The sequence below is a fragment of the Adiantum capillus-veneris genome, unplaced genomic scaffold (genome assembly GCF_014529385.1).
Source record: "Adiantum capillus-veneris isolate H3 unplaced genomic scaffold, ASM1452938v2 Hic_scaffold_745, whole genome shotgun sequence".
In the NCBI taxonomy this organism is placed as follows: Eukaryota; Viridiplantae; Streptophyta; class Polypodiopsida; order Polypodiales; family Pteridaceae; genus Adiantum; species Adiantum capillus-veneris.
The window spans coordinates 1-56982 of NW_028221745.1; the positions used below are offsets into that span (position 1 = coordinate 1).

Below are 56982 nucleotides of genomic sequence, written 5' to 3' on the forward strand. Positions count from 1 at the left end.
TTGGGGAACCCCAACAAAACAGAAAAATCTTCATTTGGACAACTCTGTGTTGACCTTAGGAAGCAAATCGTATTTTTTTCCAGACCTCGAAAACAGTTGAAACTTGTTGTGCTTGTAGGCCTTGATGTGATGAATTCACTGGTCTTTTCAAAGTCAAATTTGGACACTCAAACCATAACTTAGGCTCAAAACAGTCAATAAGGGACTCGAAAACTGCCAAAACAAGGTTTAGGGGACCTTCTAAAACTCCAAATTGGATCAAACTTGGTGAGTAGGCTATTCCTAAGCTAAGGAATCTGGCCAAAGTGAAAAAGTTTGAAAAAGTTGAAGTGAAAAAAGTTGAAAAGAGAGCAACTTGAGAACTCCAAGTATCCCAGAAAGTTTTCAGATTGGATTTGGTGTGCTTGTAGCGCATGACGTGTTAAGTACACAGTCAAAATTTGGTGTCATTTGGACGTTGGGAGTGCAAGATCCAAGTAAAGCCATCTGCCAAGAGACAGGCTAAAACTATGATTTTCTATGTTTTCCTCGACCAAAAAAGATCAAAACTTGACAAAACTTGATACACAAGATGTTTTAAGAGTGGGGAACCCAGTGAAATCTTTCAAGTAACTCTACAGATCTAAGAGTAACGTTTGACCTGAAGATATACCTTTGATCACCCTTTAGTTCAAGGGTTTGAAAAAACATCGTTTAAGGCCTCAAATTTCTATTTCGTTCAAGGGTGTATGAAATTAGCTTTTTGGTAGTTTTGGGAGAAAACACTCAAAGTTTTGGAGATAGTTTTGAATTTTGTCTTATTGACCACTTGGAACATCTGAGATAAGACTTAGAAACAAAGAAGAGTTGGGGTTTTCAACATAACATTGCCTGAAAACATACCATTCAAGAGCTAACAACTACAATTTGAAAGAAAAGCTGAATTTTCAAGTTGGCTTAACTTTTTTGGTTATTTCCATTGATGAAGTGAATAAGCTAATAGAAGAATTGGAAAACAGTCCGGCAGAAAGTTCAAAAATTAAAGCAGGATATAGGAGCACAATCTTTGCGGCATAGTATTCTTGAAAATCAGTCAGCCAGGACAATTCAGACATTGGAAGGTAAACTGTTAAAGCTTGAATCAGAGTATAGGCAGTTAACTGAAGACAAGGCAGAGACTCTGAGAAATGCTGACAGATTTGAGACTATGCTGAGAATGAAGAGGGTTGATTTCAACGCACTACTGACTAGCCACACTGCATTAAAAGCCTCTTTAACAGAGAGGTATATATATAATAACTTGGCTGATATTCTGAATCTAGAAGGTAGCGTCACTTTCAATATGGATAATCTGAAGCTACTTGTGGAGACCATGCAAAGTGATTTGCAAGATAAGCTTTCTTAATATAACAGTGCCTTGGCAAATCAAGCTATCCTCGACTACATTGATAAGCAGAATAACCTTGATGAGGATTCTGAGAAAGCAGAAGAGAAGGATGAGGAAAGGGAGGATGACCCAGCAGACAAACCTGATGATGATAATGACTTTGCTCCTTCTCCACCTTTAGGATCTGGTGCTGGTAGATCAGCTACCACAGGGGGCAGTCAGGCCAACACAGACCAGTACAAGGGCCAGTCAGACCAGTAGTCGATGGACTGATGATCATCAACCAGGCAATGAATAGACGGACAACACTGAAGACTCCCCGTACACCAGTCATCACAGCACAATTCAGATATGAAAGGAAAAGCTAAAGTTCTGACTGGGACCTTGAAGGGTGATGAGCAACATTCATTACAGCTCATCACACTGAACAAGTGACTAAGACATCAGCAAGCTCCTATTATTAGGATGTATTTAGAAGATGATGTTCTTCTCTCTGATCTAGAACTCTTTCAAAGGCTATATGTCAATGCCAGAGAAATGATTTAGCATTGGAAATCGGCTGCTTTCCATGATCAAGAGTTGTGCAAACTACATGTGCATCCCAGCAGCATCCAGTTGGAAAGGGTACCTGAGTGGGCACTGACTTCTGATGACAAGATAGTCAATCCACACTGGCAGCGACAGTCTACTACAGACAGACACTCTTTAGCCCTTGAATTGGATCTACTGCTTGGGAACAGGCCTTCATATAAGTGCATGAAGGAAGTTAGGAATCAACTGAGGAAGTGCTACTTCAAATGCAAATTGCCAGAGGAGTTTTGGACTAGAGGGTACAAGCTATTATTGAAGATCAGACTTCTAGTAGTAAAGGACCTCGAACTCAAATGACAGTAGGGGAACACGCAACTGCTCTTCGAAGACTCTTTTAGCTAGTCCGGGTGACTCGAAAGATGATGCAGCAGGAGAACCATGCTATACTTAATTTCCTAGAATTTGTGCCTGATTCACCAGTTCTCCTGTATGCATTACTGCTAAGGCAGCTGAATTGCCCAGATTTTCCCAGCAATGTATCCTCAGCATCCAGAACCATTGGATCGGCTCACATACTTTAACATCACTGATGATCATCAGGACTGGTATGAGCGAGCCACTATAGTATGGAAAACCTGGCAAACACTGTAACATTTAATGGCCTAAAATCTTATGTGTAGCGGAATTTAGCATGAACATAGTGGGCATTTCATTAGAGTTGATTCCTAATGAGATTTACAAGAGTGCTTGGGTGGAGAGAGCAACAAAAAGCATAACACCTAGTTAGATAGCATCGACAATACTTTCAAAAGAGAGAGCAATTAAGCTATTGACAACAGTTGAGGACCGGATTTGCATGGAGCCGGTCCCCCTCCAAAAGGCTTTGTATTATGGTTTCTCCCATCAAGAGAGACATTGTACAATACAATTCTTTGTGTTCCTTCAAGACTAGCTAGTGCAATGAAGATGGAAGCTTCATACACCAAGCAAAACACTTAATCAAACACAACTTGAATTATCCCCGTTCTCAGACCCAAGACCTCACACACCTTCGAAGATGGTGAGAGCTAGCAGGGTATGAGAGTAGATTGAGAGGAAAAAGAAGTATCTTACGAGAAAGAAGTACATATCCTCACATAATCACTCATATTAGCATAGCTTAGCTTAGTAATTAGCTTGGTAGAGAAGATGAGCATGCATTGAAGCTTGGCTCTTGGTTGGATTTGCATCCACATGCCAAGAGAGTGTTGATGTAGGCTTCTATCTCACAAGCTTGGAGTAGGTGATGAGCTCTCCATTAAAGCTTGGGAGGAGATAGAGTATGTTTCCCTTCACACATGGTCAAGTGTGAGAGTGTGTGTGTCAATGCCAAGCAAAAATCAGCCCCCCCCTCTCTTGGGCGAGCCCTAGCTGCTAAATAAGTCTGGCCTTTGCCTCATTGGACCTCCCCAGGTCAAGCCAATAGGAATTAAGCAGCATAAGTGATAGCCTTTAGACATGTGTCCCCCTTTCCCCTTTTGTGAGAGCTTTAGGTAATTAAATAATTAAACTAAACTCTCATTGGACCCCTTTGCCTCCTGGCCAATAGGAATCAGGCAAGCCATGGGGCTCCTGAATGCTCATTGGACCCCTTGGGAGACTGCCCAATAGTCTTCTAGGAGACTTAATTCTCATTGGTTTCTTTTATTAAATGTTTTTAAATTAATTAAACTAGATTTACTCTAGCTTAATTCTCATTGGTCCACTTCAAGGGTCTTCCAATAGGAATTGGGCACACCTTGTGGGCATCTGGCCTAGGGAGCTGACATGTGTCCCTCATTCCCTTTGTGTAAAGGGAGCCTGTGTGTGTGTGTGTGGCTTTCTCTCTCATCCCCTAGCTTTGGGGCTCGCCCCCTCCCATGTAGGGATGTAGAAAGACTTTTTGGTCACACACTAAGCATCCAATTTTCCCTAGGGTTGACCTTTGGACACAACCTTTGAATTTTGGAACCTTAGCATTTTGGAAGTCTTAATGGGCTGAACCTTAGGGTCTTTTTGGCCCATTGTTTCACATGGCTCTTTTGCAGATGGCCCCCCCTTTGGATCCCTATTTTCCCTCCTTTGGATCCCTAATGTGGCCGGTCTGCTAACTTAACCAATATTCTAGATTTTTCTCCCTTGGCACTTCCCCACATTAAATGATCAGTTTAATATGAGAAAATCATTTAGGAGAATTAGATATTGATTATTATGACATTACCTCTCTCTTGAAATCATAGTCGTCCTCGACTATGGTGTAGAGAAGATAAAGCATATGCATGAGTCCTTTTCTTAGCGGGTAGAGGATCCCTATGTTACCCTACGACATCATTTCATAATGGATGACTAGTCCATTTGGCGCTTGAGAGCCTGAGGCTGCCGCAAGCATGTCTGCACATTAGTCCTATCAATCTTCCATAGTAGAGTGACAAGTTCTACTTGGTGTTTGGGAGACGTCGTCCCCACAAACTTGATCTAAGCATGCATACTACTTCATTTTTGTGCACAAATAAAGAAAAAGAGAGTCTTATAAGACAAAAATTTTTGTTCATTTTTAACATTTTGTACATTTGCTTACTGTTGGGAAGCATTGTAAGCATTGACAAGGTTTAGGTTATCCTTTAATTGTATGCCTTGCATCCATCTAGCATCTTCAAAAGGATAATTCTTAAACTTAATAAGATATCGTCTGATAGTCTTACCGCCTCTTAATACCTTGTCTTCATGTCGGAGAATGGACTCGGGCTGCAGCACCTCCTCGTGGTCCTCGATCTCCGGTGGGTCTTCAATAGTTGGTTCTTGAGGTGGCTCTCCTTTGTAAGGCTTTAAGAGGCTCACATGAAAAGCATTGTGTATGAGCCAATGATTGGGCAACTTAAGTTGATAGGCCATCTCATTGATTGGCCTAAGAATCTGGAAGGGACCATAGTACCTTTTTGCTAGTTTAGCATAGTACTTTTGGTGGCCCGTAGGATTCTTGCCCGTAGTGTGCCTTAATCGAGCCTTGGGAAACTTTAACAAGACCCAATCGTTTTCTTTAAAGGCTTGGGCTCTTCTGTGCTTGTCAGCAGCAGCCTTTTGCCTTTGCTGTGAGATAGAGATAGCATCCTTAATCTTTTGGAAAGATTCTTGTAGGTCTCGGCTATACTCATCTGCAGCGAAGATCTTCCCATGTACCTTAAGTAGCAAGGGACTTTTTGATCTTCCCTCAATTACCTCGAAAGGTGCTTTTCCTGTAGAAGTATGTACAGTGTTATTGTAAGCATACTCTACTAAGGGTAAGTACTTCTCCCATTGGGATCTTTGATCTACTTCCGTTACATAGGCTTTTAGTAGATCGAGAATAGTTAGGTTAGCTATTTCACTTTGGCCATCAGTTTGTGGATGATAGGCCGAAGAGAAGTTTAGCCTTGTTCCTAAATTCTCAAAGAGACCCTTCCAGAAATTACTGGTCATTCTAGGATCTCTATCCGACACTATGGACATTGGCAAGCCATGGTACTTGAAAATTTGTGAAATGAAGAGGGTTGCCATTTGATGGGCTTTGATAGTCTTTTTGACAGGTATAAAATGAGCTTGTTTACTAAACCTGTCTACTATCGTCCATATTCCCGTATTCCCATGGATAGACTTAGGCAATCCAAAGATAAATCCATGGATATGCTCTCCCACGGTGAATTAGGGATTGGCAAGGGTTGAAGCAATCCAAGTTGCTTCCCTCTATCAAATTTTGTCTTTTGACATACCACACATTTGGAAACATACTCATGTATGTTCACTTTCATGGTAGGCCAATAGAAATATGTTTCAATTCCCTTTAGGGTAGACTGAATCCCTCTATGCCCCGCATATGGGGGAGCATGAGATTCATACATTACTTTCTCACGTAGTGAGTTAGTAACGCATAGTCTATTGCCATAGAGAAGATAACCATCTTGTAAAGTAAATGGTTCTTCTTTCTTCCCTAATGCAAGGGCTGAAATCACATCTCTAAAATCGGGATCAATAGCATACTCATCTATCATTAAAGATAGATCATTGTGAGTTGCTATGGAAACCGCATTCACTCTCGGTCGTCTTGAGAGTGCATCGGCTACTTGATTATGCTTGCCAGCAATGTGAGCAATATGAAAATGAAATTGCGAAAGAAATTTGCCCACCTCATTTGTTTGTCGGAGAGCTTGGTCTGCGTCATGAAGTACTTAAGACTTTGGTGATCCGTTCGCAGAATGAAAGGAGTCCCCAATAAATAGTGCTTCCATGAGTCTAAGGCATGTAGAACTGCAAGGAGTTCTTTTTCGTATATGCCTAGAGCTTGCTCAACAGGGTCGAGCCTTCGACTCTCATAGCCTATGGCGTGCCCTTCTTGGAGCAGAACAGCCCCAAGGCAATCACCACAAGCATCACATTGGACCTCAAATGGTTTTGAGAGATCCGGTAGTGTAAGCACAGGTTGAGAGATAAGCTTTTCTTTAAGCTTTTCGAAAGCATTTTTCTCCTTAGCAGACCACGTATACCTAACATTTTTCTTTGTTAGGTCATGTAATGGTCCCGCAATTAGTGTAAACTTTTCTTTGAAGCGTCTATAGTATGCACACATACCTATAAAGCTTCTTAGTTCATGAAGATTCCTTGGTTTAGGCCATCCTTTTATTACCTCTAACTTGGATGGATCCATTTGGATTCCATCTTGAGAGATAATGTGACCTAAATATTGTATCTCTTGTAAGAAAAATTCACTTTTCTTTCGATTAACATAAAGTTTATTCTCTCTTAAAACTTGAAATATTACCTGGAGGTGTTGCTTGTGTTCCTCCAATGAATTAGAGTAGATGATAATATCATCAAAGAACACTCCAGTGAAGGTTCGATGAGGTCTGAACAGCTTCTCCATCAAGCGGTTAAATGTGGCTGGTGCATTAGTCAAGCCAAAAGGCATGACAATGTATTCGTAAAGACCAAATGTAGTACGAAATGCGGTCTTTACAATGTCTTGATCAACTATCCTTATTTGATGATAGCCACTTTTTAGGTCAATCCTACTGAAGTAGGTCGATCCTTGTAGCTTATCAAATAGGTCTTCTACCCGTGGAACGGGAAACCTATTCTTGATAGTGATCCTATTTAGTGCTCTATAGTCGACACACATACGATATGTGCCGTCTTTCTTTTGCACTAATAGCACAGGTGAGCAAAATGGAGATGAGCTAGGCCTAACCATGCCCTTCTCAACTAAGTCATGCACTTGCCGCATAATCTCCTCTTATTGAGCTTGAGAAACTCTATAAGGAGGTTTGTTAGGCGGTGAACTTCCTGGAAGAAGTTCAATTGCATGGTCGTCATTACCTCGTTTAGGAGGTAGCTCACAAGGGATGTCGTCAATAAAGACATCTTGAAACCCCTTGAGAAAATTGGATAACTCTAATTCCTTTTGGTTGCTTTTATTTTCTTTTGCTAAAGCATTAGGTTCATTTTGAGAATCTTTAACAAAAATCATGTACACGGAAATAGAGCTCTTTATTGACTTGTTGAAAGCTGGTGTATGTACAATGGGGATGGTGTTACCCATCTCCCTAGCATCTATATACATGTCCTTTTCCCTGAACTTAAAGGAGATTCTCCTTTCAGGAAATTTAACATGGGCAGCCAGACGGTCAAACCATGGTGCCCCTAGGATTACATCCTCATGCTTGAGAGGAGAGATAAAGAAGTCCTCTTTGTCCACATAGCCTTGGACATGAAGCCTCAATTTCTCGATTAAGGGAGTGACTGAAGCTTCTTGCCCCTTGAAGGCACTGTCTGCGGGTAGGATATCTCCCATCTCGTAGGATTGTATGCCTAGCTTGGTGGCTAACTCCATAGATATGAAATTGTGAGTAGAACCAGGGTCAAAGAGAATAAAAGCATCATGTTCTCTTACCTTTCCCCAAGCATGGCATAGAGGAGATCCTTTGTGGTGAGTTTGGTGAATCTCCTCCTCTTGGATTTCAACCAAAGAAGCTCTAGGAGGATCTTGGCGGTTGTTCTTTTGGGGACAAGCGCGGTACGCATGCCCTTGTTCGCCGCACTTGAAACACCGGTTATCTTTACGATAACGCTCAAGCTCTTCAAGAGAGAGTTTATTCTTTCCTTTGTAAACTCCCTTCTCTTTAGCTTTGTTGGAATTGCCCTTAGGAGACTTTTGGACATTGTCCTTCCCCTTAGGCTCATTGGAACCCTTGTTTTCCGGGGGCTTATTATTTCTTTTACCCCCCGTTTGGAAATTGATTCGCGAGGCCACCATAGTATGGTGTATTACCGCCGATATGGTACGTGGCCTTTGGGAGTTGACATACTCCGCCATTTCTTTGGTTAAGCCCGCACAAAATTGTTGCTTTTGCTCTCCAAAATCCAACTTTTTGAAGACAGTGGCTTTGAGTTGTAGGTCCCAAAACTTGTCTACATATTTGTGGATGGATTCATTGGGAGAGAGCTTTAAGCTTCGCCATTCGGTGAGTACTTTGTCTTTGGCATCGGTGGCCAAAAACTGCTTCATAATGGAAGCTCTTAAAGCCTTCCATGTTCGTGGAGCTTCACCGTTGGCTCGTAGGCTAGACCACCATTGTCTGGCGGACTTTTGGAAGTGCATAGCTACATGGCGTAGCTTAGAGGACTCCGTGAAGCCCTCATCTCCAAACGCCGCATCGAATTGCTGGATAAAGGCCAAAACTTTGTCTGTAGCACCGAAGGTGCCATCATAGGTAAGGAAAGAGATGCTCTTCCCTCCCTCTTTGAATTTCTTCAGCTTGGACGACCTCTTCCATGCGGCATAGGATTTCCTATGGCCTCTTCTTTTTGATGGTTCAAAAGTTGCACCATCACTTTCTTCAGAAGATGAAGAATTTGAAGAAGGTGGAGAAGAGGGTGACCTCTTTCTCGCCTTTTTCTTGTCTTGATCTTTGTCGTCTTCACCATAGCTTTCATAAGAGGAAGAGGATGAAGAAGATGGAGAAGAGGGTGTCCTCTTTCTTGCCTTTTTCTTCTCTTGCTTTTTATCATCCCTCTTTGAATTATGGCGTGGAGAAGAGTGTGATGGTCTTCTCCGCTTTGGTGGTGATGGAGAGCGTTTAGCCCGCCGTCTTCGTGGAGCCATCTCCGCCGAGGTGGCGGGAGACTCGCTTCTTTCTCGTTCCTTCGGTGGAGGCTCTTGAGTTCTCCTTTGGGAAGGAGATGCATCATCAAGAAGTAAGTTCTTGAGCCCTTCATATGGATTCTCTTCTTCTTCCCGAATCGGAGAGAGACCTCTTTTGGTAGTCTCACAAGGAGGCTTCCTAGGTGTTCTCTCGTCATGGTGATGAGCTTGGAGAATCCCGTGAGCACGGAGCTGCCGTTGCACTTCACTTTGGAGAGATGGATTGCCCATGGCTTGTTGAAGCCTAGAAACAAGATAATTAACAAGCATTGAAGCATCATTAGTAGCTTGCTCATGAGCAAAATCAAAGTTATCAACATTAATGTCACTCTCTTTAATATTGTCAGCCATTCTAACAACTTTTAGGTGTAAACTTTTTAGGTGTACTTTGGCACTTCAAGCCCTAGTTGCTACTCCTCTTTACCCCTTTAGAAAAAGCACTCAAGCTACTGTACCCGCGGCTCGAATACCATTAATTGCAAGGAATAGAAGAGAGGGTCTTTCGACACCAAAACAGCACCGGCTCCTGTCAAGCTTCTAATAGCTCAATAGTGGTTAAGCCGTAGGCAAGCCCCGTAGGACTCCACTATTAAGACCATAGCTCTCGACGGTGATGCCCCGTTAACTGCACAAAGGCAGGCGCACTGCAAGGCTGAAAAATCCCTATTCTACTTATTCACTGGCAATTAATAATACCAACCATTTGTAGCTAGCTTGAGGACCTCCCTTCTTGAGCAAGAAAAGAGAAACCTTGAGCTCTGATACCAATGTAACATTTAATGGCCTAAAATCTTATGTGTAGCGGAATTTAGCATGAACATAGTGGGCATTTCATTAGAGTTGATTCCTAATGAGATTTACAAGAGTGCTTGGGTGGAGAGAGCAACAAAAAACATAACACCTAGTTAGATAGCATCGACAATACTTTCAAAAGAGAGAGCAATTAAGCTATTGACAACAGTTGAGGACCGGATTTGCATGGAGCAGGTCCCCCCTCCAAAAGGCTTTGTATTATGGTTTCTCCCATCAAGAGAGACATTGTACAATACAATTCTTTGTGTTCCTTCAAGACTAGCTAGTGCAATGAAGATGGAAGCTTCATACACCAAGCAAAACACTTAATCAAACACAACTTGAATTATCCCCGTTCTCAGACCCAAGACCTCACACACCTTCGAAGATGGTGAGAGCTAGCAGGGTATGAGAGTAGATTGAGAGGAAAAAGAAGTATCTTACGAGAAAGAAGTACATCTCCTCACATAATCACTCATATTAGCATAGCTTAGCTTAGTAATTAGCTTGGTAGAGAAGATGAGCATGCATTGAAGCTTGGCTCTTGGTTGGATTTGCATCCACATGCCAAGAGAGTGTTGATGTAGGCTTCTATCTCACAAGCTTGGAGTAGGTGATGAGCTCTCCATTAAAGCTTGGGAGGAGATAGAGTATTTTTCCCTTCACACATGGTCAAGTGTGAGAGTGTGTGTGTCAATGCCAAGCAAAAATCAGCCCCCCCCCTCTCTTGGGCGAGCCCTAGCTGCTAAATAAGTCTGGCCTTTGCCTCATTGGACCTCCCCAGGTCAAGCCAATAGGAATTAAGCAGCATAAGTGATAGCCTTTAGACATGTGTCCCCCTTTCCCCTTTTGTGAGAGCTTTAGGTAATTAAATAATTAAACTAAACTCTCATTGGACCCCTTTGCCTCCTGGCCAATAGGAATCAGGCAAGCCATGGGGCTCCTGAATGCTCATTGGACCCCTTGGGAGACTGCCCAATAGTCTTCTAGGAGACTTAATTCTCATTGGTTTCTTTTATTAAATGTTTTTAAATTAATTAAACTAGATTTACTCTAGCTTAATTCTCATTGGTCCACTTCAAGGGTCTTCCAATAGGAATTGGGCACACCTTGTGGGCATCTGGCCTAGGGAGCTGACATGTGTCCCTCATTCCCTTTGTGTAAAGGGAGCCTGTGTGTGTGTGTGTGGCTTTCTCTCTCATCCCCTAGCTTTGGGGCTCGCCCCCTCCCATGTAGGGATGTAGAAAGACTTTTTGGTCACACACTAAGCATCCAATTTTCCCTAGGGTTGACCTTTGGACACAACCTTTGAATTTTGGAACCTTAGCATTTTGGAAGTCTTCATGGGCTGAACCTTAGGGTCTTTTTGGCCCATTGTTTCACATGGCTCTTTTGCAGATGGCCCCCCCTTTGGATCCCTATTTTCCCTCCTTTGGATCCCTACTGTGGCCGGTCTGCTAACTTAACCAATATTCTAGATTTTTCTCCCTTGGCACTTCCCCACATTAAATGATCAGTTTAATATGAGAAAATCATTTAGGAGAATTAGATATTGATTATTATGACAAACACTGATCAATGATGCTCTCCAACTGAATGATGTTTTGGAACTGCAAGGAGAAATGCAAAGGATCAAACTCTGTATGGGACAATGGAAGATCCAGCTCAGAGGTCTCACCAAAATCACAAATCAGTTGCTTCAACTCACTGTGGAGTCCTCTAAGATCCCTAAAAAGGATATCATGGTTAACCAGGACTGGGGCCACAGTACAAAGAAATGGATGAGATTCTCTTTGAAGCTAGGATTAAATCAAATCAGCCTCTTCCACCGGGATGGATCCACACAGCTTCGCATTGTCATAAGTTGGCTAGAACCCGTCTGACAAAGGGTAGACGCACGTTGTATGATCCCGACACCTAAACCTACAATCCTCTCACGCCTTATGAATTGGAGATGTCCACTGAAAGGTGGGATCAGCTTGAGCAAGAGGCCATTTATAGAGTTACCCAGAAGGACAATGTTGGCATTGGGACTTCTGAGGCACTGGTACAGAAGAAGGGCAAGAGGAAGCGGGTTCATTGGAAGGATACTGGGTAGTTCCATCTCAGAATCAGACGGTGGATTTTCCTAGTGAGGCACTAGAATTTCTTTGGATGGGCACCCTTGGAATTACAACTATAGGGGTGTCAAGCACTCAACAAGCATGAAGTATGGTATAAAGCTAGCAACTCTTGAAGAGTACTATCATGAGGAACATTAACCTACTCATGAGGAACATCGGCCAACTCAGCAAATAGACAGATGGGTTTAGGGTTTAGGGTTTGGGCCACAAACAGAAACCTAGATGGGTTCCTCAACACCAACTCAGAATCAGGCGGTGGATTTTTCAAAAAATTTGGAGTGATACCAAAATTCAAGAAAGAAGGGAAGGATGTAGAAGGTGAAGACAGTTCCAGCAGGACGGAACTGTCCCTTGGAAGGACGAACAGTGGATCAGTCACACGTCAGTTATTACCACGGGCAGTTACTACAGTAACTCTTGGGAGCTATAAATAAGACCCATTACATTGTGATTGGGCTTCTTGCTTCGTACTTCTTAATCTTGGCTTAGCTGTTTATATTTTGACTGTAGCTTTCCAAGCATTCTCAAGTTACGAGCTCTTCGCCTCTAGCTTCACTCTGTAATCATTACTGTTGTAATCATTTGAGCTTAGACTCATTACACACTATAGTGGTTGCTCTTGAATTATTAATCTGAATCTACCAATACTTTTCCAATCGTTCAGTATGACTCTCATCTCAGTATACTATTTCAGTGCAGTTAACTATTTCAGTCCAGTCTCAGTTCTCTATCCCAGTTTTAGTAACTGAACTGGCGACCTACCATTAGCTTTAAATTCTAACATTGGAATCATTTATCTGAAGAGATCAACTCCAATTCCAGATGGGAAAGATCTCGATCACTATGAAAAGTTACTTTTACGCACGTGCAATAGCACGGGTATGCTCATTGCCAATGGTGTATCTTTGTGGAGTGGAACCGATGGATTTACATGTAGAAAACATAATGGGGATAGTGTGATTGACTATATGATACTCTTCAAAGCCATCATGTATTGCATAAAGAGTTTGATGCTTGGCCAGTAGACCCCGGATCCAAATCATCGAACCTTATGTATTGACCTTGCATATGGAGAAGCAACTAATCATGATAATCTCAGCCAAAGAGAAGAGAAGTTATCACTTTGTAAGGATTTCAAATGGGCACCAATGTATGTTGAAATGGTTGAGCAAAAGTTATGGATGACAAAGCTTCGATATGATGGACCATTGAAAACTAAATGGGAAGCTTTAAAGAAAGTTATTTATTCTTGTGCCGAAGAATGCTTTGCCATTAAGCATGTCCATGGTATCAACAAAGATAGATCACACAAAAGGTGATTTGATAAAGAATGTCAAGATGCTCAAAAGTCCTTGATAAAGCTTGATGCAACTATGGAGAAAGACAACTATCAAAGTCATTTGCATACATACAAGGCATGGATTCAAAAGAAGAGAAGAAGATGGGAAGTAAAGTATCATTTTTTTCAAGTCCAACAAAAGGCACGTGTATGTGAAAGATTTTGGATAAACTTGAGGGACAAGCGGGTTGAGAGTTTTGGTAACTTGAGTCTTGTGGTTATGGGCACACATTCTAGGCTACTATATGAGCAACCAAATGCTAGAAAAATGCCATTTTTTGGTTCACTCCCATGTATGTCCACTTTTTTTTTACTATTGAAGATGTGTGCGGTGGGCTCAAAAAGTTGGCCACTTGCAAAGCAGGAGATCCTCAAGGTATGAAGCCGAAAATGATTAAATGGATGGGAGATTTTACACATGAGTGGATGTGGGATATGTTCAACTTTGCACTTCACAATGGTATGCCTTGTGATTGGAGTACTAATTGGGTAAAGCCTTTGCATAAAGGAGGGGATGTAAAGAATATAAATAACTACTGGACTATTACAATTGGGTCTCTTATGGAAAAAATTTGTTGAATGCATAATGAAGATAAAAATGAGTGATTGGGTTGAAGAGAACGGCAAGCGTGCAAAAGGGAAAGCGGGTTTTTGTCGATGCCATAGCACCATGGATGATCATCTTGTCACTCTTCGTGTTCTTGTGGAGAAAATTTGGTTGAAAGGCAAGCAATTGTATTATTGATTTGTAGAATTTAAGAAAGCCTTATGATTGGACATAACAATTTGTGGAGAAGGATGGAAGAACTCCAAGAGCCAAGTGACTTTATGCTTGCAGTTTCTTAAATCTATGAGAAGGTGATGTGTCAATTGTGCATGGGAAGAGGAATTTCAACAAATTTGCAAGCATTATTGGATTTAAAGGATGTCCATTGTCACCAACTCTCTTTGGTCTATGCATCAATCAATTGGAACAAATGATACCTGAATTTATGCAAGAAGAAGGCATTGAAGAGGTCACTATTGGCAAAGTGGTAATCATGCTTTTGCTATATGCGGATGATGTAGTGCTTCTAGCACACGCTTTAGAGGATGCACAAAAGCTTATGGTTGTCCTTGAGAACTTTTGCTTGCATAGTAGGCTGATTGTGAATGAATCCAAAACAAAGGTTACGCTTGTGAAAACCAACCATAAGGAGAAGCCATGCATTGTCTACACCAATGAGACACTTGAAGTTGTTGAGAGCTGTTAAGTACTTGGCCTTAAGGTTCCGGCCAAAGGTTCCGGCCAAATCACAAGTGGCATGAATGTGCTATGCGTTGTTTGAAAGCCGGAAAGAGAGCGTACTATGCATTTGAGACACCGGTTCTTCTTTATGGAGTCGAAGTGTGGGGCGGGAGCATCTCAAAGTCTACTTGGAAAGATTTTGAGAATGTCCAAAAGCGTTTTCTTACAAATTTTCTCCAAGTCAAGACACAAACACCATATATGCTCCTACTTCTTGAGTTCAGATCTCTTCAAATTGAGGTTATGGGCATGGAAAGGGTTGTGGAATACATGATAAAGATGTGTCAAAACCCCTCACATCAACTTCCTACAATTGCATTGGAAACAAGCAAAAAGTTCAAAAGATGCATAAAAGCAAGATCTTGAGCATGGGATGGACGCAAGACATAAAGAAGTGGTTGGGGAGATGGGATGCATTATACTTGCTACATGATGCCTCAATAGACTCCCAAGTAAATGAAGATTTTCTAAATTGTCAATGTATTACAGCTTGTGAGGAATCCAGTGGGTCACGCTTTATACATTACACCACCCATATTGCCCCCAACTACAAAACCATGTTCTTCACTGGAAGAGGAAACCGTACTCACCCTTGCATGCTTGAGTATATCCCCTTGTTAGCGAGATGCACTATCGGAGCCATTCGGCTTAGCTCTCACTCCCTTCAATGCGAGACAGGGCATTGGGGCAATGGAGAATATTCAAATCAATTGTGCACATTATGCTCATTGCAAGTTCAAGAATCTGAGTACCACACACTATTTGAGTGCTCATCTTTTGGTCACATCCGCACTTGCTTCCCTCACATTTTTAGCTGCCCGTGACTTAGACCTACACACTTTCCTCTTCGAGCCACAATGTGGGCTCTTTATTGCGACTCTCATCACCACAATTTTGGAGCATCAAGAATCACTCATAAGCCATACACATACTACATCACATGTAACTTTGGTCCCATAGGTCATATTTGACCTCCGAGGACGATAATAAAATCTATCTCTCTCTCTTTCTCTCTCTAGCCCCCCCCCCCTCTCTCTCTCTCTCTCTCTCTCCACCTGCCCCTCCCCTTCCCTTGTCTGAAAAGGCTTTTACAACTCTGTCACGTCTCACAAAGAGATGATCCCAAGACTTAACTGTCGATCCAAGGGAGCAAGTGACTTGACTACGGCATGGAGGTACGCAAATAGGTTTTCAATCTCTTGTTTGAACAAAATACACTCCATGGAAACAATCTATAAACTCTCTAGCTACAAAAAAATTGATTTCTACCTCTTCAATCCATTCATACATCCACAAGCAAAACCAGTAGCAAATCAACTCTGATCAACACCAAACTTAGCAGGCACATTCCTTACTAGGTCAGAAACACTTTTGAACCAACAAACCTCAAATCTGCACAGTAAAAAAAATCACAATTTTCTCATGCAACAAAATTACAGGTCATCAAATCTGATGTCAAACACGCCTAATAGGTGCTCCTAACACTAGGAAACTATTGCAACTGATGGAATCTCAAAACAACGCTCGGATAGTGAGATATGTCACTTGGAAGGTCATGGGAGTCGACGCTCGGATCTTGCAAAATGCTATGAGAATAGGCTCTGGCACAAAAATGGTGAAATTTAGCTGAGTGGTTTGTCTTGAACCAGGGTTTTAGTATTGATTGCAGACTTCTTGCCAAAGTGGCTAGCATGTTAAAATTTTTGTTGGGTGTGTGATCAGCCTCTATGGGAAAAAATCACGATTTTTTCCTCAGATTGGAGATCTCAGTTCTGATTGACTTCCAACCTTGTGGGCATGTTTTCCATGATGCAGATTGGAGATCTCAGTTCTGATTGACTTCCAACCTTGTGGGAATGTTTTCCATGATGTGTTAAGGATGTTGAACCATCTAGACTATAAATGTGGCATGCCATGGATTTTTTAAACCACTTTTGGCCTTTTGGCAAGGTGAAACAAGCAAGTTCTTTGCATTGGGTAAGTCCATTACATTTGGTACTTTATAGGCACTAGTTTCAAGGTTATGGTAAAACATTGTCTAAAAAATTAGGATGGTGTTCAAAAGGAATAAGACAGAGAGAAAATTGCAATTTTAAAAAATTTTCAGTTATGTGACTCTTCTCACATGAACATATACTCCCTTGAGACACACTTGATGTGTCAATATTGGATGTCATTATTGTTGTTATTAGCCATTTGTCATGTGAATGAAGATCTAATTGTTGTGCTGGACTATAGGCTAACTGTAGGCTAAAGCATGGTACTATGTATCTTGCGGGACATGATGTAGTAGCCATGTAGAAAGCTGTGTACTGAAGTGTGACTCCATTCTGATTTCATTTGGATGACCTTTAGCAATTTTGATGATGTCGACATCCAAGAGCCTCGTTGTTTGCATCATTTTGCGGGTAGAGTTCTAGTGACTCTCCTTCACAGAATTTGATAGCTTTGATAACCTTAATGTGCAAGTCAAGTTTGGTCCTCACATGACTGAGTTATGATCAATTTGAATCTTGACAAAATAACCTCTAATCAAACTTTTGGAAGTTCTTGTTACTTCATAGACTCTTCGTACACCTGTATCATGTTCTTCTTGCAATTTCCTTGCTTTTTTTTCTTTTTTAATTATTATTATAGAAAATTTAAAAAATAAATAGAAATAGAGAAAAATAGAGAAAATAAGTGAAAAAACTCTAAATTATGTACATAAGTACTCACACCTAAGGGATCATATCTTGCGTTTGTCCCTTACTCTTGATATACCATATCTTTTCAGGGCATAAAATCAAAAACTTCGTCAAAAGAGAAATCAAACACAAATTATAACACCAAAATCGATAAAACAATGCCCTTGTTTTCATTTGATCAATACGTCCGCATTTAAAATGCCTCCCCCTCCTAGTTGGAGTTCTCCTGAACGACAGTGAGCTGTCAGGGTTATGTTGTGCATGGACGCCAAAGTAGTGCTTTATGCAAGGCCTTGTAATGTGTCCCTATGTATACATACTCAGTGAATGCATGAAATAGTTAATGTTGTGCAAGAGGTTGGTCTTAAGCTAATTGCTTAAGGACATTCAACGACGAGGTTTACTTAGTCCTACATTAATGAGCACATATCATATAAAAAGTGTTGTAGGCCAAAAGTATTCTCTTGAATCTATGAAGGTTGAAGCTGCTTTTTGGCTTGAATCTATGTGGAAAGTTTAGGACGCCACACCATTATAGTGGGTGCTGACTGTGGCAAGTGTTGTGGTGTCTTTGAAGGACTTCTTTGGATTGTGGTTGCCATGTGATGAATATGACTTTATTGTTTTGGAATCCACAGCCTGTGTGTCATTTTTTGAGTAGTAACCAGTTGCTTAGGTACCCACACCTTTTTGTATCTGACGATTCGTGTTTTATTGACCTTTGGAGTATGGATGACTGGTGATGGATCGCACTTGGTCACTTGTCTTTCCTTTGTAGCTTTGGGTGAATATTGTGGTTAACTTTGACCTTGATGAGAGAAACTTTGTAGGTGGGGCTTTGGGCATCCAAATGAAGCTTGCATCAATTCTTGGGGTATCCTTCGGTATCCATATTTATCTCCTTGAGGGTGTTTGGTGTTGTCTTGATTTGACCTTGGCTTTTGTCGCTTCTTTGGTACCCGAATTTGTTTGGGATGGTTGACTTGAGTGATCTGCTTTGATGTTCTTGAGTCTTCAATCACACTTATCATGCATAATGGAATCAACTCCATACCATCCTCGTTACCAATTCTTGTAGGGGTGATCTCATTGACACACACATCTAAGGTGGCCAAAATTTGAACCCACTCTAGGGGTTCCATCCTTCCCTCTAGGAAAGATTTAGGTATATATTGTGAATCTTCAAACGACCTATGCCCTTTACACTCCTCTTTTGCAAGGCTGTCGCATTCGAAAGCTCCACACATCCATAGGTGAGTTTTAGAGTTCAACCACACAGGTACTGCAGATTCTATAGCTATAACCAAATGAAAATCCTCTACGGATGTTCTCCGTACGTTTTTGTAGCTGTGGTTAAATTGATGCGATGGTTTCCATGTGGTGCAAGTAGATATAATCATAGCCCTAATCTTGAACCATATTTAACTGAAGCATGAATGGCATTCCTAGAATAGCATCATAGTTGTTCTAAGTACCAAAATCTACTACTGCAAATGCATGTTGATACTCAATTCCATAAGAATTCATCACCACCTACTCCAAAAATCCAATAGGCTTTGCAATATAGCCATCAACTAGCTATAATTTCATCCGTGTTTTTCTAAGGGCATGTTTTTCCCATATCGCCCAAGTTACTTTAGTGGCAATGGAAACTCCTGCACCATTATCCAAAATAGCAACAATGATTTCTATTCCTTGATGTTGTATGGGCAATGTGGTGTTCCTCTCCTCACCTTCATAATAATCACCAACCTTGTTTATAGGAATTGGGTTCGAATCCTTTTTGGGTTGGCTCCAATCCCCCATTTCTTGACCCATTGTTTCAATAAGATTTTTTATTCCCATTTTCTCAAGACATCTACCAACATCTCTCCACATATGAGGTCTGACTTTTAATAGCTCAATTATCGTCATTGTGCATGTCACCGGTGTTGACATAAATTCTTGCAATCCTTGAGAATCTATGACTGTCTTATGAGTTCTTCTTTGAGATGGCAAAATCATAACACCAAATCTTTCCTCATATGGTCCTAAGTAGGAAGGCAACTCCTTAAGGGTTTCCTCTCTACTATCTTCTGATCTTTTTGTTCCCTGGTCACCATACATGAATTGCATCTCAAAGTCCATCATGCCTTTTTTGAGATCAACTTTCACAATAGGTGCCAATTCAAATTGATGATTGCCATCTCTACCCTTCCTAACTATGTCCCAAAGTTCTTCAAGCCAGCCACCTTTGACTTCTGGCACATGGAGATATATGATAAATAGATTCATCTATTGTATTTGATACCACTTGTTCAACTTCTCTTTCTCCACAAGTAATCACGTTCCCAATCCCTTGAGGATGTTGGATCTCCATTTTGTTCTCTTTCCCATCTCTCTGATTTGAGCTCTTTTTGTGAACCCCGTCGTTAGCTAAAACCTCAGCTTCCTTCATTGGTTCTTATTCAGTCGTGTCATTTAAGCTCTCTTCCATTCTGTCGTTTGTTTCTTTAGGATCGACAGGTGGTTGAGGTATTATCCTAGCCTAAGCTAGCATGTATGGTGGAGGTTCCATAAGAACTTAAGCAGTTTTAATCAACATATTGCACATAGGAGAAGTTATCCACCGATGCTCCATGGTTTGGTGTTTGCATACTCTTGCTTCATATGCCTTTGTAATTTCTTCCAATGGCTCAAACTTATTTTTTGACTAGGACTAAATCTCCTTAACTAACATCCTTTGGCTCTACGCTAATTGGCTTTGGTACTGCTTTGGGGTATTTCTTCTAGTATCACAGTAGATGAGTACTTTGTCGATTGTTGTAATTGCTCTCGAGCTTGTGACAACTCAGCAGTAACAACCTTCATCCATCATTTGTCCCACAACATTGACAGTTGTATTCCATGATGATTGGATAAGCACTGAGCAACCATCCATTACTATTGCTGGATCAGAGGGAATGGGATCATAAACCGTAACAAGAGCCATATATGGTAGCATTGCAAAGTCAGGTTTTTGAAGAATCAGTCATCCTTTGAGAGGGTGATTTTGTAGCTGCTGAAGTCCTTTTTTTTTTAGTTAAGGCTAAAGCCAATTCACTGAAAGGAATAGGAACTTTGCTAGCTAGACTGGCAGGTTCTGGATCCTTTCCCTTATCAGTATGAACCACCAACTGATTAGCACTGGTCCTCTTGTGCTGGTCTTTTCCAGCAATGGTGTTTGTTGGAGTTTGCTCTGCTTGCTGGCTGGTCCCAGCAGTATCCGTGCTGGAGCCTGTTCATCAGGTGTTGTTGAAGCCTGGCCTACTGAAGGTTTTGCAGTAGGTAAAGTCTTAACGTGACTTTCCAGTTGCTTTAAGAAAGCACTACTTTTGGCTAATGTAGCCTTTGGTTTCTTTGAACTACTGGCTTCCGCCTGTGTGGCCTTCCTCTTTTGTCCAGTTAGAGCCAATTGAGTGCCTAGAGCTTCTTGATCTGAAGATAAGTCAACATTGTTAGTCTCTGGGATGGGCTTTTGACTCCAAGCCATCCGTACTTGATAATGAGTATCTGGAGAAGTTGCCTAGTAAAGAAATTGCCAGACATACCAAGCTTTGAAAACATTCTAAGATTTCAACTTGGCAGTCTGTTGAAGCACATTATGAGACAAAATCTGACATAAGTTGATTGGAGCTGTAGCATCTAATCTTTTTGCAAGCAACATAGCAAACAACTTTTTTGACACATATGTGGGGTTATTTTTCAGACTAACAGCTTCAGCCACAAACCTGTAAGCAGCGAGGATGTCCAGACCTGCTACTAGAACCCCTTGTGCACTAGCCTTGCATTTTCTCTTGGCTGCTTCATCTTCCTTAAGAGCTGTACTTATTTGTTCTGTAGTTGTTGTGGCCAGCTTCGGCTCATTTGGAATTTTGAAGGCATAAGCAATGCTGTCAGGATTGGCTGACACTTTCATACCATTTACTCCAGCACTGTCCTCATCGACATTGAAGGAATCAAGAACCTGCTTGATTATAGCCGTGTCAAAATCTAATCTTGTGGCTTGTACCACTACATGCAAATCCCATAGTCGGAGCAACACTTCTGCTTGCTCAGTAAACACATACCACTGTATCTTGCTATGGGGAATAAGTGGTAGAGAAGCTTTAATAGAGATGATGAGAGCCAAATTTTCGTCTACGATATCCTGCATCTTTTTCGACATTTTTCTTCTACCCATGCACTGTGAAGACGATAAGTCTGTAGAGGAAGAATACATACTTGGATAGTCAAAGCTGTAATCAGGTGTGTCTGGTAAGGATAGACAGTGATCGATAGATGCTTTGGACGAGGAAGTTTGTGGTTGTATTGAAGAAGCCTCAGAGCTCGGCAATGGCGAATGTGTAACAGTAGGCAGGCGTCATGCAGGATATTTATGAGGAAGAATGCCCATTGGCCTTACTGATATATGCATTCGCACCATAAAAGCTCCACTAATTACCGTTCCTAGAGTTTTGTGCACCCTCGGTGACGTGGAATACATGCATTGCCTAATACTCCCCATATTTCTTATAATCATTATTACAGGCAGTCCCACTGGCCCTTTTTCCCATAAAAACTGATACTGGCTCTGACACTTTACTAATTCTGTTATACTGGCATGGTTTTGTCGTGCTGAGGCTTTTCTGACCCCTTGATTGGCTCTGGTACTGGTTGTACTGGCTCTGGTCCTAGTTGTATATGAAAAAGGTTTAATATAACTGACTCTGAGTTTTCCTGGCCATCAGTTCCCAGAATGCCAGTATCTTCTTCCTTGGAAGTCTTTTTCATTCAAATAATATAGCTTGATCTTGGCCCCATTATAAACACCTAGCAGCAGTAGTCCAGATAAATATTTCAACCTTACTATGCCATTTGAAAACACCCAATTGACTTCATACGAACCGGTGCAAGCTATCTTCAAATTTGATTTCTTAGGCCCCAGTTTGGATTGATATAGTAGCACTAGATCTCCCTTATGGAACTCCCTGATTTTAATTCTTCTGTCATGCCAGTGCTTTCTTCTTTGCTGAACAATTTCTTGTTCCAGCATAGCATCCACACTGCATTAACTCCTCCAATCTATTTTTTAGGCTATGATTGAAATCCAATCCATATTCCACCGCCATCCTGAGATTGGGAATCACGAATTCCATAGGCATGACATCTTCAGTCACATACACCATTCTGAAAGGTGTCATTCCCGTAGTGACTTTGTAAGTTGTCCTATAGGCCCAGAAAGCAGTTTGGAGCTTCAGATCCCACTGATGTGGTTCCTTCTGAACGATCTTAGTGAGAATATTCTTGATAGTTTTGTTGCTGCTTTCTGCTTGACCATTGTACCGTGGATAATAAGGAGTTGATTTCTTGTGCTTCACTGAGAGCATCTCCATTAGAACCTCCATAATATCATTGATAAAATGTGTCCCCTGATCACACACAATTTCAATAGGGCAACCATAGTGGCAAAAAATATTTTCAAAGAGAAAGACAACAGTGGACTTTGCAGTATTATCTGGAAGAGCCTTGGCTTTGACCCATTTACAGACATAATAGGTAGCCATCAGAATATACCGGTTCTTCCTTGGAGTGACCTTCTTGAATGGTCCCATAAAGTCTAGACCCCATTTCATAAAGACACCTAGTGGTTGGACTGGAGTAAGTGGAGTCATATCAGCTGTTGTTGGTCTGCCCATTCTCTGACATATGTCACAAGTTTTACAAAAACTTCAAACATCAGATATTAGAGTTTGCCACCACAATCCGGCATGCAAAATCTTCTTGTAAGTAATATCAGTGGAGAAATGTCCTCCAGAATCCCCATCATGTTTCTTAGAAATAACTTGCATTCTCCCTTACATTGGCACACACCTTCGAAGAACCCCATCCACTCCCAGTCTATAGAGCATTCCTCCTATGATGGTGAACATCAGACTCTTAATAATCAGAGCCTTCTTCTGATTCTAAGTCCAATTTTTTGGGAATCCTCCTTTAAAAAGGAGTTGATATACATGATACCATTCTGGACCAGTGTTTTCCTTAGCTGTTACCTGAAACAACTCTGCATCCACTAGCTCATCTCTCAAGGATACTTCGGAGTAGCCATCAGTACTCCTAGATAGGAAATCAACACCACAATGGGTTTTACCAGGCTTATGAAATATTCGAAATTCAAACTCCATTAGGAACATCCTCTATCTTATCAGTCTGCCTTGAATAATGACTTTGTTAATCAAAAATAATAATGCATGATGATCCACATAAAAATGAAATAGCTTGCCCAACAAATAGTGTCGAAACTTAGTAGCACTGAAAACCATTCTTAAGGCTTAACTGAATCTCCATTCTTGTTTAGCCTACCTGAATCTCCGGCTAGCAAAATACACCGGATAATAAATCCTCCCTTCTGACTGAGCTAATATTGCTTTCATTGCCAGTCCTGAAGCATTGACATGCACATGAAAAATAACATCCCAATTCGGTTGTCAAAGAACTGGCTGACTGATAATGGCATTCTTCAAATCTTGAAAATTCTCCTCACATTGAGCAGTCCAATTGAACTTGTTATTCTTCTTTGTGAACTCATACAAAGGCAATGCCTTGGAAGCAAACATATGCACAAGTCTTCTATAGAAATTGATATATCCCAAGAATGAGCTTAATTCTGATGCTGTGTGTGGTGCCTTAGCTTGATGGACACACTAGATTTTGTCGTTGGCCATCTCTATGTCATTCCTAGACACTATGTGTCCCAATAATAGTTCTTTCTTATGCACGTATGTCGCACGTGTCAATGCAAGGAACTTGCCGATACACTGTGTGCGAGCCACAAATGGCTCCAAGCACACAACAAGCCTAAACTAGTAAGCTCAAAGATGGCGGTGGTGTGTCACTAACCACTCTACGCTTGCTGTTGTGGAGGATTCCTCGCCGCGAAGAAGAGGGAGACGCCGCTATGCCACGCTCAACCGCCTTGCCGCCTCGTGCCGCCACAATGCTCGATTGCACTCTCTCTCTCTCTCTCTCTCTCTCTCTCTCTCTCTCTCTCTCTCTCTCTCTCTCTCGCATACACACACACAAGGAGATGAAGAAGAAGAAGATGGAGATGGAGCAAGAGCACTCTTCAATTGCACAAATGAGAGAATGAGTGAATTTTAGGTAGTTGACTTTTATATGAGCTCGCCCCATTCACACTTGGGCACCCATGCTTAGCCAACTAATCCCTTGAATGTTCCATTTAGAGTGCGCCTCTCATTAGCGATCACTCTTACCCTTTTCCTATTGGACCGACAAGCCCGGTACCTGACTCTACCAAATAAATAATACAATGTCTGTCGTAGGTGATAGGAATGTGCGTGAGAGTTAACATTTCTAGACCAAGAAAACAAATTTGAATGGGTTCAGACAAATCTGCTTTTCCTTGCAGTGCTACAAAACCATTTCCAAAAAGAGAAAATGCTTCTCCTCAGTTGAATAGATAGTGAAGTCATCCATAAATATGGCGAGAAATCTATGAAGAAATTCACTGAATATTTCCATCATACATCTTTGGAAGGTAGTTGGAGCATTGCAAAGACCAAATGGCATAACCAGATACATGAATGCTCCCCATTCAGTAATAAAATTAGTTTTACTCCGATCTTCAGGAGAAAATCTATAGCTTATTATAGCCACTATAGCCATCCATAAAGCTATACATCTCGTGGCCTGCAATTTCATCAAGAAGCATGTCCGTAAATGGTTATGGAAAAGGATCCTTAATAGTCTGAGCATTCAGCTTTTGATAATCCATAAAAACTTTGAGCTTTCCATTTTTCTTGGGCACTACTACAATAGGAAAGAACTAGTCACTACTGGCGACCTCAGTGTGATAAACTCAGCCTGCAGAAGGTTATCTATTTCTTCCTTGACCTTCTTGGCATAATTTGGATTCATGTGTTGCAAGCTCACTGGTATGGCATCCAATTTCAGAGGTATTCTATGTTGACAGACTTCAGGATCTACCCCTTTAGATCAGTGTGTTTCCATGCGAATACATCTTTGTACTTCTGAAACATGTCTGCTTTCTCTTTCATTCCTGGGTCTAGATGCTTGTTGACTTTGATTAATCTAGGATTTTACTCATACCCCAGGTTCCATTCTTCGATTTCTCCTCGGCGTAATCCCAAGACGAATCCCTTAATTTTGAACCATCTTTCTGATCTTCAGTAATTTCCTCAGAGTGTACTTGTTCAGAGGTCGCTGGCGTACTGGAATCTGAGAATTCCTTTGTAGATTCAACTGGGTTTTTTGGCCTTCCAGTTAGATGAATTGGTTGTTCTCCAAATTTCAGTTTGGTGAACTGACCTGGAAATTGCTTCCTTTGCTTTTCAGCCTGATCTTTGTCAAATAATATTGCATTTAGATCTATATCGCCTAATGGAAAGATATTCATTTCTGCCAGCATCCTCTCAATTTTCTTAACTCCAGACTTCTGACAAATCTCTTTTGGTCTCAGTGTCTTTCTCCAGTTCCTAGTGTTGTTTGTCTGAATCTGAATTCTTCTACTGGCGCCTTGTATTGTCAGAGTCTGATTGGCATAGTCGTGAACAGACTGTGCCGCTTGCAACCATGGGCACCCTAGTAGCATTCCATATGCACCTTGTACATCTAGTACCAACAAACTGGTCTTGAACTTTTCTTTTCTCACCCTTATCTGCATACTTTCTATCACCCCAGTTGCCTGTACAACTCGATGATCGGCCATTCGAACTTTGAAAGGTGTTGGTTTCAAGTTTGTGATACCCATCCTTTGTTAGCATGGTACAGTTACACTGATGTACGCTTATAGGATAAGTTATGACACAGATATGGTCTACACTGGAGAATTAAAAAAAGGGCATACAACACATTAGAATAAGGGGATTTTCTCAGTCCAACACACACACATTCTCTCTCTCTCTCTCTCTCTCTCTACCCAACTTCTATGCAGGAAAGGTGTAACTAGGAATGATTTTATTAAAATCTTTCTATGTGAATATGGTAACAGGAAGTGCTACGAGCCAACAGCAGGAAGGGCTAAGAGCCATCTATTACCACCTCTTTTGGCATGGCTAAAAGCCATCTGTTTGTAGTCCATTAGTGATGGAACAATTCTATTTTGTTGAGTATCCATAGATTCTAATGTACAAGCAAGAGTCTTCTCATTAGCAAATTGTGGGGCATTCTTTTCAAGCTACACACTTTACGTGTGAACGTCAAGTTGAGTTGTGAAACTCGTAAAGGATTATCTCTACCAAGGTGTATAGATGACGCCATCATTTTTGCCAACACGACTATTCACAAAAAACCAAGATCATGGATTTTTTGGTGTGAACAAGATTTTTAGTTGTGATTACAACTCCAAATTCAGTGGAGTTCACATTAGCACTAAGAGTGCCTATATGAGTCACCTTTGGGGTACGACCCAACGAGTGATTACTAAATCACTTAGTATGGGTTGATGGTCAATTTTTGGAACCTTAACACTTGAATTTTCAAGGAAAGAAGTCCCCAAACTGCCAAGGGGTAGTGAAAATATTTCAACTTAAAATTTAATGAAATGCCACAGGCAAACCTAAGGGGGTCACGAACAAGGCCAAGGGCTGTGGTTGCTCGTTGGGCAGTTTTTATGCAACGTTTAACCAAGAGGTTTGACAATGTTGCTTTAAACCAAGGGGTCTCGATTGCAAAGGCTGCTAGCACCCAAGGTTACATGTGCAATACTTCTTGCATTTCACTAATTTTCAATTAGAGTTCCTAGGCCTTTGCAGGTGGGAAATTTAGGCAGGTACTTTTCACTCCACTACATGTATGCATCTGTTTTGGTTTGGTTTCTTTGGTTTCATTTTTGTACGTAGGATGCATAAACAATTCTTGCTCTTCATCGAAATGACAAGGTCATGTAAGAGCCACGCAATTTGGGTTGTGGTGCTTGAAATAAGTTTCTACGTTATGCAGCTATAAATCCACTTGTAGAGTTTATTTGGCACATGTTGTCACATGGGATGCAACATGGTCTAGGAACTCAAGGATTTTGGTTTAGCCAGTGTGGAGCATGGATAATGAGGGTCTCTCTGACACGTTGCATGCGTGTTTACAATTACCTCCACATCCAAGTACATCTCGTACTTGAAGGATATTTTTTCAGACATCCTTAACTAAGACACATTTCACATGTGGAGAATATGAGTCTCTGGGACAGACACTGGCATCGCTATTTCAATTATGTGTTGCAACGATGTCCCTATCTGTTTCTAGACCATTTTCAGCACGACGTATCAAGAGCAATTTCAGTGGCCAGAAATTGTCGGATACTTAGAATGACGTATTATGGTACAAGTGCTGCTAAACAACATTACAGATGGTTGTTTTACATATAGAAAGGCTATGAGTTGTTAATGAAAAACTTTCATTGTTTGTACCTAGAAGTGATCACTGTTTCACCTTCTACTAGAGTTCAGACGTTTCAGCAAGGCTTGCAAATGATTGCAACTGAAAGTATTTAGTTTCTTTTCAGAACTATTTACATTCCTCTTTAATGTGTGCTAGGCGCATCACATTTGCCATAAGTATTGGCAAGGATGATCATGGATATACAGGCTCGGATCTGTTTTTTGCTAAATGCATGCACACTAGGTGTTATGGGCCCTAGTGTTTAGCAAAGGCTGATTTGGAATGGCATGCGTATTCATCAAGTTGTTGCTTATGAAGCATTTCACACTCTACGTGTGCAGTATCTCTATGAGATTACTTTTGGGTCTACTAATCACCAATAGAGGTCATGGCTCGGTTTGGGTGCTTGTGGATTTTTCAAGTTAACCACGATGGTTATGCTGGACATTGTTGATTCCCAATCATCTGGGAAGACTGTCTGTAAACCGTGGGGGAAATACACCTCAATTCTCTCAGTTATCCAAGGAGATAGGCAAATTACAAAGTGTAATCTTGTGCTAAAGGATATGCAAAGTGCGTACATTAGCAACAAGCAATCCAATTAATAACCATTTATTGCTCTACTTGGAGTTTGCTTACCATCAGATAAAGCATGTTTGCGATTAGGTTTAGTCTCTTCATGTTTAAATCAGGTTCTCAACCTTGAACACTAGTTATGGTGGGGTAGTTAATTGATGAAATTTGAAAACAAGTCAAGGACTTACACTTGGCTGATGAGTTATGTCAGCAAGTTACTTTCACGAAAAGTGAAAAACGGTACTCTTTCAGGTACATCTTTGTTGTGATAACTCGTTTAAGCATGCTCATGTACATTCTAAATGTGCATTCTAAATGGATTCTACACACTAGATAGTTCCAAAAGGACAACAATGTGCAAAACCACGATGTTATTCTTGATTTCATTGAACCTCCTACTGTACCGTGTTTTGGTCAAACAAACACTTGGATCCATGAAGGATACCACTCTGGAAAACATTAGTGTTCTTATGAAGATCCTACCACTTTTGTTCTCGCGGACGAAAACACCTCTCCAAGGGGGGAGTAATGTCATGCCAAGGGTAGGACTATAGGAGGGCAAGGCCCTAGCCAAGGGCCGATGGATACACATGTGGTACATGGGCTATATATAGCTAAAAGACAGAGGGCCAAGGGCCTATATATAGGTATGGTTGGGTGGTTATTGGCATGTCTATCTCCCTATGCCCTTTCATCTGGTTTCTTTTTTGATTGCCAAATGCAGGTTTTGATTGGGACCTGGGCTTCAAATCCCTTGGAATATGCTACAAGCACATGCAACTAATCATCAGCTCTCATGTTGTCTCAATGTTAGTGATTGGAAACTACTACGCACATCTACACAATGGTGGAAGTCACCTACCAAAGGTTTTTATGTAGTTTTATTGCTGACACACAAATTGGAATAAAATTCTCAAGTATGTGAGCCTCACCACAAACCAATGCATGGTGGAACATAAAATTGCAATAGGTATGGCACTCATTGATGTCGTTCAAACATAAAAGTATTTGGAGGGTTATCACATGAGCATTGCCTATTGGTGAAATTTGGCAAAAGAAAAGAATAGCGGGGGAAAATGCTCTAGATGTGGGAAGGTTGAGACATTGAAGCATTTATTCTAGAACTATTCTCAAGTGCAAAGATGGTGGGATGACGCTGTGAGCCATTGGAGGAGTGCATGGGATATCCAGATTACCAAGTTTAGGCTCACATTTGGATATACTTTCTCCAAGGACTCTCACCGAGAGTTCTATCTACGATCATCTAGAGTTTGATTCCTGTCATTCATATGGGCTACTCGAAATGTTATAGCTATGGATCAGATTCATGTACACTCATATGGACTCCCTTGGATTGTCCTTAAATTAGAATGTTGAAAGACCTGATAGGAGTTGGGCAATGGCATGGCACAATTCACCATGCCAACTCATTCTTCAAAAACTATAATATAATGTAAATACGACCCTATTTGCCCCCAGAGAGAGAGAGAGAGAGAGAGAGAGAGAGAGAGAGAGAGAGAGAGAGAGAGAGAGAGAGAGAGAGAGAGAGAGAGAGAGAGAGAGAGAGAGAGGAAGGGATAGGGGTTATAGCGTGATAGGAAAAGAGAGAGAAAGAAGGGAGTGGGAGAAGAGGAGGATCTTGAGGAGGGGAGTGTGGTTGCTAGAGGAGGAGATGGAGGAAGGGAAGGCATTCAGAGGGGGATATGGAGGAAGGGAGGGCGGATAGAGGAGGCAATAGGGAGAGGAGGTGGAGGATGTTGGAGGAGGAGGCTGAGGAGGAGGAGCAAGGGAAGAGGAGGCAACAGATGGGCGGCAAGAGGAGGGGGGGTAGGGAGGGCGGCCCAAAAATAAAGCTCTCTCGAAGACCTAACTCAACGACAGGAATCGGGCAATTGGACATACCTTTTGAGACTCTACTAATCAAAATCCTTTCATTTAGATTCAACCCATATTGCACCACCAACTTGTCTATATTTTTCTAGTAGCCGTTGTTGTTGTCCCAAAAATGAGCCAACTTGGAGATCCCTTTGTTATTAACCTATCTAGCAATTTCCTCCAAAATGCATAAATGGATCCTCCTCCTAACTTGGAGAGCCAATGTGACTAATGTAAGATGGAGCACTTGAAGTATCTCAAGGTCTCTCACCATTCTCACCATTCTAGTGATGGTGCTGCTTTTAGTGCATTATCTTAGTAGCTCCTCCTTATCTTAGTAGCTCCTCCGTGCAACCTCCAAGCTTAAGAAAGACCCAACTTAATGCTAGCAATTTGTCTTGCATTTTAGTCTCCTTCCAAGGGCCTCCTTGTGAGCAAAGCTCAACTTTTTTAGAAATATCCCAAGCCATGACCACCCAATCCGGCCTTTGATTTCATTAAGAAGATTACTAATTTGGCACAGATGGCTATTGCATGTATCACTGGGTCTAGGATATCGATGCGACCTTGGTCCTTAGGTCTTGCCGCACATTCCCCTTTCTCCCATTGCCATGGAGTCGTGTATTTTGTGCTATTAGAAACCGTTTAATGGGTTTGAGAAATTCTTTCCAATTGCACATGGCCATTTTTGAATTGGGTGAGATAAATGAAATGTAGGGAATTATAAAGGAATTAATCACACTCATTGTATTGTGGCAGGGGAGGAGTGCACCTTTTCATCTTCTGCTAATGTTTTTCAAGGCTCAATTGAATCTTTGTTTGTTTGAGATGTCTACCCGAAGTGGTACACTGAGTGATGTTCCTCTCTTAAGGAGTGTTAACAAGATCAAGCATAATTAATGGCACTAAAACGATTGGCGGCCTTCGGTCGCCTCTCTCTCTCTCTCTCTCTCCTGAGCGCAATCTCTCTCTCTCTCTCTCTCTCTCTCTCTCTCTCTCTCTCTCTCAACACGTTAAGCGCCTTGGGCTACAGGCTGCATTATCAGAGCCTGGCCGAAGCGAGTAAGAGCTGACACATGTCCAAGGGAGGGGGCCGGAATCAGCAGTCCCCCTTTTATAATAGTATAGAAAGCTCTATAGAAATCCCTCACTTAACAAGTGTTGCGTGCGGTCCCTCCTTTGGCAATTGTTGACAAGATCATGCATGATTGATTGATGGCAAAGTTCTATAAAAATCCCCTCACTCCCTTAGCCTAAGGAAAGGGAACAAGTTACAACTACAATAAAGGTACCTTTCTAGAAGCTAAGAGTTTATCAATTTGGTTGAAGGACGACCCCCATACTTAAGAAGTTTATTTTGATCTTTAGTCAAAAGCTATCTGGAAGTCCCAATGTAAGAAGAGGTTCATATCCCTAATTGGGCACTCAGTCCATAGCTCTATTTAAAATTTTGTATCACTTTATACAACTTTAGAGAGATTAGAGATCTTTAACTCACTTGTTAGCACCTTTTAAGAGATTTTAAACAAAAAAGCTTACTTCAAAGTCAAAAACTTTGGGAAAATCACTAAAAGCAAGAAAACGTGGGCACAATGTATTGAGTTGATTGTGTTGTCCCATATCTTTAATTTTACTAGCAATGCATGAATTATGCAAATCTCTCCATACAACATATGACTTTCATGTCTGTCTCGTCGCTATAAATACACTGCCTCATTGTTTGTTTGCATGAGCAAGGGCTTTGTGTGAGAAGCTTGAAGAAAGAAAAGAACCATGTCTGCAACATCTCTTGCAAAGAGAAAAGAAATTGACATGATTGCTTTGAGATATGGGTTCTTGATCACGATCCTTTGTGCTAGCGCGCATAAGTGTGGTAAAACTTGCTTACATGAAGTGGCTTGAGTAGTATCTTTTGCGACATTGTTATTTATAAGTTGCAAATTTGCATCACTAGGAATGATCTCAGATTAAATCTCTCAATTTCACAACTAAACTCATAGTCTTTGATCTTGCAGAAGCTGATGTCGTATGTGAAGAGTTGCCAATGGAATGGTGTGCTTATTCAATCTCGTCCATGGGAGCTCGATGTATGCTAGAAGGAGAGAAGGATGGAGACAACCCAATGGTGTACAAGTGTAAGGTACATTGGATGAAATAGAGAGAGAGAGAGAGAGAGAGAGAGAGAGAGAGAGAGAGAGAGAGAGAGAGAGAGAGAGAGAGATAGATATGCTCATTGCTCACCCTCAAAGATGAATAGAATGAAGCTTTGTAAGTGTTACTATGTTGTTTGTACAAATTTAAAGGCCTAGCATGAGAGAGAGGTTTGAATTGCATTGAGAGAGAGAGAGAGAGAGAGAGAGAGAGAGCGAGCGTTGTAATGTGCGCAGACATCGAGCGTGGAGACGAAGGTGAAGGGAGGATGGATCGAAGCAGAGGAGTGCATGGAGGCGTGCGGGCTGAAGAGGATGACGGTGGGCCTCTTCTCGCAACCCCCCTTCGATCCTCAATTCTTCTGCTCCCCCCGCTGCGCGCGCTCATGCCCCCATCTCCACTACCTCTTACTTCCCCAGCTCTCACATCAAGGCCCAGGTCTCTCTCTCTCTCTCTCTCTCTCTCTCTCTCTCTCTCTCTCTCTCTCACACACACACACACACACACACACACACACACACACGACAAATCATGCCATTGTCTGACGTTAGAAGTTGCTGTGCTCAGGTAGCTCTATATCAAATGTCGATGTCTGCTTGCATGTGACTAACCCCCATAGGTCCATGAATGAGGTCTTTGAAGGGTCCGCTCATCCTCCACAGTATATGTCGAGTGGTGGGAACAACGCTGATCGGAACTACCGACCGGTCGACGGTGATGGATTTCCTCGCAGTCATCATCCTGACCATGGATGGGGACGTGGTGATAGGCGACATGGGTGGATGGGAAGGGATCGCCACCCAGGTGTGGATCCCTTTGAGCCCAGTAATGGTGGCCCTGATTTAGCACCATCACCTCTTTCTGGTGACTATGACTACAATATCAGTCCAAGTCCATCTCCTTATTCTGATGAAGACGTAGACTGATGTAGCCTTTCGATATTTTTAACTGCAACGCGGTAATTTGGCTTAGGCTTAATGTTTGATGCCTAGCTTGTTGCCACCATAGCTTCTTTCTTGTCTTATGAATCAGGAATGTCTACTGTTTTCCTTCTGCCATCCAAAGACTTGACTCTTTAGAAGGTTTACTTGAAGGATGCCAATAATGTTTTTGTCTTGGAATATTACCAAAGTACCCTTGTATTTCCTCAAATTTCAACAATTCCTCTGCTCGACTTTTGAAAGAATTGCTGCAAGTTATCAAGTATTTTATCCTTTTCTATAGTAGAGATCTGTCTTTAAGTCTCTTTAGACCAAAAATAAAATAAAATCAATCAACAAGCTCAGAAAGGTGGCAATTGAGTCTACAAATAATGTACTCTTTCATGCTAAAAGAGCCCACAATGCCATTAAAAGTCCTAGTTCTATCATCATCTAATGTCTCGAGAGATGTTTTGGGAGTTTTGTTAAGATTTAAGGGCATCTTTTATTTCAACACCCTTGGCACATTCACTCTTAAGGCACACCTACATAAGCCCGCATGGAGGAACCCACACATATACAAGGGACAGGTAGCAATACTTGCACTGGCAAATATGTGAACATGCCTAAATGCTGTTTAATATTTTGAGTAAAGAGAAATATGTGATTTGCGGGAATGTGGAACACCTATGACACCCTAAAATTACCTTCCACGTAGTTAAGACTACATTACTTCCTCATACGGTTGAATGCAATCATTAGACCACTTATTGGTTCGGTTCATTTTTGTAGGAAAAAAAGTTTTTTTCAGGGCTATATTTCTAAGCTTGGTCAAATCTGGATTAAGTTAAATTGAAAATTTCAATAAACTTCCATAAAAGGGCCCATGAATACTCCATTGAAACCCCAATGTACTAAATTTTGGAATGTGAATTCAAACTTAGAATATGTCCTTATCGCCCACAATGTCGCAACCTTTTTGGAGCTCAGAAGGTACAAAATTTGGTAGCACATTTATTGCAAGAATCAAAGAGCAATTAAAACTGGCATCCAAAACATGTATTACTTCAGAAGATTAAGCAGAGTAGGTTAAAAAGAATTTAACACACAAGAAATTAATTCATGACGAGCAATCTCATATCACTTTCACTACCACTCCACAACACACGTCAATTTGCTTTTATGAGAGAATAATGCTTCTCTTCTTGCCATGGCCCCATGATGAAGACTATTATTCTAAGAATCGGTGGACTCACATGTAAAGATATATATAGTAGAAAACCTACTAATGAATCCCAATATAGTAAATAATTAAAATTCAAGGTTATGTTTAGCATAATTGATCCTACTCAAGCTCAAGCTCAACTTCCAAAATGCAGCCAAATAACTATACCAGTAATCATGTTGTTATTACTGCACACCCATATTTTCCCAACCACTTACACTTGCTCCAACCAACTACAAGCTATTTTGAAGGCATTTCAAAGCCAAATTTTAACACTATTGATATTTTGTCAAATATTTTTTTAGCAAATGCATTGCCGTCACAGATACACTTTATCTTTTTTGTAGTGGCAGCCTTGGAAAACATGAATGAAATGCATACAAAAGAGAAACCAAATATGCACACCTAAAAATCATCTATACTTGATTACCATCACAGTACACTATCAGAGTGAGAAAGAGAGCAAAGGGAATTGTAGCATGCGCATCTCTTAGATTGGAGTGTTACACATGCATGTAAGCAAGAGGAGAGGAGACAGAGGAGAAGAGTGGCACAAACACTTAGACCAAGCTATTCCATTTGACATCGATCTCTATATGAACCCCTGTGAGCCTATTTATTAATTTAAGATGAGTTACAAAATAAAAAATAAAAATAAAAAATTATATATATATATATATATATATATATATATATATATAGAGAGAGAGAGAGAGAGAGAGAGAGAGAGAGAGAGAGAGAGAGAGAGAGAGAGAGAGAGAGAGAGAGAGTTTATATATAGAGGTGTCCCTGTTACGAATAATAGAGTCTTATCCACGTGCAATTTATATCATCCACTATATGTTGAGAAATAATCTGATCATAGAGATTGCTTTCCACATGTTAATAAACACTCACGCCAAGATACTCCGTCCCACATGGGTCTCTCTGTGAGCATTTAATTTTAGAAGATTTACAAAAACACACACACACACACACACACACACACACACACACACAGAGACAGAGAGAGAGAGAGAGAGAGAGAGAGAGAGAGAGAGAGAGAGAGAGAGAGAGAGAGAGAGAGAGTTTATATATAGAGGTGATTCTGTTACTAATAATAGAGTCTTATCCGCTTGCATCTAACATCATCCATTATATGTTGAGAAATAATATAATTATAGAGATTGCTTTCCACATGCTCTGTCGCTAATAATAGAATCTTATCCATGTGCATCTAACATCATCCGTCATATGTTGAGAAATAATCTGATAATAGAGATTTCTTTCCACATGTTAATCATTGTAGTAAATATATGTTGGTGTACCATAAGTAAATAGCATAACATACCCCCCATTAAAAATATTATTAGTTTTCAATTGCTATGTTATTAGCCGGCAAGTCATTTGCAAAAAATAAGGGTTAAAACTTACATTAACTGAATATAATAAATCAAAAAAATCTTACAAGCTTAAAACATATTTGATGATGTATTAAGTCATTCACGTATGAGATATTTTAGTAAGCCGCACCACTAGAATAAGTAGAATGCATTATATCCTTATGTAAAAGGTCTCAATCATCTCCTTATAACCAAGATGCATTAATATCATAACAATGTCATTTTTGTAATACACTCAAGTATACAAAATCATACTAATAGCAGTGGAGGTCAACCACATGTAGTATGATTTTTTAATTGGTGTTGCTTAAATTGCCAAATCAACACCAATTTGGTATGGTACTTAAAGCGCTGTATCTACAATGATGTTGCATTGCCTAAATTATCGACAAATTCCACTAGTGCTACCTAAACCATCAAATTGGTGCCAAAGTTGTACTGCATAAACTAGAAGATATTCACGAAGGACATGCTGCCTAAACCGAAGAATCTGCATTGTAAAGTTGGGGTTGCCTAAATTGACAAATCTATACTAGGAAAAAGTTGGGGTTGCCTAAATTGACAAATCTATACTAGGAAAAATTTGTACACTGCCTAAACCAAATTTTTTTTGTGTATATGACCAATGGATTAAGCATGACATAAACTACAAATTATTTACTACTAATAATCTATGTTTGTTTTGTAAAATAAATACTTATAATCATGGTGCTCATTGTTTTAAGTTCCCTCAGTTCTTATGCTCAACTTTATCAAAATGTACAAATTTGATTTATATCATCAAAAATTTATTTTGCTTAGCTTCATACAGAATGTCATTCATTACCCATTTGAGGGATGTAAAATGAGACTAGTAGCCTCCACATTAGGCTACTACCCAAACACCTCATCAATAGCGAACGACATAGGGGCACCATGTAACAGTCTTGTGGTTAGAATGCGAGAAAATGATGTGATAGATAGTGTAGCATACACATATCATGATGGAAAATGTGGAACACGTGACTTGATGATGCTGTGATATCAAATTGAATGCCAACTACATATGGAGAGAGAGAGAGAGGTCACAAACACATAGAGATAGAGGGAGAGAGACAACCACACTCCTATCCTAAAATGAAAGCAATGATATGGGAGAGCGCGAGAGATAGCGCCTCAAATGATGCACCACTAAATAACAAGAAGACCATCAGACACATCCAAAAACACACTTATCATTCAAGAAACTTTTGAAGTAGGTGACCCTTGGGTGTGGTCATTTATTCATGGAATACATTTATAAGAAGGTAATTCTTTTCATGTGTTGAAGGAGACACCATATGGTGCATGACATGAGCACGATGGTGATATGGTGTGCAAATAATAGAACCTTCTTGTGTGCATACTATGAGAATCCCACCAAGAGACCGTGGGTGCTAGTAGATAATAGAGAGTGTGCATGATGAAAGCAACGTGATAGATAGAGCAAGCATAGAGAGGGATCCGAGATAGAACAAGTGTGAGTGAGCGTCTGATTGTGTGTGAGAGGCCCTTTGTATGTAGAGATCTCCCCCCTTTATCGGTGTGAAGGAGGTTGTGATTAGCGAGATTTATTAGCACTTAATCAAGCTTGTCCATAGCTAGACATGGGAGCCTAAGCACATGGCTCAAAACCCACCATGTAGAGTGTTGTTTTGGCGTAGGTAAGGGCGTGTTTACACGCTGCCAAAAATGGTCCATTTCTGTGAGGTTTAGTGGCTTTGAATGGTTGGTGGTGGCCCTCGATAATGGTGGTCACACTTGGAAAATTGAAAACCAGCTTCGATATTGTGAAAAACACCTTTTAGGTGTTTAATACCACCTCAAACTTAGGGAAATACCATATGGGACTCAAAAAGTAGCATAATTGCCACTACTTCACATCAAGGCTTCAAAATGGTGTCCCTGCGTGTGGGCACACCACTATGCCACTGGAGGCAAAAAATAGGCCATTTTTGGCAGCGAGCATTGAGCTTAGATAAGACCAACTGGATAATGGCTTTACCTCCTCGATAGACTGCCCATTTTCCTGCTGTGCGTGCTTCTCGCATCTTTTGGAGTTATGCCTTTTTTTGTTTGAGTAGGGCGGGTGTGAGATCTTCTACAAACCAAATTTTAGTATCCTTGAGAAGCCTTGATTGCTCAAGGAGTTTGATTCGGTCCGCCTTGGTCTTGAAAGTGAGAATTTGCATGGTTGGTGTGATGCTCATGTGTAAGAGAGGTGATTGTTGCTAGATCCCATTGTACCAAGTGGGTTACTGCTTGGATACGGGCAAGTGGGCGATTGTTGGGTAAAGGCCATGACCGTGACCTGCGAGAACTCTCCTCTTTCTACATACACTCCAGCCCTCTATATCTCTTTTACATATGAAAAAGAGACACAAGCAGATTTATATACTGCTGTGTGTTTCCCCCAATTCCTCTCTTTTTTTATTCTCCTTCCCTCTTCCTTGCACGCACATGCACATGCACATGCACATGGGCTAGCAATCCCTTTAGCAATGAGATGAGAGAGCACACGAGATAGAACCTCAATTGATGCACAATGAAATAAAAAGTAGAACATCATACAAATACAAATCACGGTATATCGTGGACAAATTTTTTGAAGTTGATGACCCTTGGGTGCGGCCATTTATTCATGGAATGCATACTTAAGGTAACTCTCCTCATGTGTCGATGGAGATGCCATATGGTGTATGGCATGAGCACGATGGTGATATGGTGTGAAAATAGTAGAGCCTTCTGGAGTGCATAGTGTGAGAATCCCATCAAGCATTAGGAGAAATATGAACCTTGCATGGGCCTTGTAAGGAGTCCTAATTTTTAGGGATTAAGGCTAATGGTGTGTAGGGTTAAGGGGACAAGGGCATTCAAGAAGCTAGTTTTGAGTAGGCTTTTCTAGCCTTTTTTTTAGACACATGTAGGATGTGGACCTAAGAGGTCACCTTCTCTCTTTAGCTTTTTGAAAGTGAAGGGAGTAAAGAGGTGTGGCCACATCATCAAAAACGTGGATCACTAAGAGCCAAAATTTGACTTTTAAAAAAAAAAGTTATTTCTACTTATTTTTGACTTAAAACTCCCCCCCAACATATATCCATATCAAAAAAGTATTTTTTGACATTTTTTTAAACTTACAAGCACTAAAAGTCCAATTTTTCAAAAAAAAAAACTCCCCCCAAAAAAAAAAACCTTTCTTCTCTCTTCCTCCTCCCTCCGTTCTCCCTCTCCTCTCCCTCCCTGCCCCTTCTCTCCTCCTCCTCCCCTCTCTCCCTCTCTCCCACTGTCCCCTTCTCTCCTCCCATGTTCCTCCCTCTCCCTCCCTGCCCCCTTCTCTCCTCCTTCTCTACTCTCTCTCTCTCTCCCCCACTACCCCCTTGTCTTCTCCCATGTTCCTCTCTCTCCCTCCCCCCTCTCTCTTTTCATCCTTTGCTTCCTCATGCAACAACTACCATGGTGCTCAAGGACATCACAAATCGTATGCATACATATTTGCTTGTTCGCAATGTTTGCATCGAAGGCCGCACGTGAGGGTGAGCAGAGGTCATCCCATGAACGTCGTAGCATCAGTGAGATGAATGTTGACGATTCTTCAATATCTTGCCAATACCATCACATATTTGAATAAAACACCCCTTTATGCAAGGTAACAATATACTTCTTACTTTTGATTGTGTTCTTCTTATCATAAACTTTGAAGTCTAAGGTGTTGCCTCTACTTGTTTTGTAGTGCTTGGCACAAAGGTTGCTTTTATGCACAAATAGTGAAAGGCTGCAGGTTAGAGAGGCCAAGTGTCACCACTTTTCCTCTAAAACAGTCTTCTTTGTTACATCTTGCAGGTAGGTGCTTCAAATCCATGCTTATTAGGGGTGGTAGTCTCATCCTAATGTATATTTTTATATTGTTTATTCCCAGCTAGATAGAAATACTTGCAAATTTGTACAACATATACTTAACAAGTGTCTTCATTATATAGCTTGCAAATGTTGAATTCATACATGTTTTTGTTACAAGGTGACCTCTTGCTATGCTAGTTGAGTGGCGTTGTTTGCAAGAACGGCTCAAGGAACTGGCATAACATGAAGCTTTTACGGTGGCACAAAGCTCTCCTCAGCGGCAATGTGGCTCCCACTACACCAAAAATCATTATGCTGACATGAAGAGATCCCTAGTAGGACAATGCAAAAACTTTTCATCAGCAGCAACACACTCTTTCCTAACATGAGGGCACTCCTACCAAAGATATTTTTATGTGATAGGTCACCCCAGGAGCATACCATGTCATGGAATGGATGTAAGAACTATGACCACACTACTCCTTGTAAAGTGTTCACAGATGTATGTTTATCAAAGTTAATGCGAAGAAATTTGGACTTTTTTGTTTGTTGATGTGTAAGATCACTCTAGGTCTACCATATTTTAGATTGTTTGATAAGTTAAATAAAATTTGTAGTCATTTAAAGTGTAAGTTTGTTTTTGTTTGGTAAGATTGTACATGAGAAGACATAATAAAGGATAAGAGATCTTGATGGAATAAGCCTCGATTAGATTCCTACCATGCACTTGTGACACCAGACCTCTCCTTAAACCTTTTGATTTCTATCATTGTGGGAAGTCTAAGGGTGGTCTATTTTCAAATTTTTAGCAATAACTTTTTTTTAAAGGAAATTTTGGTTATTTTAAAGTTTGTACACAGTCTAGGAGTTCATTCTGATTGTTTTCCTTCAGTTTCAATTTTTGATCGAGGGCACTCCTTGGAAGCCACTTTTGAAGGTGTTAGGGTGAGATTTTGAGAAAGTTTTGTATGTAGGAAATGCAGTCCTTAACACAATAAAAAACATTAGTTCTCTGAGTATTTTCAGATTCCATGGTTTTAATGCCCGTTTGAGCCCGTAGATTAAGGAAAAAGTAAGAAATGTCTGTTTTACATCATTTTTTAAGAAATTGCCAACTTGCACGTTGATTTTTGGAAAATCCGAGTAGGATATGATTTTTTTGCATCACACGATAGTCGAAGAGCGCGAAGAGATGAACAAATTTATGTGAGACAAGCCCAGACAGATTCAGAGCCAATTGAACACTAGAAGCTCTTGAAAACAGCCTAAAAGTCCAACACTTAAAAAAAAAAACAAAAAACTTACCACTTGAATTATGACAATGCATAAAAATAAAGCCTGTACTTGTCATTTTAGGGCCCCAGGGACCCTCAACATGAGGGGCCACAAGGGCGCGCAAATCAGCCATCCAAAATAAAAATAAATCTTGTACTTGTCATTTTAGGGCCCCAGGGACCCTCAACATGAGGGGCCACAAGGGCGCGCAAATCAGCCATCCAAAAATTTTGGATGGCTGATTTGCGCGCCCTTGTGGCCCCTCATGTTGAGGGTCCCTGGGGCCCTAAAATGACAAGTACAGGCTTTTTTTGATGCATAGCCATGAGATAGAATTGGGCAAATTGATGTATTCATAGCAAACTCCCCCCCCCCCCCACAATGGCAAATAGCTAAACATTGTATCATGCCATGCATAAAAATAAATCTTGTACTTGTCATTTTAGGGCCCCAGGGACCCTCAACATGAGGGGCCACAAGGGCGCACAAATCAGCCATCCAAAATTTGGCCACAAGGGCGCGCAAATCAGCCATCCAAAATTTTTGATGCATAGCCATGAGATAGAGTTGGGCAAATTGATGTATTCATAGCAAACTCCCCCCCCCCCTCACAATGGCAAATAGCTAAACATTGAATCATGCCATGCATTAAAAAAAGCTTGTACTTGTCATTTTAGGGGCCCAGGGACCCTCAACAAGAGGGGCCACAAGGACGCGCAAACTGGCCATCCAAAATGCTTGTACTTGTCATTCTAGGGCCCAGGGACCCTCAACAAGAGGGGCCACAAGGGCGCGCAAATTTTGGATGGCCAGTTTGCGCGCCCTTGTGGCCCCTCTTGTTGAGGGTCCCTGGGCCCCTAAAATGACAAGTACAAGCTTTTTTTAATGCATGTCCATGAGATAGAACTGGGCAGTTTAATGTGTTCATAGCAACCCCTGCCCCCCCCAAATGGCAGATACCTAAACCTTGTATCATGCTTATCAACCATTTTTTACTTCCTTGTGTCCATCCCCTGTTCTTGGAAATATCTTGGTCCCTATTTGTGCCTGGATGGGCATTCTACGCGCCGTTGTGGTCCCTCTTGTTGAGGGTCTCTAGGGCTTCAAAATGACAAATAGGGGCTTTGTTTTAATGTATGGCCATGAGATAGAGTTGTAGTGTTTGATGTCCGGAGTATTCACTATGTCAAATTTTCCTATATCATGTCCGTTCACCACAATGGATTGAAAGTAGCCTTATAGGCCTTACCTACACATGTTTCTGTAACTTTACAAGAATATAAATTCCTTTCTGTTGAACACATGTGCTATGTTACATATACTTTAGTGAACTCGCAAGGTCAAAGGCCTCACAAATTTTGTGCACTCAGAACATTTAGCACTAGAAATCAACCAAACAAGGAGCCAATTTTTACTTCCTTGTGTTCACCTCGTGTTCTTGGAAATGTTTTGGTTAAGCCATTTCTTTGGTATTTAAAACCACATGTGACCCCTATTGTTATAGTATTCGACCAAAGGTTTCTTGATTAGCAGTTATATAGGTTCGAGTGATACATATCTTCTATGTTAACAATGCATGTATCTATAATTTATGTTTACACTTTCTCTATCCAAATGAGCTACATAGTAAAAATCAAATCTGCAATTCAACAATTAAGTTCACAAGGTGATAGATATTGGTATGATCTTTAACAATACCAAATAAATAGCTACCAATAGCGAATGAATAGGGATATTTAAGAAGGTTTGATACCAAAAACTTGTCAACACTACTCAAAAAGGTGGAAACTCAAAGGCTTTATAATATATATGATGAAACAAGAATCAATAATAATTCACCCCTATATATCTACACCTCCATCTCAAGTTGTCATTTCTCTAAGTCAAGCTTGGCATAGGAATAGTATGGAAACAATAACATTTTGGAAAGCAAGAATTTAGCTTTCTCAGCTTTTGAAATGTTGCTATTGATATATATTCAACATCCCCAAATGAGGACATCTTGACAAAGGTTATGATCCACTTAATAAGAATAACCATTAGTGATTAAACTGAAATCAAAATATTGCATGAATTTCTTCATGGTGGAATGATTAAGACTTGAAACTTCAAACATCTTACAGACAAATCAGAATATCCAAATAAATCAACAATATTTCTCAAATCTGTATGAAACTCCAGTAATCTAAATAAAATACTCTCACTCAGTGCGACACCATTTAACAAAAAGAAATATTTATATTGCATTTATAGAGGAATCCAGCCTCATAAAAATAATTACAAATGGAGACAATGTTGTTGCTGTTAGGCTTCTGTTACAAGTATTTGTCTTTCTCATCTAGAGATTCATATACACGAGTATTTGTGTGTCTATGACACTAGGGAAGATAGTAGTACTATAGGGATGGCTTTTCTAAGAGCTCCTAGAGAGTACCTATTGGTTCAAGATTCTACAAAAATCCTACTATTCTTATCAAAATCTTTTAACACGGTAGTGAAAGGTTCCTCACGGAACAAAAATAGGGTGATTTCCATCTCTGCACATGGTTGCTTGCTCATGTCCTCTCAAAACAAGTTGACTCTGTAAGTAAACAACAGATTATGTGAGCACAAAGTTATAAAGTACAAAATGATATCATTCTAATAATCTAATGACAACTATACAAAGAATAAATTATAAGAAAAATCTTTGATGACTCTCCATAGATAACACAACTTACTTACATTGTGAGACTCAATCACATGCTACAAAACTATAGATGGCGCACCAAAGCCATCAACAAAATAGCACCACCCAATGTTATGAGGTGTGAAGCCTAAACATTGAAAGCCATAAAGAGGTTAATTCCCTCCAGCATGATAAACTTAAAGATGGAGATGATCTTAAGCTCTGAATGTAAGCTACAAGGGTAGTTTTCTCACCATTCTATCTTTATGTTGGAGAGCAATGCCCATGCACTATTCACACCTCCTGTTCTTGTGGTATGCAAGTCATGTGAGTTGATGCTTTTTCCACCTTCGGGAGTAGAGGTTTCCATGTAGTGCGAGTGAATGAAAGTAGAAGGAGGAGAATCTTGTTTCATGCTGTAATGGAGGTGAGAGAAGGGAGAGGAGCTAGCTTGGTGTGGAACTATGTGGTGGGCAAGGGGAAGAGATGGGGAAGAAGCTTGCTTGGTGCTACAATGGAGATGGGAGAAAGCTAGTAGAGAGATAATGTTGGAATATAGGGGGTGCATGTGGTTGTTGCAGCCATGGAGAGCTTGGAAAAGGGTTTGTAGAGAGAGAAAATCACTTTTAGCTATAGAATAGGTTTGGAAAGACTTTGGAGGGTGGAAAATGATGTTTTGAAAATTTTTGGAAAAAATTATTTTTTTGGAATTTTTTAGTGCACGTTTTGACTTTTGGAGGTCAAAAATACTTTTTTGACCATGAAATAGGTTAGGGGACCTTTTAAGGAGGGAAAACTTGAAATTTGAAATTTTTTGAAAATTTAAAATTTTTAGTGTACTTTTAAATCCGGGCAAAAAAGTGGGGGAAAAAAAAGGTCAAAGTGGTCCCCCCCCCCCCCCCCCCCCCTCCCTTTCCCCTAGCCACCTCCCTTACCTTCTCACTAGGTAAGCCATTAAGAGGTGTAAGGCTACCTTCACCCACTTTTTGAGGTATAGAGTGTTTCAAATCTATCTTCCACCCCCTCCCTCAATTCCTTAATCACCAACCCAAGGGCCCCTAGAGGGTTCATATTTTTTCTAATGGAGATCGTGGGTGCTTAATATTAGAGAGTGTGCATGATGAAAGTGACACGAGAGTTAGAGAACGAGCATAGAGAGAGATCCTAGATAGAGCAAGTGTGAGTTGGTGTCTGATTTTGTGTGAGAAGCCCTTTGTGTGTAGAGAGCTCCCTCCTTTATATGAATGGAGGAGTTGATTAGCAAGTGTTATTAGCACCTAATCAAGCTTATCTTGCAGCTCGAAACCCATCAAGTAGAGTATGTGTTGTTTTGGTGTTATCTTGGATGATGATGATGCTAAATACTCTAGATAGGTCTTGTGTGGCCACTACTTAGAGAGAGGTAAGATATATAATGATTTCATGGATTTAAAATTACAAAAGATAGAGAGTGGGATGGGGTTTTACCGCTAGGCTAGGCAAGGCTCTCGGTTATTTACCAAAGCTACAAGCTATTAGCAATTTACTAGCTAAAAAGGGCGTGCAACATTGATGAGAAATAGTCGGGACTCATGCGGTTGGTCTTATCTAAGCTTAATGCTTTTCAAGGTACATTTTTGGCTCCATTGTGTCGTATTGTTCACTATTGTATGCTTTTGGTTGTTGCCTTTGTTGTCGAAGTTCATCGTCGGAAATATGGTTTTATTATTTTGTGCATGTTAACGTGCAATAGTGGTATTCTTATTATTTTTGATGTGTATTGGTGTGTGTATGAGCATGTAGAGGTAGTATGATTGGGTTCTTTAGTACGTGTATGTATGTATAGTGGATGTGTGTGTGTGTGTGTGTGTGTGTCTATGGATACAAAGAAGAGTGTGCATTGTTACTACCTAGCAGCGAGTCTTGAGAGCAGGTATAGTGGTGAACTGAGAGAGAGAGAGAGAGAGAGAGAGAGAGAGAGAGAGAGAGAGAGAGAGAGAGAGCCATACTATTTTTGGCTTGCCCCAAAGGGGTGTTAGTGACGCCTTCCCTTTTTTCTAACAAAAAAGGAGAGGTTTTTTTTCAAAAAAAAGTACAATCTTTTGATTGGTTGGTTGCCAGACGAGACACTCACTATAAAGATAGAGCTTGAAGGACACTCATCAGAAGGATTTTTTGAAATCATGATTTGAAAGAGGCTATTACTTTGTGTGACAGGAATCTTTGAGCTTTCTAAGGGTAATCATTACAACATCAACATGCTTGGGTAGAGCCAGAAGCACTTGAGGGGACAATGTGCCATCTTCAACTTTGAGGGCTCTGGTGGTCAAAGTTGGAGCCTTGGATATGGAGAGACACAAGAGATTGGAGTTCCCTTTTGCACAAAGGCACAAGATCAGTACATAGGACTCATCACTGCTTGCTTCTACATGCTTTCCATAGCATTAGTGCTATGATCTCACGTGACCCGCCTCCGACAAATCTCTTTCGCTCTTACAATCCTGTCGATCCTATACAACTTCTCAAGCTCACTCACTCACATACGTGTATATATATAGATGTATGTCACCCAGCTGGTGCTTGTTAGTTTGTTACAGAGGGCTCTATCATGGTGGTGCATGTTCGTCATCGTGGTGGTAAGTGTATAGATATTGAAGGGGAGAGAGAGAGAGAGAGAGAGAGAGAGAGAGAGAGAGAGAGAGAGAGAGAGAGAGAGAGAGAGAGAGAGATGATGTTTCTATGCAACAAATCAAAGACATGAAGCAAGGTTCATGTTTGCTCTTGGTTGACACAGATAGGAAAGGTTGGGTCGGCACATGCATGACTAAAGTGTGCCGCATCATCAGACAATGCTTATATGGTAGAAGCAAAGCCTCTTTGAGTTGGAGGCAGGTGTACCAACGTGACGGGGGGTGGATTACGTGGCAGGTATTGTGGTGGGCAGGATGGGAAAATAAGTGTCATCTTTCTTGTCATGCTGTATTATACGTGATCTGTACCTACATAAGGATTCAAAAATACCTTGCAAGTGGCTGATCAAAGCCCATTATTGCTCAGCTACCAGTAATCTTGCACGTATTACACTACTTAATTATTGTTTTATTCACTTCATTTTTGTTCAGTTCTTTGTACGTTGTTAGGAGTTTTTTGGAGCAGTGCGCATATGTATATACACATGCATGGTGCATAAAATAAAGAATTGCCCATTCTTCAGAGCCAGGTGGTTACATGGGGCCCACATGTGTACAGTTAGGACAACATGTACATAGTGCATCGATTTTCATTGTCACTAGTATCAATGTGTTTTTTCTATAATAATGAGGAGTTGGTAGCGTGTAAAATTCTCAAGGAAGCTATCCATGGGTTGACAACATGAGGTAAGCAGGTGTCTCAGATGGCATCTAGTGACGTCAGGAGGTCGAATGGGGTCAATACTTGCACGTGGATAAGTACGGACACGACGTGGGTGTTTTCTTGTGATAATTATGCAAAAAGGTCATCATGAGGACTATATTTTGGGCCACTTCACGTGGTTGTGGGATGCATTATTGGAAAAAGTTGAGTGCCAGGTGTGCGGATGGACGTAGAAGGGTGACAAAAATGCATTGCGTGGCCAGTTTTTGGCATGTTCAGGGTCCGTTTAAGGTCAACTAAAAGGCCAAAGGTGCCCAAGGGATAAAGTGAAGTGTGGACATTGAAAAACCTGAGAAAAAGACCAGCAAAACGTGGAGAGAAGAGGAGGAACAACCGCAACTGAGTTTTTGCTGTTTTTGGAGCCTATTTTGGCCATAAACTGCTCATCCGAGGTCGTGTATTTGTACATGGCGTGGTTTATTCCATTGTCTTCACAGCTCCTTTATCCATTACAACAAGTGGCAAGGCATGATCCATTGCAATGGGATGACAAGAGTGAAGAAGTGTTTCAAGAGGTGAAAGAGGTGTTAGGGGGGTTGTCAGCCATGTAGGCTCCTGATTGGGAGCAAGTGTTTTATGTAAATCCATCAGTAGGGGATGATGTCATTGGAGCCATGCTATTGAAAAAGGGGAAGGAAAGTCATTATATGAGGCCAGTGTATTGTGCAAGCCGAGTGAAGTTGGTAGCAGAGAGAAAATTCTTGGAAGTAGAGCTAGTGATGGCCAGTGTAATATTGCTTGTCAACGATTTTGTCATTACTTGCTACCATGACCTTTTGTTTTCTTGAAGAGTTACGTCTTTTAATGGCACTAACATGTCAAATGTGGTCAAGAAATGGGTAATTGACTTGCAAGAGTTTGAGTTCTCTTTTCTAGTGGAAGACAGTACAAGAGCTACCCTAGCTGATTTGTTGACTTACAAGGAGAATCCTCTTCTTGTTAAGAAAGAGGTGATGAGAAGGGTAGTTGAAGAAGTGCCACAGATCAGCAATGCACATGTGTTTTTCTTTGATGGCTCATACAGAAAGAGCCATGATGCAGCTTCAGGGGGTATAGCACTTTATGATCTAGAGGGGAAGCTAGTATGCAAGAGAGGGTTCAAATTGAATGCACATAGTAACAATGAGGCTGAATATGCTACTTTGAAAGCCGGATTACAAATATGTTTGAAGCATGGGATTAGAAGGTTGAGCATAAAAGGTGATGCCTTGTTAGTTGTGAAGCAAGTGTTGGGTGTGTGGAAGAGCAAGAACCCCTCATTGAAGGAAATGTGTTGCAGAATTAAAGGCCTGTTAAAAAAGTTCGAAGCATGGAGCATCGACACATTGAACATGCTCTAAATGGAGAGGCACATGAAGCAGCTCAAAGCATGATTGGGGAGCTATTTATGTTGAGGACCAATTTACCTCTTTATCATGGCGAGAAAGTTTGGCTCAAGAAGAGGAGTTTTTGCTAACAGGAATCATTCCGAAGGACATTCAGAAGTCTAAAAAGTATGGTTTTGTGCATAGGGCATGTTAGCAGCAAGCTAACACGGACACCATTTTTCAGATTTCTCCTTGTAAAACAATTATTATTTTGATATATCAAGAATATTGTAACTCTTATTTTCTCGGATAAACCTTGTAATTAATGAGCCGGGGCTACAAGCTTCCAGATTGTATCAGCCAATCATTTCCCAACTTTGGTAGAACTCTAGATTATTAGTTTTGACCACCCAAAAACCTTGGCTTAGGTATAAAAGCTAATTTTTGTAAGTTTTTCAGAAGTTTTTGGATAAGAAATACACAGCGTGAGCTAACGGCGCTCACTTCTCTCCTTCTCGCGCTTCGTACTCCCTCTCCGGTTGTCACATTGTGATTGCGTTTGTTGCATTGCAACCGCAGGTAAAAGCTCTACGCATTGACATAAGCCATTCACGTATTTCGTAGCTTCTGGCATCGCCGACCCGCAACCTAATTTTATCATAACTAGGAATTTACACTTTTAAATCAAAAACTAAGCATAGGCAGGATATTGGGGCATCATTGCTAAGCATTTAGATGCATTCTGGGTCGAAAACGACTAGGTCAAAAATCCACTGCTGTTAATAATCGCGATTTTGGGATTTGACCTAAAGTGGGGTTTGAGACCATAGACATGTGTGCATACGTCTTATAAACTTTTCCTAGAAGTTTCGTTATGTTTGGATGTCCTTTGATGCTGTAACAGATGTGATTTGTTTGCTGATGAGCGATTGGCTTTTGGTGATTTCAGTCACTTGAGTGTAGCTTGAGTTAGATGCAAGTTGTTAGTTGTTTTCCGAGAGATTGACAACCTCTTGTAGCCTCCATGCACTAGTCGAGTCAACTTCGTCCCATAGCTTGACAAATTAATCGTGGCTCTCACTAATACTGCAATAAGATAGGATAGTGAGGTTAGACATGCGTCCCACATTTGGCGCCGCTGTCGGGGATTGAAGAGACCTAAACTAGGGAAAAACATGAGCGTCTTGTGTAGTTGTCCTTTAACTTCCTCTAGTTTCGCCTAGAGTTTAACACTTTCTTTTAGAAACCGCATAGCTTAAGATTGTCGTCTTTTACTGTGTAGAGGTAGCTTGGAAGTAATCGCACTTGCTGAGTACCTTTAGGACTGCAGGATTGTAGATTTAGATTAGGATTTGGAGAATGATTGGTAGACAAAACAAGTCTTAAGATCAAGACTCTGAAAAACATAAAAAACACAAGAAAACGAGTGTTTGTGGACACTTTTTTCACAACCCCATTGCATGAGAATTTAAGAGTAGAATAAGTAGAATCCGAGGTGGATTTTAGAACATTGCTCTCTCTGAAAGAATCAAGTGTGAGTTATTATTGGAAGCTGCAGAATTTCAGGTCTACGGATAGAAATAGCTTGAAAAGACTCGAATCCACTCAATCCGACTGGAGAGTAAGCCTAAGAGTTGTCCGAACCAGTGGGTAAGCTCAAAGACAGTTCGATGTAAAATTTTTAAGAAAACTCAGATTATTTACTTTTTCTTGACATTTTAGGCCAAATTAAGTTTTGACTTGATTCATAGGCTTAAAATACATCATGTAAAGACTATCTTTGAGAAAATTGCAAAAAAGTGCTCATTTCAAGCCTAAAGTTAATAATCGCTATTATTAACTTTCTGCTCTAAATTGGCCAAGGTTTATACCATTGACTCATTGCATGTGTACAAACAACTTTTGTAAAGGCCCAAAAGATTTGGATCACTAAACTGGCAAAAAACTAGGTAAAAACTAAAGTTTGTATTGACTTTTTGAGTCTGGAGTATAAATTTTGAAAAAATTTGTCCCAACTTGTTGAAATTTGATGCATAGGCTTATGTTGATGTGATAAACATGTGTATATGCTCAGTTGACCAAAAATTTGCAAAAAATTGTCAGAAGTAAATAATCGCGATTATTTACATCTGCCCTATTTTTCAATTTTTTGACCACGTCTGCATACCACTAGCTTCACCATGTTGTAAGAAGCCCACAAACCAAATTTGGTAAGATTTGGACCACTGGAGTGAAATTGGTGACTAAAATTACGAAGTTAGTCTGCGGATAGATAATTGATGACCGTTTGACCAAAAATTATCCAAACTTGATGAAAATTGGCTAGTGACCTTAATTTAAGGTGCTTCATTGATCTGTGTCAAAGTTGGGGCAAAAACTTGCAAAAATATAGCTGGATTATTTACATCTGCTTCAAAACTTGATGATTTTGCAAATTTGAGTATACGACAAGGTTAAGCACATCAAGTAAACCTCACAAATCAATTTTGGTGAAATTTGGATCCCAAAAGTGAGACTTCAGCCAGATTCTCGAAATCAGAGTCTGCGGACACCAAACAGTTGATAAACTTGATCAGAATTGGTCCAAACTTGTTGAAATTTGCCCAAAGACTCTAACAAGTTGTATACTTGCCAAACCTATCAAAAAAGTGCAAAAAATTAATAAAAGTAAATAATCTCGATTATTTACTTCTGCTATCCAGAGACATCATTTTGGACTTTTGAACTCATACAGTGATAGACCAACATAACATAAGGCCACATGGCAATTTTGGGTTCAATCGGATCAAATTGGTACAGATACACTCAGTTTACAGGTTGCAGATTAGACCTTTGATTTTTGCTAAAGTCGAATCTGAAAGTCAAATTTTGACTCCCATAGCTTGATTAAGTGATCCACAGAGACCAATCATGAGAGTTCTCAAGAGCTCTACTGTCTTTATAGAAGAATAGCTAACTTGATTAAATTTGTATAGGAATCAGGTTGCAGACGAGGAATCAACGGCTTGACAGAAAGTTGCAAGTGAATCGAGTGGAAATTGACGACAATTCAATCCAAAGGTGAGTACTCTATCCAGGGCTTCATAAGTCTATATGAACCTTAGATCTGGTCCTGTACTAGGAAATCAGGGCATCCTCGGAGAAACCTCCAGTAGAGTATCTACTGAACAAAGCATGAATCAAGGCAATTCCTTGCACACAATTCTTGAAGAAGTCTTAAACACTTTTTCAGATTCAACATCCGAAATGTCTTCTTACTCGACTCACTCGGAAACCGGAATGACAGTGCGCTATAAGCATATACTATCTTTTAACAAGACTAACCGTCATGGAGCCCAGGTTTACTTGGACCCTAACAAGGAGTATGCTATTCACATTGATGACCATGGTATTGAGTTCGAAGAAGAGGTTAGGATAAACAAACAAGGAAAAATGTACATGGATCGAAACGGAACTCAGTATTTATAGGTCGAAAACCCTGACGTGATAGACAAATGGGGATTAGAAGTAAACACTATAATCCCAGATATGTTAGCAAGAAGGACCACCAACTTTGGAATTCGAGGGATACGATCAAGCATGACTTGGTTTTGTGCTACAACAGTCAGCTGGACAACACCTTCCAAAAGAAGTTTCAAGTTAAGTGGGAAGGCCCTTTCAAGGTAGTGGAGTGTTTTTCAAATGGTCCATATCAGTTGGCTAACCTGGATGGGATTCTACATAAGTCAAGGGTAAATGGACCGCGTCTTAAATTATATCATGCCAGGTTAATGATGGTGAATCAAGATGAGCTGTCTGTGGAGCAAGTAATGTTTGTGAGGGATGAGGAGACCTGTGACGCGGCGAGTCTCATATCTCTTTTTGCTGCTGATCATGAATGATCTAGCAGGCTAGGGGATGGGCAAACTATGTTAGGAGTTTTTGGAGCAAGGGATTGCGCATATGTATATACACATGCATGGTGCATAAAATAAAGAATTGCCCATTCTTCAGAGCCAGGTGGTTACGTGGGGCCCACATGTGCATAGGTAGGACAACATGTATATAGTGTATCGATTAGTGTCACCAGTATTAGTGTGTTTTTCATCGTCACCAGTATTAGTGTGTTTTTTTTTAATAATAATGAGGAGTTGGTGGCGCGTAAAACTTCTCGAGGAAACTATCCGCGGGTCAACGACATGAGGTAAGCAGGTGCGTCAGATGGCATCTAGTGGCGTCAAGAGGTCGAATGGGGTCAATTTTCCACGTGGATAAGTACGGACACAACGTGGGTGTTTTTTTGTGATAATTATGCAGAAAGGTCATCATGAGGACTATATTTGGGGGCCACTTCATGTGGTTGCAGGATGCATTATTGGAAAAAGTTGAGTGCCAGGTGTGCGGATGGACGTAGAAGGGTGACAAAAATGCACTGCGTAGCCAATTTTTGGCCTCTTCGTGGTCCGTTTGAGGTCAACTAAAAGGCCAAAGGTTCCCAAGGGATAAAGTGAAGTGTGGATACTGAAAAACGTAAGAAAAAGACCAGCAAAATGTGGAGAGAAGAGGAGGAACAACTGCAATTGATTTTTTGCTGTTTTTGGGCTTGTTTTGGCCATAAACTGCTGATGCGAGGTTGGATTTGAGCACTTTGATATTGTAGATTGGGGTTTTTGGCCGCTCCGGCCGCAATGGCGCTATGAATTTTGCCAAATTCCTCACTTTTTCTTGCTGTTTTGGCTGTGTAATTTTCTCCTGTGTGAGCGAAGCCTCTGTTCAAATTTGTGACTGTATCTGGCATATTTCATACATATTGTGTGAGCTATTTGCCCCATTGGTGTTGGCCCAAGCTCTATTGTACCTAAACATAAAAAATTCTCCTCTTTTGAGCTGAGTTATTTGGGTGTGTGTGTGTGTTTGTGTTGAGTGGGAAAATGGATAGTCTCTCTCCTCTCACTCCATCGGCGTGTTCCCTGTCTCGGCCAGGTGGATTGGGTAAGCCGAGTGGTGCCCCATAGTATGTGTGTGTGTGTATTATCCCAAGAGTGCGTGTCGGGTGATTATAGAGGCTTTGTGTGCGTTTCCAACCCGCTCACAACGTCCTTGACCACTCCTCGACCTACTTCTTTCAAATTTTGCCTCGACAGTCTCTTTCACCACTATCGTTGCCGATCTTTGCCACAACAACACTTTATTTTAGTCCTGCACCTACAACTGTGCCCTCCCTTTTTCCATCATTGTTGCTTATATTCACTGTAGTAGAACTTCCTTCTGGTCCTCCATCTACCATTCACACAGAATCCTACCACCAATCCATGTTGAAAATGGGAATCCTTTCCCATGCACCTACATTAGCGGCTAGCTGAAGAGAGTATAGATATGAATGCAAGAAGAATTAGGCACATCAGTGTCAGTCACCATAGTCATGCTTGTGATGTGGTAGCATCTTCATCATCGCAGCCAGGATCTTTCCTACATGGAGAACAATAGAGAGTTGCAACAAAGGCCAATCCTATACAGTTTTTGAAGCTCACTCATGTGTGTATGTAGTTACATGTGCATGTATGCATATATAGATGTATGTCACCCAGTTGGCATTTGCTAGTTTATTAGAGAGGGCTCTATCATGATGGTGCATGTACGTCATCATGGTGGTGCATGTGTGTATGTGTATATATATATATATATATATATATATATACACACACACACACTAGTACGGCCGGTCGCCTGCGGCGGCCTCTCTCTCTTCCCCTCTCCCCCTCTTTATCGCGTGCAAAGGGGCTTGTTTTCATTTTGGACTTTAGCCTTTAGGTCGCAGATTGCGACACGTGTAAAAGGCTCCCCCTTCCGTCATATTATGTTAGTATATATATTATATATATATATATATATATATATATATATATATATATATATATATATATATATATATATATATATATATATATATATATATATATATAGAGAGAGAGAGAGAGAGAGAGAGAGAGAGAGAGAGAGAGAGAGAGAGAGAGAGAGAGAGAGACCCAAATCACCACCATTACCACCAAGAGCTCTTGCAATCAAGCCTCTCCCATTGAGATTGCATGTACTCCTCATCATCATTATCGCCCATTTTCGTCGTCCCCATCTACTGCTAACACATCATACTACCATGCCTCAACAACATTGACCTCTACCCACATCATCAGCAGTTAGCCTTGGTTTCATGTCAATGTTGTAGGGTTTTAATTGGAGGGTTTTTGCATGATGATGTAGCCATTAGTTAGGGGTTTCTACTACAAAGCTTCGGCATGGAAGGGTCAATGCTCTTTTTGTGTTTTTTCCTTTCAATTTTAGTGCTCTATAAGTAGAACGTTGGAGAAGCTTGGAGCCTTGTGTTTGGGTCGAAGGATAAAACCTCTAGGATTTGACAAAATTCAGCTTTAAGCTAGATATTGTGCTTGGGACCCACAATTTTGACTTTGTTGGACTGGGGCTTCTTTTACAAATAGTTAGGGTTTAGGGTTTCTTTACATGACCCAAAGAATGGATGTTATTGCATGATCAAGTCAACAGAGGACATGAGCTCATCAAATTGATTCAATTTGAAGTTGAAGGAAAGGTGTAAGCTCAACTAACCAATGAGACTGTAGATTGTAATCTAGTTTGTTGACATTCTACTTCAAGGGAAGTGCTATCGCCTATGAGCAAGACATTGGACATGAGGTAGTTGGCAAAGAGGACACAATTGCACCTGTAATCTGGTGGTTGCTCATGTAGACTACTCCCGTGTGCTGACAATGAACAAGGTGTTGCTGATTGCAACCCTTTATTGGTGGACGTGTGTGTGTGTGTGTGTGTGTGTGTGTGTGTGAGTGAGAGAGAGAGAGAGAGAAGAGAGAGAGAGAGAGAGAGAGAGAGAGAGAGAGAGAGAGAGAGAGAGAGAGAGAGAGAGAGAGAGAGAGAGAGAGAGAGAGATTGAATTATCGTCTATGGAGGTCATATATGACCCATGGGACCAAAGAAAAACATTACAACAGTTCCTTTTAAGTGAAGGTGATCATGATACATATCAGTTAGGGACAGAGGGTCCGTTCGAGGGGTAGAAAGAAAGGAAAAATCAAAACCTAAGGAGGATGAATTGAGAGAAGGGGAATTTTGGGGGTCCAAAACTCTTAAATGATGGATTTTTCACCTTGATATACTGACCATTTATCTTGCTTGCGTGCTTCATGCATCTTCTTGAGTTCACTTGCTTTACTCTTGAGTTGATTTATGGTTAGTTCCTCAGTGATCCATAAGCTTTTACCTTTGAGAAGTCGAGATTGGCGTAGCAACTTCATCCGCTCATCTTTGGCTTTGAAAGTCAGGATGCGGTGCTCAGGTTGCACATGCTTATGTGTGTCATTAACCCAAGAGACCACTTATCTCTTGATTTGAACAGGTTGAAGGATGTCATTGAGCTTGTCGATTGCTTCTTCGAGGGTGTCCTCACTAGTGCACCATGGTGGGTGGAGTCCCCCAATCTTGATTTTCAGGCTAAGAGATTCTTGTAGCCGGCTTTCTTGTAAGACCACTTGTATCTTGGTGTAAATCTTCTCATGTGTTGACTCATGGTTTTTTGTCTGAGCTGCCATAACAGGTTTGGTGATGCAAGCTTCAACTTCACGGGCTTTCGCAAGTAGAGCTTGGCTCTCTACTTCTTGTGCGTCTTCAAGCTTGCGTAGATGTTGTTTGAGTCGCTTGTTCTCTTTGATGAGTTCATGTATTTGAGCTTCAAGGGCTATAATTCTCACTTCTTGGCGGACAGCGGGATCTTTCCTTGGTGCCGCTGCCACTACGAGAAAAATATTTTGAGAAATGGGAGTGCCAAAGGAAGTCATTTATCATAATAATCAATATCTAATTCTCCTAAATGATTTTCTCATGTTAAACTGATCATTTTAATATGGGAAGTGCCAGGGGAGAAAATCTAGAATATTGGTTAAGCTAGTAGACCGGCCACGGTAGGGATCCAAAGGAGGGAAAATAGGGATCCAAAGGGGGGCTATCTGCAAAAGAGCCATGTGCAACAATGGGCTAAAAAGACCCTAAGGTTCAACCCATTAAGACTTCCAAAATGCTAAGGTTCCAAAATTCAAAGGTTGTGTCCAAAGGTCAACCTAGGGGAAATTGGATGCTTTGTGTGTGACCAAAAAGTCTTTTCAAATCCCTACATAGGAGGGGACGAGCCTTGGGAGTAGGGGATGAGAGAGAAAGTCACACACACACACACACACACACACACACACACCACACACACACACACACACCACACACACACACACACACACACACACACACACACACACACACACACAGAGGCTCCCTTTACACAAAGGGAATTAGGGACACATGTCAGCTCCCTAGCCCAGATGCCCACAAGGTGTGCCCAATTCTTATTGGATGGCCTTGGAGGTGGACCAATGAGAATTAGGCTAGAGTAAATTTAGTTTAATTAATTTAAAAACACTTAATAAAAGAACCAATGAGATTTAAGTCCTCTAGAAGACTATTGGACAGTCTCCCAAGGGGTCCAATGAGCATTCATCAGCCCAATGGCTTGCTTGATTCCTATGGGCCAGGAGCAAAGGGGTCTAATGAGAGTTTAGTTTGAATTATTAATT

The 56982-nt window shown here is 40.8% G+C and overlaps 1 protein-coding gene across 1 annotated transcript; it reads left to right on the plus strand.

Moving 5' to 3' along the window:
- The first annotated feature begins 31913 nt into the window (after positions 1-31913).
- LOC147416619 (uncharacterized) lies at positions 31914-33558 on the plus strand. Its single transcript, XM_086508216.1, has 4 exons — positions 31914-32052; positions 32195-32319; positions 32567-32768; positions 32898-33558. Exons 1-4 carry the CDS (start codon positions 31953-31955, stop codon positions 33254-33256), a joined length of 786 nt encoding a protein of 261 aa, XP_086364342.1. The 5' UTR covers positions 31914-31952; the 3' UTR covers positions 33257-33558.
- Positions 33559-56982: the final 23424 nt, after the last annotated feature.

Coding starts and splice junctions, on each gene's coding strand:
- LOC147416619 (XM_086508216.1), top strand. CDS start 31,953: ATGTCTGCAACATCTCTTGCAAAGAGAAAAGAAATTGACATGATTGCT. Junction 32,320..32,566: donor CAATGGTGTACAAGTGTAAG/GTACATTGGATG, acceptor TAATGTGCGCAG/ACATCGAGCGTGGAGACGAA. Junction 32,769..32,897: donor GCTCTCACATCAAGGCCCAG/GTCTCTCTCTCT, acceptor TGCTGTGCTCAG/GTAGCTCTATATCAAATGTC.